This window comes from Triticum urartu, chromosome 5, assembly GCF_003073215.2.
Source record: "Triticum urartu cultivar G1812 chromosome 5, Tu2.1, whole genome shotgun sequence".
Taxonomy (NCBI): Eukaryota; Viridiplantae; Streptophyta; class Magnoliopsida; order Poales; family Poaceae; genus Triticum; species Triticum urartu.
This window is the reverse complement of record NC_053026.1, coordinates 622,303,975-622,373,578: the sequence shown is the minus strand read 5'-3', so window position 1 is coordinate 622,373,578 and position 69,604 is coordinate 622,303,975. Positions and strand designations below refer to the sequence as shown.

General features: G+C 46.0%; 4 protein-coding genes and 1 long non-coding RNA gene across 8 annotated transcripts in view; 2 read left to right on the top strand and 3 right to left on the bottom strand.

Annotated features, from left to right (window-relative positions):
- Positions 1-9,273: 9,273 nt before the first annotated feature.
- On the bottom strand, positions 9,274-12,623 carry LOC125511348. Of its 2 annotated transcripts, XR_007284949.1 has the most exons (5): positions 12,181-12,623; positions 11,985-12,097; positions 10,452-10,680; positions 10,084-10,181; positions 9,275-9,519 (listed from the first exon to the last, which is right to left on the bottom strand). It is a non-coding gene; the product is annotated as an uncharacterized LOC125511348 (long non-coding RNA). The 2 variants fall into 2 exon arrangements; XR_007284948.1 differs by having other exon boundaries at positions 9,274-9,519; positions 11,985-12,623.
- Positions 12,624-14,283: 1,660 nt separating this feature from the next.
- Positions 14,284-16,562, bottom strand: LOC125511346. Of its 2 annotated transcripts, none has more exons than XM_048676693.1 (2): positions 16,315-16,562; positions 14,284-15,066 (listed from the first exon to the last, which is right to left on the bottom strand). In XM_048676693.1, exon 2 carries the CDS (start codon positions 15,018-15,020, stop codon positions 14,451-14,453), a length of 570 nt encoding a protein of 189 aa, XP_048532650.1. In that variant the 5' UTR covers positions 15,021-15,066; positions 16,315-16,562; the 3' UTR covers positions 14,284-14,450. The 2 variants fall into 2 exon arrangements, with proteins under 2 accessions (XP_048532650.1, XP_048532651.1); XM_048676694.1 differs by having other exon boundaries at positions 16,430-16,562.
- A 16,900-nt stretch (positions 16,563-33,462) lies between these two features.
- Positions 33,463-34,993, top strand: LOC125511345 (butanoate--CoA ligase AAE1-like). Its single transcript, XM_048676692.1, has one exon. The coding sequence runs from the start codon at positions 33,542-33,544 to the stop codon at positions 34,976-34,978; it is 1,437 nt and encodes a 478-aa protein (XP_048532649.1). The 5' UTR covers positions 33,463-33,541; the 3' UTR covers positions 34,979-34,993.
- A 19-nt stretch (positions 34,994-35,012) lies between these two features.
- On the bottom strand, positions 35,013-41,309 carry LOC125511344 (boron transporter 4-like). Of its 2 annotated transcripts, none has more exons than XM_048676691.1 (13): positions 41,092-41,309; positions 40,035-40,141; positions 39,736-39,818; positions 38,595-38,787; positions 38,366-38,509; positions 38,100-38,274; positions 37,817-37,983; positions 37,509-37,682; positions 36,823-36,918; positions 36,622-36,738; positions 36,163-36,485; positions 35,774-36,044; positions 35,013-35,651 (listed from the first exon to the last, which is right to left on the bottom strand). In XM_048676691.1, the coding sequence occupies exons 4-13, from the start codon at positions 38,742-38,744 to the stop codon at positions 35,490-35,492; spliced, it is 1,779 nt and encodes a 592-aa protein (XP_048532648.1). In that variant the 5' UTR covers positions 38,745-38,787; positions 39,736-39,818; positions 40,035-40,141; positions 41,092-41,309; the 3' UTR covers positions 35,013-35,489. The 2 variants fall into 2 exon arrangements, with proteins under 2 accessions (XP_048532648.1, XP_048532647.1); XM_048676690.1 differs by having other exon boundaries at positions 35,014-35,651; positions 38,366-38,504; positions 41,092-41,307.
- Positions 41,310-64,418: 23,109 nt separating this feature from the next.
- LOC125507563 (butanoate--CoA ligase AAE1-like) overlaps positions 64,419-69,604 on the top strand; it is a 7,321-nt gene continuing 2,135 nt past the window's right edge. Inside the window, exons 1-3 of the mRNA XM_048672105.1 lie at positions 64,419-65,513; positions 68,458-68,513; positions 69,075-69,441. Of these exons, the coding sequence (XP_048528062.1) occupies positions 64,449-65,513; positions 68,458-68,513; positions 69,075-69,441 (1,488 nt within the window). The 5' untranslated portion in view covers positions 64,419-64,448. The remainder of the gene's footprint in view (positions 65,514-68,457; positions 68,514-69,074; positions 69,442-69,604) is intronic.

The window sequence follows — 69,604 nt, the reverse complement described above, 5'->3', positions numbered from 1 at the left end:
CATTACCGAGTGGGCCCAGTGATACCTCTCCGTCATACGGAGTGACAAATCCCAGTCTTGATCCATGTCAACCCAACAGACACTTTCGGAGATACCCGTAGTCTACCTTTATAGTCACCCAGTTACGTTGTGACGTTTGGCATACCCAAAGCACTCCTACGGTATCCAGGAGTTACACGATCTCATGGTCTAAGGAAAAGATACTTTGACATTGGAAAACTCTAGCAAACGAACTATACGATCTTGTGCTATGTTTAGGATTGGGTCTTGTCCATCACATCATTCTCCTAATGATGTGATCTCGTTATCAATGACATCCAATGTCCATAGTCAGGAAACCATGACTATCTGTTGATCAACGAGCTAGTCAACTAGAGGCTTACTAGGGACATGTTGGTGTCTGTTATTCACACATGTATTACGATTTCCGGATAACACAATTATAGCATGAATAAAGACAATTATCATGAACAAGGAAATATAATAATAATGCTTTTATTATTGCCTCTAGGGCATATTTCCAACACTACTAACATAGCATCTTTTGGCACAAGGGTCGGTCAGTGCGCATCTTTTTTCTCACATAGAATCTTCTTGCATATGCAGGCTGTAGAGTGCGAGAAGCTCCTATGGATGCGTTTTCTTACCCTCTCCCATTAATTGCAACGTTTTGCTCAAAACAATGATTTGCTGTAGTCAATTAAGGTTTATCCGTGAGCCAATCACCATCTCCTTCTCTTGGGCAAAGATAATGCTACCCCGACCTCTGGTTGTGTCTTGCCCTCATCATCATCAGACCATAGTTCCTTCTCTTGTGTTCTGAACTAGATCCAAAACGTGATGGTGGAGGTGTGATAAGAGCAGCTTGAACAGCCTTTGTATATTTGCACTTAATTACTATTTTAGCAATATAGCTAAAAAAGCCCGTGCATTGCAACGGGAGAAAAAACATAACACACACTCTTAACCCAACAATAATCACTCAAGACCACAATAGGTCCATCTCCTTTATTTTAGCGAGGCACTAATACAGCTCAAAGCAGAGAATAAACTATGTATAATCCAATCTAATAAGCAGCCAGTCATACATTTCAAAGAAGATTGTCAAACACGCATAAACAAATCATCCATTTCGAAGAAAATAACACATCAAGACTCCTAAAAAGATAGAAAGATTGCTAACTGCAGGGCATGAAGTACATCGAGTGGACGGCGAAGAAGAGCACCTGAGATGGATACCCACGAGGTAGGTTGTCCAATTCCAAAGGAACAACAGCCATGCACCCGGCAATGACCCTAGCACCAAACCCTAACCACCACCTTGAACCAGCTGGTGTGAGATGTGTGATTAAGGGCCTCTGGTTCAATGAAATGAATGTTGGCATCATTGTCACTGCTGAAGACATTAAGCAATAATCAATATAAAAGCCTATGAGGCATATACGATGTGAGGTCAGGAAAAAGATAGCAATGTGGGAGGGAGACAATTACCGAACCATCTTCCATTCAAGGTAAAGGAAGGGCTTCTTAAAGTCGTAGTTGCTCTTGGCGGGAACTTCGTAGTACTAAGGTTTCTTCTTCCTGTGGAATGTGACCACTTTGTTAAAGAACAATCATAACAGAGGCGGTCAACGACATGGATAAATAACTCTGGAAGGGCATAACAACAAAATATCTGAACGCCAAGCACAGTGCAAGAAACACAATTACTGCACATACTTACTTGAAACCGATTGAATAACCCAAACATTTGAGAGTTATGTGAACAAATAAGTCTTCTTTATATATGCATTCAAAATTGGAAATATGATGAAATTCTACCGGTGTCTTATTTCTATGTTCAGCGAAGATTCTAGAAAAATGGCATTATAAATAAAAATATGTTGACATTAAATATACCAAAATTGGATAATGCATCACTACCATCCAATGGGCAGCATTGCAAATAAAAATAAATACAAAAGTATGCCACCATAACGCAAATAGCTAGACCAACGACATATATATTTGGAACTGGCATTAACAACAACTAGAACAGCCAACTATTAATTCTACATCATTCTTGAGGCCAATTCCAATCTGGTAACAAAAGGAAACCATGGCATCACACTCACACACACACGGACTGTAAACAAAGTAAAACTAAATATGGCACTGCAGATTCTGAAATTACTAAGGTCATCCAAAAGATTCATTGCTTAACATTACAAAATAACAAAGAAATTTGCAATTGTGATCGAGCAAACCTACTGCTGCTACTCCTTGCTGCCATAGTGCTATTCATTGATGTTCAATGCAAGTATCACGCTATCAAGCACAACAGAGTAAGCGCAAAGTAAAATAGAGATAAGAGGAATAAAGAAGAGGCTACCAGTGTGCAATGGAAGCTGGAGTATGGAGAGGATGAGGTCTTTGCCATGCCTCACCATGTGCAGCCTCCCCTTCACCCCCATCCCGTCCCAATCCGCACCTCCTCCCTGCGCCGCCGCCACCAATCCACGCTAGGAGCCTAGGGTTTGCACAGGACGGCCAGGGGTGCCAAGATCAGCATGCGGACACCGACCCTGAGCCCCAAGCAACGGCAACAGCCGGAGCAACCACCCCATGCCATTGTCGATCCTCTCTACAGGGTGGTGTTCATGATCCCCACATCCACCTCCGCCGCCGCTGGCCATGTTACCTGGGTGAAGAGGACGGATCCAAGAAGCCGTCAATGAGAAGAGGGAGCACGAGAGGAGCACCAGGGGAGCCATAGTCGCATCCGCATAAACCCACCGCAGTCGCTCCTGGCTTCGCTGCCCTTCATGGCCGTGAGTGGCTAGCACAAGGGAGGGCCGCTTTCGATTCCATGAGGAGGAGTAGGGAGGCACGATGGGGATGGGAAGCGGGAGAACAAGGATGAGTGGGTGAGAGGGGATGAGCCAGAGGTGGCGGCCGGAGGGGAGGAGGCAGAGATGGCGGCGGCGGGGGAGTGGGGGCAGGAGGAAGGGGATGGGGAGGCGCGGCTGGGAAGAGTAGAGGGGGCACGAGTGCGGGAGGAGGCAGGCAGCTAGGTCTCCGCTGGAGCCGCTTCCTTTTATACGCCAACTGATGAAATGATGAAAATGCCCTCGACTGGAATTACAAGCGATGGCACGAACGAGAGGTAACTATTCATTGCTACAGCGCCTTCTTTGATCCGACGACCCAGATCGTCCACGCGCAAGATCTGACGGTCGCAATCGCATCAAGCAAACGTAACGGACGACCGGATGTTGCTAAACTCTGAGGAGGCCGGGTTCTCCCGTGATTCTTGTTTCTGGATTAGCATATGAGACCTCCTCTTCAGTGTGTCAGGCGGCAGCAAATTGGAGCTGGTCCTTGTGCTCGCGCTGGTTAGGCCTGGCTCAGTAAGACTTTGCTTAGTCACTCGATCTATCTAGCGCTTCTCTCACTCCCTGCTGGGTAGCCAGTGAAAAGTCCACAACTACTCATTTAATAAAAATAAGAATTTAATCTCTTTTATATATTTAAAAAATTCTTAAATTTAAAAAATGTTCATGAAATAAAAATGATAATAAATATGGTCGTGAATTCAAAAAAGTGTTGACGAATTTGAAAAAATCCCGAATTAGGAATCAATGTTGAAGAATTTCAAAATTTTACAAAACAGTGGATGGATTTTAAAAAAGATTCAAGAATTCAAATATCCATAAATTTGAAAACAATTGTACATAGATTAAAAAAAGATAGTGAAATGAAAAAATGTTATGTTTTAAAAACAGTGAAATGAAATAAATAAAAGCAAAAACTAAAAAAAATGAATAGATATTTTCATAGTAAGTATAGAAATAAATAAAAAGAGAGAAAAAAGGGGGGGTCTAAGTGAAGCGTACCTACTACGTTGCTTGTTTCTCTAGGGGTGCTACCTACTACGTTGCTTGTGGGCGGTAAAAAAAGAGTATAGCAGTTCTAGCGAGTGACGGGACGAGCCGTGCTTTGTGCTCTGGCTAAGTACTAGCTATGCCGCGCGGTGACACGGCATGCCCTGTTTATTCATTGCCTTGAAATTGGTTCGATGTTGCTAATGAAATTTGTCATGTTGTGTGAGGTGTTGCTGAGTTGACATTCCTTTTTTTTCAATCGGTTGTGATTCAATATAGAAGATATGTGTGTGAAATTGTACAGTCATAATAAGGCAAGTAATGATGCTGTTAGTAAATTGCCTTGATATTTTCAATTGTAAATACCTCTTCCCACATAGAATTTGTGTGATATACTCCTCTATTACAGTTTGCACTAAAAAGAAACAAAGAAGTTGAACAAATGTTCAACAGAAACTACTGTCAAATCTAAAGTTAATTCACTGAGAAGAGTATGAGGAGATATTCTATACATGCTACTTATTTCATTGAGAGGAGCATGATGAGATGTTACATGCTAATTGATTTCTCTTTTCGCCTGTTTGGAGTAGTGTGACTGATTTTATCCCTAAAACTCCCAACTCTTCATAACAGAACAAAACTATAAGTTTTAGATCACATTATTAAATATCTTGAAGAATTCAATGATAAGAAGAATGCTATTTCATTTTACAACACAAGAAAGGAACAAGTAGCTAGATGCATCAACACTATAAATGGACAAACTAAATTAAAGACTACTTTGTGATCCCAAACCATGAAATAAAGTAATTCAAGGTTCTTACAGAAGATAGTGGAAGCACGACAGGGGAAGGGACTTTGATCGTTGTAAACTAGCCAATGATAACACAGAAAAAAGAAGATCATAAGATATTTGCACAAAATAATTAGAAGAAATCACTTGCGTTACATGAGTTCTGATGTGAATCCATATCAAATTTTCACTCAACTTTCCGTCATACAAAAATGGCCGCCTTCACTCAGTTTGGCCTAGCCGCGCACAGCCGCGATCACACGAGAGTTGTGCCGATGCGTTTACGTGTCCGTCGTCAACACTAACTGTTTTGGCCAATTCTGACCTGTTTCGTGGACTATTACTCACCGTTTTGGGGTCCCGAAACGATTTCCATGGTTTTTGAAGAACCCCAAGGTGCGCTTACGTGTCGGTCGGCAACAATCACAGTTTTGGCCGATTCTGGCCCGATTCTTGGACTATTACTCACTGTTTTGGGGTCCCGGAGTGATTTCCACGATTAACGAACCCCGGGGTGCGTTTACGTGTAGGTCATCAACACTAGCGGTTTTTTTCGATTCTGGTCCGTTTCGTGCACTATTACTCACCATATTGGGGTCCCTGAGCGATTTCCACGATTGACGATCCCCGGGGTGCGTTTACGTGTCCGTAGTCAACACCCACAGTTTTGGCCAATTCTGAGCCGTTTCATGGACTGTTACTCACCGTTTTGGTGTCCCGAAACGATTTCCAAAAATTTTGAACCCTAAGGTGTGCTTAGGTGTCGGTCATCAACACTCGCAGTTTTGGCCGATTCTAGCCCGTTTCGTAGACTATTACTCACTTTTTGGGGGGCGGGAGGGATTTCCATGATTAACGAACCCAGGGGTGCGTTTACTTGTTGGTCATCAACACTCGCAATTTTTGTCGATTCTGGTCCGTTTCGTGCACTATTACTTACCGTTCTGGGGTCCCAGAGCGATTTCCACGATTGACGATCCCTGGGATGCGTTTACGTGTCCGTTGTCAACACTCACAGTTTTGGCCAATTCTGACCCGTTTCGTGGACTTACTCACCGTTTTGGGGTACCGAAACGATTTCCATGGTTGTTGAACCCCAAGGTGCGCTTACGTGTCGGTCAGCAACAATCACAGTTTTGGCCGATTCTGGCCCGTTTTGTGGACTTACTCACTGTTTTGGGGTCTCGGAGCGATTTCCACGGCTGGCGATCCCCAGGGTGCGTTTACGTGTCGGTCATCAACACTCACAAGTTTGGCCGATTCTGGTCCGTTTCGTGGACCATTACTCACCGTTTTGGGGTCCCAAAGCGATTTCCACGGTTGACGATCACCGGGGTGCGTTTACGTGTCGGTCATCAACACTCACAATTTTGGCCGATTCTGGTCCGTTTCGTGGGCTATTACTCACCGTTTTGGGGTCCCAAAGCGATTTCCATGGTTGTTGAACCCCAAGGTGCGCTTACGTGTCGGTCAGCAACAATCACAGTTTGGGCCGATTCTGGCCCGATTCTTGGACTATTACTCACTGTTTTGGGGTCCCGGAGTGATTTCCACGATTAACAAACCCCGGGGTGCGTTTACGTGTAGGTCATCAACACTCACAGTTTTGGCCAATTCTGGTCCGTTTCATGCACTATTACTCACCGTTTTGGGGTCCCAGAGCGATTTCCACGATTGACGATCCCCGGGGTGCGTTTACGTGTCCGTCGTCAACACCCACAGTTTTGGCCTATTCTGAGCCGTTTCGTGGACTGTTACTCACCGTTTTGGTGTCCCGAAACGATTTCCATAGTTTTTGAACCCTAAGGTGTGCTTAGGTGTCGGTCATCAACACTCGCAGTTTTGGCCGATTCTGGCCCGTTTCGTGGACTATTACTCACTTTTTTGGGGGTCGGGAGGGATTTCCACGATTAACGAACCCCGGGGTGCGTTTACCTGTCGGTCATCAACACTCGCAATTTTTGTCGATTCTGGTCCGTTTCGTGCACTATTACTTACCGTTCTGGGGTCCCAGAGCGATTTCCACGATTGACGATCCCTGGGATGCGTTTACGTGTCCGTCGTCAACACTCACAGTTTTGGCCAATTCTGACCCGTTTCGTGGACTATTACTCACCGTTTTGGGGTCCCGAAACGATTTCCATGGTTGTTGAACCCCAAGGTGCGCTTACGTGTCGGTCAGCAACAATCACAGTTTTGGCCGATTCTGGCCCGTTTCGTGGACTATTAATCACTGTTTTGGGGTTTCGGAGCGATTTCCACGGCTGACGATCCCCGGGGTGCGTTTACGTGTCGGTCACCAACACTCACATTTTGGCCGATTCTGGTCCGTTTCGTGGACTATTACTCACCTTTTGGGGGTCCAGAGCGATTTCCACGGTTGACGATCACCGGGGTGCATTTACGTGTCGGTCATCAACACTCACAATTTTGGCCGATTCTGGTCCGTTTTGTGGACTATTACTCACCGTTTTGGGGTCCCAAAGCGATTTCCATAGTTGTTGAACCCCAAGGTGCGCTTACGTGTCGGTCAGCAACAATCACAGTTTTGGCCGATTCTGGCCCGATTCTTGGACTCACTGTTTTGGGGTCCCGGAGTGATTTCCACGATTAACGAACCCCGGGGTGCATTTACGTGTAGGTCATCAACACTAGCGGTTTTTTCGATTCTGGTCCGTTTCGTGCACTATTACTCACCGTTTTGGGGTCCCAGAGCGATTTCCACGATTGACGATCCCCGGGGTGTGTTTACGTGTCCGTCGTCAACACCCACAGTTTTGGCCAATTCTGAGCCGTTCGTGGACTGTTACTCACCGTTTTGGTGTCCCGAAACGATTTCCATAGTTTTTGAACCCTAAGGTGTGCTTAGGTGTCGGTCATCAACACTCGCAGTTTTGGCCGATTCTGGCCCGTTTCGTGGACTATTACTCCTTTTTGGGGGGCCGAGAGGGATTTCCACGATTAACGAACCCCGGGGTGCGTTTACCTGTCGGTCATCAACACTCGCAATTTTTGTAGATTCTGGTCCGTTTAATGGATTATTACTCACTTTTTGGGGGTCCCGGAGGGATTTCCACGATTAACGAACCCCGGGGTGCGTTTACCTGTCGGTCATCAACACTTGTAGTTTTTGTCGATTCTGGTCCGTTTCGTGCACTATTACTTACCGTTCTGGGGTCCCAGAGCGATTTCCACGATTGACGATCCCTGGGATGCGTTTACGTGACCGTCGTCAACACTCACAGTTTTGGCCAATTCTGAGCTGTTTGTGGACTATTACTCACTGTTTTTGGGTCCCGAAACGATTTCCATGGTTGTTGAACCCCAAGGTGCGCTTACGTGTCGGCCAGCAACAATCATAGTTTTAGCCGATTCTGGCCCGATTCTTGGACTATTACTCACTGTTTTGGGGTCCCGGAGTAATTTCCACGATTAACGAACCCCGGGATGCGTTTATGTGTAGGTCATCACACTAGCGGTTTTTTTATTCTGGTCTGTTTCGTGCACTATTACTCACCGTTTTGGGGTCCCAGAGCGATTTCCACGATTGGCGATCCCCGGGGTGCGTTTATGTGTCCGTCGTCAACACCCACAGTTTTGGCCAATTCTGAGCCCTTTCGTGGACCGTTACTCACCGTTTTGGTGTCCCGAAACGATTTCCATAGTTTTTGAACCCTAAGGTGTGCTTAGGTGTCGGTCATCAACACTCGCAGTTTTGGCCGATTCTGGCCCGTTTCATGGACTATTACTCACTTTTTTGGGGGCCGGGAGGGATTTCCACGATTAACGAACCCCGGGGTGCGTTTACCTGTAGGTCATCAACACTCGCAATTTTTGTCGATTCTGGTCCGTTTCGTGCACTATTACTTACCGTTCTGGGGTCCCAGAGCGATTTCCACGATTGACGATCCCTGGGATGCGTTTACGTGTCCGTCGTCAACATTCACAGTTTTGGCCAATTCTGACCCGTTTCGTGGACTATTACTCATCGTTTTGGGGTCCTGAAACGATTTTCATGGTTGTTGAACCCTAAGGTGCGCTTACGTGTCGGTCAGCAACAATCACAGTTTTGGCCGATTCTGGCCGTTTCGTGGACTATTACTCACCGTTTTGGGGTCCCAGAGCGATTTCCACGGTTGACGATCACCGGGGTGCGTTTAGGTGTCGGTCATCAACACTCGCGATTTTTGCATATACCATGATTAAATTGCATATGATACACAAGTCTTTCGATACATAAGATACACGAGCCTTTGGATGTACCACGATTAAATTCCATATGCTACAAGTACAAACAGATTGTAAAGCATTTCAATTAACTGTTTCATATACCAGGATGCAGTTTAAGATTGTCAATACGCCACTAGTGAAATGCATAAGTAACTTGGAGAAGTTTTTGCGGATGGAATAAAGAGCGAAACAGAAAACAAGGGCATTAGGGACTTGGCTAACTTACGGCCGGCCGTATTATAGTCTTACGGTACGGCCTTGCCGTTTTAGGTAAGAATACCATTATTGTATTCTCTTTTTTTGGCAAGATGCTATTTAAGGCTGTATGTTGGCGCTTGCAGCAAGAAATTTTCCCGCCCTCGCGGCTTGCGAGCCCAGGCCCAGATACGAGCACGAATTATAGGAACAAAAGGCAAATCTGTCTCAGAAAAATGCTTTTAGGTACTGCATGTATATGTTCATAAAAAAGACAATGCATTTAGCAAAAGCAAATTTGCATCCGCAGTTTTTTTTTTAAAAAGCACAACATGTACATCTAGTCCCTAGGAAAAACATAGGTTTGCACATTCTTCTCTATACATGGCACATATCTTGTTTCTCTGTTCGACTGTACATAGTCTGCATCTTGGCATCCTGCATGTTAAAAAAAAACATTTGTCATAAGTTTGTTGCCTACATGTCAAGATATAGAAGCACATGTTGCATGCAAGGGACCATCTTAATGAGCTACTTCCAGATTTACAACAAAAAGGCTAATTTGCCATTTTAAAATAACATTATTGCCTAATAAGTGGCATTTAAATTGCCTAACAAATGACCCTTACAAACAAGATCATCCCTAATGGTTGAAAATCTAGTATATAACCATGTCAAATGTGACGCAATTGAGCCTATCAGGAAAAAGTACATGTTGCCATGCAACTGATTTAATAAAGCAATAAAAAGACATCATAACAAACTTTCCACCATGTAGAAATTGCAGCCAGTGAGTATTTCAGTTATATAATTTCAGTTTGAATTGAGCAATCACACTAAATTAAGAGTATAGACTGCAGTGTCAAAAAATAGCAATACTAATCTTAATGAGTAATAGTGAGGAACTGGCCTGGTTAGAATGCCTTGTTGCTGCCAACAAATCAACACCTCCCCTACTGCCCCCTCCCATGCATAAACATGTAGGTCCAGCTGAGGACTCACCTAAAATCTGCAGTCTTAGGGGCTGTAAAAGGCAGAAGCACCATTCCAAGGTGTGCGATAGGGGGGCTGCAAAGGACGGAATTTGGTCAAGGTGAAGCCTGCAAGTGAAATAAAAGCAAGTTATGCCAAAATCAGAGTACAAATTGGACAACCGAGTGTTTCCATGTATGCTTAGAAATCAGAAGCTCAAATGAAGCAAATATGGTAATGTTATAGTGGAATGTATTTTTTTCAGGCAATTAGGCAATATTATCTTCGTAATGTAAGCAGTTTATAAATTCTGAATATGCAAGTATAGTTCATGAATGAGCTAGCTAGCTATTGCATCTTGCAATGAGGTAGTTAGATGGAGATGGAATAGGGCTTACGGGTGTATGAAGTGCTCGAAGAGAGAAGTGCAAAGGATAGAGATGCTCAGGGAGGGAGGCTGTGATGGGAAGCTAAGCGCCGCACAACATCATGCCGAGCTGTTGTAGCCTGTGGAACGTGCAGCTATCGGAGCTGGTGCTCGATATACCAAAGACGAGACCCCACGGTGCGGCCCCTAGCGATAGCAACATCCCCATCCATGACTAGCGCCCAGCTCACCACGCACACCTGCGCCACAAAACCGAAGAGCCAAGCATGAAGGATGAGGCGGAGTGTTGGGTCCATTGAAACACAAATCAAAGTTACGAATGCTACTTTTTCATATTATAGGCAATAATAGTGCTAAGTGTTAGACAATAGTAGGTTCTAGATTAGGAAAAATAGTATTCTTGATTAAGCAATAATAATGAATATAAAAAATGCTAAAGCTAACTATAAGATGCTTGATAATATATTTCTAAGTTACTAGGTAATGTAACTTAAAATGCTAAATCTAACTATTTCCTGATGCAACACTATACAGATTCGTTGCTTAATGGTGGAACTGTATTTTGGAGCTTATAATTGCTTAATGAAGGATTGAAATACTCTACTTGATGTCAGGTGGTTATTAGAATATTGTCTAAAAAATTGCTAGGTCCATATTAGGCAAAACTGTATTATTCACCTGATTATGTGAAGTACTATCCATGATGGAGAAATTGGTTTTTCTTATGCAGAATAGTATTTTTTTTCCATAACATAGAACTATGTTATGGAATAAGGAATATACCAATATCATTGCCTAATGCATAAATGTCTCTTAACCTGACATAAAAGTAATTTTGCCTAATGAAAAATTATACTAATGCCTAATGTGTATCAATATCATTTCATAATGCTAACTAGTTCTTAGTTCTAGTTTTATTGTGAAAACATGAAACAATATGGAATAGCATGCCATAATTTAATCTGGGATAATGCAGCATGCTCCATATTTGCATAACCATGCAGTTTTTTTGGCTAATGCAGTACATGAGGCACACCCAGATTTGTAACGAAAGGCTAAACTGCCTATTTAGGAGCACAATGTTGCCTAACAAAAATGACACTAAATTGCCTAACAAACACATGAAGCAATAAACACAGTTTATTTGCATAAAAGACGCCTTGGCTGTGCTACCTAGCTAGAAAACTAATACAAACAGTTCGCAATCACCGGCTCAGACACAACACATGCAAAAAGCACAAAAAGCTATATAAATGCTTCCACAGTATTACAATTGAAGTAACACCATTACTTCCGTAAAATCTCTGATTCCCAGCTAAAGTAACAAGCTAATCTGAAAGCAATAGTCCAGCGTCGGAAGAACTGTAAGCCTCCAGAGGACCAAAACCACACCTCTGGATTATTTTTGTACAAAAAATGCATCTGCCTACCGAAACAATGACGGAGCAAAAGAATTAACAGGTCCAATCCACTCCCAATTATGCGCAAAAATAGTTGAGTTGTCGCGGGGGAGACAAAGGAAGAACGACGGCGCAATGCTCACCTTAGTGGGGAAGATGGATGCAGAGCACCAGAGGAGGTGGCGTCCTCAGAACTGCGACCGTTGATGCCTGATCCACGGAGGGCGCGCGAGCTGGAGTCATAACCAACGATGCACTACAAAAATAATTATATATTATAAATTAGGCAAAACAAGTGAATAAGCTAGGCAAAATAGTGTTAAGAATTAAGCAACAAACCATGGATATGCCAAAATAAATGAAACGGGCAGCTATCGGCATGGGGTTCAGAGCTGTGGGATACAGATAGGAATAAATGCATCATTGGCAATGGGATGTGCAAACAAAAATTGCAATATAGTTTGAAATTTTCTGATATCAACATCAAAGTAGGCATATGCAGTTTTGCAAAAATAAATAAATAAATATAATCTCCTAGTGTTTTCCATGAGGTCATCAACATTGGTTTCACGCTGCACACATTTAAAAACTGGGAACAAAGGAATTAACCTTAGGAATTGGAAGCATAAATAAATATTAGCTTTGGAAAACAAATACCTTAACAGGGGAATCCCACAAGCAAAAACAAGCAGCGAGGGTGATTGGAAAAGAAGACAAGCAAATTCACTTTACAAAGAAACTGTCAATATGAGAAAAATATGATGATGTGAATCTGGTTTACCAATGAAGTTGTCCCAAAAAGTGCCAAAAGGTTTGGTACGCTATCTGAAATGATAGCCTTAATTCACTAGGAAACCGGCCAAATTTGATACCTTTAGTCAGGCAAGTTTAATGTCACTAGTTAAGAAATTTAATATCACTAATTAAGTAATTTAATATCTTTAGTCAGTCAAGTTATTAGTAATTTGGTAGCAATTATGTGTGTCCAACACCAAAAAGAAAAAGCCAATAACCTCTGTTAGACTATAGCAGAATCGGTTGTACTCATTTCAGGATGATTTGAATCATTTGCACGATAGCTAGGTTTAGTATTAATAGCGTAGAAAAACACTCAGTCCCAATACTTGTAACAATCTAACATCATATGCATTCAAGATGTGAAGCTGCACTTTGAGGAGAATCTCAACCATACTTGTGTACTCCAATGGACCAAGCGAGATGGGAGAAGTAGATATCATTTGCATGCTTCCATCACTAGCCACCCAGAGTTGATACAGCAAAGCATCAGCAACTGAGAACACAGCGAAGCTAAGTAGATACTGGAGAAATCACTTGCCTGTGTGCCAGCTTCACCAACAAATCTCTAGACACCTTCGCCAACAAAATCACTGCTGCAATAAGAACCGAGTCAGAGGACACATTGAGAAATCACTGCTGCAAAAAAATGAGTCAGAGGAGAGGAAACGTTGGTGTTGCACACCAGATGGGGGAGAGCAGTGGACGGGGGTGGGGACGCCTACAGCAGCAGCAGCATCGCACGGAGAAGGCGAGGTTTGCTGCCGCCTCTCGCTGGGCGCGGACTGCGGCGTCAGATTGCGTTCTGGGCCAGAGGGAGGCGATGTACGTCTGCGCATAGGGCTGTGGCTGGAGGGTGCGCTGCTGCGGCGTGGCTCCCGGACCACACGATGGTGGAGCTCGTCGTGCCTAGGGTTGTTGCGCGGCGACCAGCGCAACTAGATCTGCCGCAGTCCTCAACTAGATCTGCGTGTCAGAAGAAGGGGAAGGTGGGCGGAGAAGGGGCTGGTGACGGCAAGGTGGAGCAGCCTAGTTTAGTTGAGGACTGTGGCGCGGCTCCCGGACCGCACGGTGGTGGAGCTCGTCGTGGCTAGGATTGTTGCGCGACGACCGACGCAACTAGATCTGCGTGTCAAGAGAGGGGGGGAGGTAGGCAAAGAAGGGGCTGGTGATGGCAACGTGGAGCAGCCTAGTTTAGTTGAGGACTGTGGCGCCACAAGAGGAAATGGAGATATGGAGGATGGAATGATGGCGCACGGTGGGGGCTAATCACATTTCAATTCAATTCAGCTTCAAGTACAAGGTAACGTTTTGTTTATGGTATTTGCAAAGCTTTAATCATGGACACTCACAGATCCCCCCGTTCTTAAATATGTCTTTTAAGAGATTTATAGAAAACTACATACGGAGCAAAATGAATGAATCCATCCACGTTCAAAAGTATGTCTATATTCATCCGTATGTAGTCTTTTAGTGAAACCTCTTAAAAGACTTCTATTTGGGATTTCTTTTCTTAACATACTATATTCTTCTGGCATATATTTCTTTTAGCGAATACCTCCATGTGACTGTACAATAAAACACAGAATGGATGTTTCTCAAAAAAAAACTGAAAGTAATTGCAAGTTGTACCCTACTAGCACAGAATGAGAAAACACTACCCAAGATACATATCATTTAAAATCCATTAATAACACACCCAAACATAAAGGAGGGTCCAAGAAATACATCGCAACATTTGATTCTAAACTGTTTGCCACGCCCCTAAGAAATACTCATCACAACAGCCTCGAGCTGGCTGATAAGTCTACTCATCAGTACTCATCAAGATCACAGAAACGAACCGGGGTCTCCAACACAGCGGTGACCAGCTGGACCAGCGACAGGACACGCTCCTCAAGCCAGGCAATGTTACCATTACCTTTGAGTACATGATCAGCAGTATCCTTTAGCATTATGCTCAGCTTTTTGACTTGGGCTAAGACCAGATCGTCCTCGGCAAGCAATACGCCCAAGGCTAACATAAAGCGCTTCCTCAGATCTAAGAGCATAATTGCTGAGTTCTTCATGAGTAGGAGGGCTTCCAGGGCGCCCTGTTCCAGCTTGGCTTCCTGAACCTTGAGCTGGGGTAACGCATCATGCTCGAGCATTTTGATTTCCAGCGACAGGCGTGCCACGACCGAGAGGTTTTCCAGCTCCGGGCATGCCCAGAACACAAACCCCTTGATCAGCGGGCAGAGGAGTTCATACGACTCGCAAGCTATGCGCACCGACTCCAGAGAGACAAGCTTCACATGCATTATGTCTTCGGGGTGGCCCAGCTCATCGGAGCGGGCCTGCAGGTCTTGGATTTGGGCATGGGAGTGGATTTCGTAGAGCATCATTTCCTTTTGGCGGCGAAGAAGGCTGCAGCAGAAGGGTTGCTGCTACCTGGTACAGACAGCAGAAACAGAGGAGAATTTAATGCCAGGAAGAGACCATACAGCACCAATCCAAGCTTCTACTTAATTAGTTAGGACAGCATGTATATATTTGCATTGTGCGACAGAATAGTTATTAATATGAAGTGAAAGCAGCAATTCAACCATGTACTATACTGATAGGCAACTAAACAAAATGAATGAATACACTCAATCACCCAAAACAGAAAAATAATTAACAGAGGGAATATATATAATTTGGTTCAAAGTACCATAGAGATGCCATCATTCATTGTATTATTGTGAGCAAGAAAATTGCATCTCCAGAATTAATGCCTCACCATCAAAGGAAACAAAAACTAAACAGCTGGGAAATAAAAAATTGCATCCCATGTGCAAGGGCATAGTGAGGACAGAAAACCAAACCAGCATTTACAGAACTCCTCAAGAAGAAGACTAGAGATTGGTTGGTTGGCAAAAGATACATCATCATTGGCAAATATTAGTATCACATAAAATAAATAAACTTCCAAACAACAGAGCTGGAAAGCAGCGCATATGACTACAGGTTAAGTGCTGCCTGTGCATAAATATTTTAGGATCCCAAAAAATATTGTTACCTATCCAAACAGAGCTAGAACATGAATATGCAACAAATCTACTACGCTCAAACACAGTTGATAAAACAAAAAAATTAACATTCTGGCATAAACTGAAATCGAACAACATAGCATGAATTCCATCCAAATTAATATTCGTTTTCTAGCTTGATTTTGTTGTTTTTCGTCCTAATTTGAAACTTCCCCACCAAAAATAGCCCCAATTTTTTTTTGTGATTTGTTGGCATGATGAAGTTTTGTTGATTTTGATCCATGGATTTGCTTGGTTTCGAGTGGATCTAGCATTTCCCCAAGTTTCCCCATCTTTCATCCACAAAATCCCTCGGATTTCGCCCCCGAAATCATCAATTTCCGCCCAAAATCGCGACAGGCACAGTTGAAGAATTCATACACCATTTGAGAAACCAAAATCTGACCACAGCCAACCAAGCAAACCCTAACTAAAACGTCAGATTGATTCCTTATTACGGATAATCGAACCCTAGCTAGGTGGTGTTACCAAACAAACAAACCCTAACTAATTAAATCCTACTATCCTAGTCGAGGTAGGGTTCCTCATACGAATGAATACTCAAAGCCAGGCAGGAAAGGATACAAGACGGCGCTGGATCCGAGACCTATGAACCCTAAGCGCCTACCAACCACAATCGGAACGAGCAACTCCGGAGGGAGACCACGCTGGCTGGATCCGAGACCTACGAACCAGCGCCGCGCCTACCAACCAATCGGAACTCCAAGCTGATCGGGATGTACAAGTGCGGGCGGGCGGGCGTAAGATCTGGAGAGGACGAGGCGTCGGGTGATGCTGATTGGGTCGATAGACAGGTTGCGGGTAACGGCGGCGAGGCGATGGAGTGCGGGGGAGAGACGGAGGCGGGCGAGGGCAAGAGGGGTTCGGGGGTAAAAAGCACAGAGCCGTGCCTGGCCCGTTTAACCCAGGCCGTGCCGTGCCGGGCCGGGCCGGCCCATTTGGCCAGGCTTGGTCCAGGCACAAGAAATCAGAGATGGCGCTCGTGCTCACACTAGCTCGGCAGCAACCCACTAACGCTTCGCTCAGTCACTTCGAAGGTCTAGCGCTTCCCTCAATCATCTGGATCACTAGCTATTTAAAAGCCAGTAATTACCAGTTTAATATTTTTTAACAGATTTAGAAAATCATTATATTTCAAAAATGTTCATGAAAGAAGGAAATTCATAACATTTTGAAAATTTTGTAAATCCAAAAAAATGTCGGCAGTTTCAGAATATATTCTAAACCCGAAAAAAAATCACGAATTGGGAAAAAATATTCATGAATTTGAAAATGTTAACGCATTTGAAAGAAAGTCACAAATTTTAAAATAAAAATTTAAAAATCGTTCATGTATTAGAAAAAACGATCACAAATTTTTAAAAAAATATGAATTTTAAAATTAAATGCAGATAAAAAATGAAGACATATACATAAATTTAAGAAATTGATACAAAAAAGTAAATGAAAAAACAAAAAAGACTAACCGATAAAAACCAATAGATATTTTAGAACATTTAAATAATGTAATTGTATTAGAATAAGTAAAATAATAATAGTTTCGGACACATACGAGATGAAACAAGATTCTTTAGAACATTTTTAAATAAATAAAATATGAGGGAAAAAAGGAGCTACCGCTCCTGATGACACTAGCTCAGGCTAGGCCCAGTAAGGCTTCGCTCACCCGGTTGAAAGGTCTACTGTTTCCCTCGCTCAGTGGCGAGTAGAAAGCCTACAACAAGCGGTCTAATAAATCGTTGTTTTTTGTTTCTTTTATTTAGATAATTATTTTACTTAAAATATATTCTCGAAATAAAAAATTCCGAAAGTTTATAATATTTTCGATTTCCAAAGACATGTTGGCAATTTACAAAAATGTGCATGATTTGTTTTGAAAAAACAAAATAGCTAAAAATATTCATGAATATGAAAAATGTTCATGCATTTGAAAGAACTTGATGATTGTTTTAAAACATAATGAATTTCAAAATTTGTTAATGTATTTGGTATAATATTCACGAATTTAAACAATGTTCTTGCATTTAGTAAATGAACATGTATTTAAAATAGAGAGGGAATTAAGATATGTTCACTTTTAAAAAATTGAAATGAAAAAAGTAAAAGGAAAACCCAAAAATTCTGAATGGATATTTTAGAATATTTTTATTACATGATGAAATATTTTTCCCCATGTTTCATAGCGTTGAACACACATGTAACCTTTGGAAAACACTTTGCCCTCTGTTCTCAGGGTTCAAGCCAACAAGAATTGTACTCCCGGGATTGCTTCTTACTAGTTCTACCTCGTAACCAAAGACCTTGATGTACTCGTCTTTCATCCTCGTTAGTAGTTTCTCTAACACTAAATTTTTGGCAGCCTTACACTTTGATGTTGATAGATTAACAAAGGAATCTTTCAGAACAATAGATTTAACGCTACTTGTTGGGGAACGTTGCAGAAAACAAAAAATTTCCTACTCGTTTCACCAAGATCATCTAGGAGTTCATCTAGCAACGAGTCATTGGATGCATCTACATACCTTTGTAGATCGCGCACGGAAGCGTTCAAAAGAACGGTGATGATGTAGTCGTACTCGACGTGATCCAAATCACCGATGACCAAGCGCCGAACGGACGGCACCTCCGCGTTCAACACACGTATGGGACGGGAGACGTCTCCTCCTTCTTGATCCAGCAAGGGGGAGGAGAGGTTGATGAAGATCCAGCAGCACGACGGCGTGGTGGTGGATGCAGGGCGTCACAGTAGCAGGGCTTCGCCTATGCTACAAGAGGGAGAGACGTAACGGGGGGGAGGGAGGCGCCAGGGGCTGGGGTATGAAGTCCCTCCTCTCCCCCACTATATAAACAAGATGCAAAACATGATAAACATCACGTGCAATCATATAATAAACGTGACATTATATGGCCAATATCACATAGCTCCTTTGATCTCCATCTTGGGGCTCCATGATCATCTTGTCACCGGCTTGACACCATGATCTCCATCATCATGATCTCCATCATCATGATCTCCATGAAGTTGCTCGCCAACTATTACTTCTACTACTATGGCTAACGCGTTTAGCAATAAAGTAAAGTAATTTACATGGCGTTTCTCAATGACACGCAGGTCATATAAAAGAATAAGGACAACTCCTATGGCTCCTGCCGGTTGTCATACTCATCGACATGCAAGTCGTGATTCCTATTACAATAGCATGAACATCTCATACATCACATATAGATCATTCATCATTCATCACAACTTTGGCCATATCATATCACGAACCACTTGCTGCAAAAACAAGTTAGACGTCCTCTAATTGTTGTTTGCAAGTTTTACGTGGCTGAATTAGGGTTCTAGCAAGAACGTCTTCTTACCTACGTTAAAGCCACAACGTGATTTGTCAACTTCTATTTACCCTTCATAAGGACCCTGTTCATCGAATCCGCTCCAACTAAAGTGGGAGAGACAGACACCCGCCAGCCACCTTATGCAACTAGTGCATGTTAGTCGGTGGAACCGGTCTCACGTAAGCGTACGTGTAAGGTTGGTCCGGGCCGCTTCATCCCACAATACCGCTGAAGCAAGAAAAGACTAGTAGCGGCAAGAAAGTTGACAAATCTACGCCCACAACAAATTGTGTTCTACTCGCGCAAGAAGAACTACGCATAGACCTAGCTCTGATACCACTGTTGGGGAACGTTGCAGAAAACAAAAAATTTCCTCTACTCGTTTCACCAAGATCTATCTAGGAGTTCATCTAGCAACGAGTCATCAGATGCATCTACATACCTTGTAGATCGCGTGCGGAAGCGTTCAAAGAACGGTGATGATGTAGTGTAGTCGAACACGACGTGATCCAAATCACCGATGACCAAGCGCCGAACGGACGGCACCTCCGTGTTCAACACACGTACGGGACGGGAGACGTCTCCTCCTTCTTGATCCAGCAAGGGGGAAGGAGAGGTTGATGAAGATCCAGCAGCACGACGGCGTGGTGGTGGATGCAGGGCGTCACAGTAGCAGGGCTTCGCCTATACTACGAGAGGAGAGACGTAACGGGGAGAGAGGGAGGCGCCAGGGGCTGGGGTATGAAGTCCCTCCTCTCCCCCACTATATATAGGGGTGCCAAGGGGGGGCGCCGGCCCTAGTAGATGGATCTACTAGGGGCGGCGGCCTAGGGTGGGGGGCTTGCCCCCCAAGCAAGGGGGCGCCCCCTCTAGGGTTTCCCCTCAACCCTAGCCGCATGGGCCCTAGGGGTGGCGCCCCAGCCCACTATTGGGCTGGGTTCCCTCCACTTCAGCCCATGGGGCCCTCCGGGATAGGTGGCCCCACCCGGTGGACCCCCGGACCCTTCCGGTGGTCCCGGTACAATACCGGTGACCCCGAAACTTGTCCCGATGGCCGAAACAGCACTTCCTATATATAATTCTTTACCTCCGGACCATTCCGGAACTCCTCGTGACGTCCGGGATCTCATCCGGGACTCCGAACAACATTCGGGTTACTGCATATACATATCTTCACAACCCTAGCGTCACCGAACCTTAAGTGTGTAGACCCTACGGGTTCGGGAGACAAGCAGACATGACCGAGACGACTCTCCGGTCAATAACCAACAGCGGGATCTGGATACCCATGTTGGCTCCCACATGCTCCACGATGATCTCATCGGATGAACCACGATGTCGAGGATTCAATCAACCCCGTTATGCAATTCCCTTTGTCAATCGATATGTTACTTGCCCGAGATTCGATCGTCGGTATCCCAATACCTCGTTCAATCTCGTTACCGGCAAGTCACTTTACTCGTACCGTAATGCATGATCCCGTGACCAGACACTTGGTCACTTTGAGCTCATTATGATGATGCATTACCGAGTGGGCCCAGTGATACCTCTCCGTCATACGGAGTGACAAATCCCAGTCTTGATCCATGTCAACCCAACAGACACTTTTGGAGATACCCGTAGTCTACCTTTATAGTCACCCAGTTACGTTGTGACGTTTGGCATACCCAAAGCACTGCTACGGTATCCGGGAGTTACATGATCTCATGGTCTAAGGAAAAGATACTTGACATTGGAAAACTCTAGCAAACGAACTATACGATCTTGTGCTATGTTTAGGATTGGGTCTTGTCCATCACATCATTCTCCTAATGATGTGATCTCGTTATCAATGACATCCAATGTCCATAGTCAGGAAACCATGACTATCTGTTGATCAACGAGCTAGTCAACTAGAGGCTTACTAGGGACATGTTGGTGTCTGTTATTCACACATGTATTACGATTTCCGGATAACACAATTATAGCATGAATAAAGACAATTATCATGAACAAGGAAATATAATAATAATGCTTTTATTATTGCCTCTAGGGCATATTTCCAACAGTCTCCCACTTGCACTAGAGTCAATAATCTAGTTACATTGTGATGAATCGAACACCCATGGAATTCTGGTGTTGATCATGTTTTGCTCTAGGGAGAGGTTTAGTCAACGGATCTGCTACATTCAGGTCCGTATGTACTTTACAAATCTCTATGTCTCCATCTTGAACATTTTCACGAATGGAGTTGAAGCGACGCTTGATGTGCCTTGTCTTCTTGTGAAACCTGGGCTCCTTGGCAAGTGCAATAGCTCCAGTGTTGTCACAGAAGAGCTTGATCGGCCCCGACGCACTGGGTATGACTCCTAGGTCGGTGATGAACTCCTTCACCCATATTTCTTCATGTGCTGCCTCCGAGGCTGCCATGTACTCCGCTTCACATGTAGATCCCGCCACGACGCTCTGCTTGCAACTGCACCAGCTTACTGCCCCACCATTCAAAATATACACGTATCCGGTTTGTGACTTAGAGTCATCCAGATCTGTGTCGAAGCTAGCGTCGACGTAACCCTTTACGACGAGCTCTTCGTCACCTCCATAAACGAGAAACATTTCCTTAGTCCTTTTCAGGTACTTCAGGATATTCTTGACCGCTGTCCAGTGTTCCTTGCCGGGATTACTTTGGTACCTTCCTACCAAACTTACGGCAAGGTTTACATCAGGTCTGGTGCACAGCATGGCATACATAATAGAACCTATGGCTGATGCATAGGGGATGACGCTCATCTCTTCTATATCTTCTGCCGTGGTCGGACATTGAGCTGAGCTCAATTTCATACCTTGTAACACAGGCAAGAACCCCTTCTTAGACTGATCCATATTGAACTTCTTCAATATCTTATCAAGGTATGTGCTTTGTGAAAGACCTATGAGGCGTCTCGATCTATCCCTATAGATTTTGATGCCTAATATATAAGCAGCTTCTCCAAGGTCCTTCATTGAAAAACTCTTATTCAAGTAGGCCTTGATGCTGTCCAAGAGTTCTATATCATTTCCCATCAAAAGTATGTCATCTACATATAATATGAGAAATGCTACAGAGCTCCCACTCACTTTCTTGTAAACGCAGGCTTCTCCATAAGTCTGCGTATACCCAAACGCTTTGATCATCTCATCAAAGCGAATGTTCCAACTCCGAGATGCTTGCACCAGCCCATAAATCGAGCGTTGGAGCTTGCACACCTTGTCAGCGTTCTTAGGATCGACAAAACCTTCCGGCTGCATCATATACAATTCTTCCTTAAGGAAACCATTAAGGAATGCCGTTTTGACGTCCATTTGCCATATCTCATAATCGTAGAATGCGGCAATTGCTAACATGATTCGGACGGACTTTAGCTTCGCTACCGGTGAGAAAGTCTCATCGTAGTCAACCCCTTGAACTTGTCGATAACCCTTAGCGACAAGTCGAGCTTTATAGATGGTCACATTACCATCCGCGTCTGTCTTCTTCTTAAAGATCCATTTATTTTCTATGGCTCGCCATTCAACGGGCAAGTCAGTCAAAGTCCATACTTCATTTTCATACATGGATCCTATCTCGGATTTCATGGCTTCCAGCCATTTGTCGGAATCCGGGCCCGCCATCGCTTCTTCATAGTTCGAAGGTTCACCGTTGTCTAACAACATGATTTCCAAGACAGGGTTGCCGTACCACTCTGGTGCGGAACGTGTCCTTGTGGACCTTCGAATTTCAGTAGGAGCTTGATCAGAAGTATCTTGATCATTATCATTAACTTCCTCTCTAGTCGGTGTAGGCACCTCAGGAACATTTTCTTGAGTCGCGCCATTTTCCGGTTCAAGAGGCAATACTTCATCAAGCTCTACTTTCCTCCCGCTTACTTCTTTCGAGAGAAACTCCTTCTCTAGAAAGGATCCATTTCTGGCAACAAAGATCTTGCCTTCGGATCTGAGGTAGAAGGTATACCCAACAGTTTCTTTAGGGTATCCTATGAAGACGCATTTTTCCGACTTGGGTTCGAGCTTTTCAGGTTGAAGTTTCTTGACATAAGCATCGCATCCCCAAACTTTTAGAAACGACAGCTTAGGTTTCTTCCCAAACCATAATTCATACGGTGTCGTCTCAACGGATTTCGACGGAGCCCTATTTAAAGTGAATGGGGCAGTCTCTAAAGCATAGCCCCAAAAAGATAGCGGTAAATCAGTAAGAGACATCATAGATCGCACCATATCTAATAGAGTGCGATTACGACGTTCGGACACACCGTTACGCTGAGGTGTTCCAGGCGGCGTGAGTTGTGAAACTATTCCACATTTTCTTAAGTGTGTGCCAAACTCGTGACTCAAGTATTCTCCTCCACGATCTGATCGTAGAAACTTGATTTTCCTGTCACGTTGATTTTCAACCTCACTCTGAAATTCCTTGAACTTTTCAAAGGTTTCAGACTTGTGTTTCATTAAGTATATATACCCATATCTACTCAAATCATCAGTGAGGGTGAGAACATAACGATAGCCACCGCGAGCCTCAACACTCATTGGACCGCACACATCAGTATGTATGATTTCCAATAAGTTGGTTGCTCGCTCCATTGTTCCTGAGAACGGAGTCTTGGTCATTTTACCCATGAGGCATGGTTCGCACGTGTCAAATGATTCATAATCAAGAGACTCTAAAAGTCCATCAGCATGGAGCTTCTTCATGCGTTTGACACCTATGTGACCAAGGCGGCAGTGCCACAAGTATGTGGGACTATCATTATCAACTTTACATCTTTTGGTACTCACATTATGAACATGTGTAGCATCACGTTCGAGATTCATAAAGAATAAACCATTCACCATAGGAGCATGACCATAAAACATATCTCTCATATAAATGGAACAACCATTATTCTCAGATTTAAATGAGTAGCCATCTTGAATTAAACGAGATCCCGATACAATGTTCATGCTCAAAGCTGGCACTAAATAACAATTATTAAGGTTTAAAACTAATCCCGAAGGTAGATATAGAGGTAGCGTGCCGACGGCGATCACGTTGACCTTGGAACCATTCCCGACGCGCATCGTCACCTCGTCCTTTGCCAGTTTCCGCTTATTCCGCAGCCCCTGCTTTGAGTTACAAATGTGAGCAACTGCACCGGTATCAAATACCCAGGAGCCACTACGGGCACTAGTAAGGTACACATCAATTACATGTATATCACATATACCTTTTGTTTTGCCGGCCTTCTTGTCCGCGAAGTGTTTAGGGCAGTTCTGCTTCCAGTGACCGCTTCCCTTGCAATAAAAGCACTCAGTCTCGGGCTTGGGTCCATTCTTTGGCTTCTTCCCGGCAGCTTGCTTGCCGGGCGCGGCAACCTCCTTGTCGTCCTTCTTGAAGTTCTTTTTACCCTTGCCTTTCTTGAACTTAGTGGTTTTATTGACCATCAACACTTGATGTTCCTTCTTGACTTCTACCTCCGCTGATTTCAGCATTGAGAACAACTCAGGAATGGTCTTTTGCATCCCCTGCATGTTGAAGTTCATCACAAAGCTCTTGTAGCTTGGTGGAAGCGACTGGAGGATTCTGTCAATGACCGCATCATCCGGGAGATTAACTCCCAGCTGAGACAAGCGGTTATGCAACCCAGACATAGTGAGTATATGCTCACTGACAGAACTGTTTTCCTCCATCTTACAGCTGAAGAACTTATCGGAGACTTCATATCTCTCGATCCGGGCATGAGCTTGAAAAACCATTTTCAGCTCTTCGAACATCTCATATGCTCCATGTCTCTCAAAACGCTTTTGGAGCCCCGGCTCTAAGCTGTAAAGCATGCCGCACTGAACGAGGGAGTAGTCGTCAACACGTGTCTGCCAAGCGTTCATAACGTCTTGGTTCTGTGGGACGGGAGGATCACCTAGCGGTGCTTGTAGGACATAATCTTTCTTGGCAGCTATGAGGATGATCCTCAGGTTCCGGACCCAGTCCGTATAGTTGCTGCCATCGTCTTTCAGCTTGGTTTTCTCTAGGAACGCGTTGAAGTTGAGGACTACGTTGGCCATTTGATCTACAAGACATATTGTAAAATATTTTAGACTAAGTTCATGATAATTAAGTTCATCCAATCAAATTATTAGTGAACTCCCACTTAGATTAGACATCCCTCTAGTCATCTAAGTATTACATGATCCGAGTTAACTAGGCCGTGTCCGATCATCACGTGAGACGGACTAGTCAACATCGGTGAACATCTTCATGTTGATCGTATCTTCTATACGACTCATGCTCGACCTTTCGGTCTCCTGTGTTCCGAGGCCATGTCTGTACATGCTAGGCTCGTCAAGTCAACCTAAGTGTTTGCATGTGTAAATCTGTCTTACACCCGTTGTATGTGAACGTCTGAATAAAACACCCGATCAACACGTGGTGTTTCGAAACAGCAAACTGTCGCAACGGTGCACAGTTAGGGGGAACACTTCTTAAAATTATTATGAGGGATCATCTTATTTACTACCGTCGTTCTAAGTAAACAAGATGCAAAACATGATAAACATCACATGCAATCATATAATAAACGTGACATGATATGGCCAATATCACATAGCTCCTTTGATCTCCATCTTGGGGCTCCATGATCATCTTGTCACCGGCTTGACACCATGATCTCCATCATCATGATCTCCATCATCGTGTCTCCATGAAGTTGCTCGCCAACTATTACTTCTACTACTATGGCTAACGCGTTTAGCAATAAAGTAAAGTAATTTACATGGCGTTTCTCAATGACACGCAGGTCATATAAAAGAATAAGGACAACTCCTATGGCTCCTGCCGGTTGTCATACTCATCGACATGCAAGTCGTGATTCCTATTACAATAGCATGAACATCTCATACATCACAGATAGATCATTCATCATTCATCACAACTTTGGCCATATCATATCACGAACCACTTGCTGCAAAAACAAGTTAGACGTCCTCTAATTGTTGTTGCAAGTTTTACGTGGCTGAATTAGGTTCTAGCAAGAACGTCTTCTTACCTACGTTAAAGCCACAACGTGATTGTCAACTATTTACCCTTCATAAGGACCCTGTTCATCGAATCCGCATCCGACTAAAGTGGGAGAGACAGACACCCGCCAGCCACCTTATGCAACTAGTGCATGTTAGTCGGTGGAACCGGTCTCACGTAAGCGTACGTGTAAGGTTGGTCCGGGCCGCTTCATCCCACAATACCGTTGAAGCAAGATAAGACTAGTAGCGGCAAGAAAGTTGACAACACTACGCCCACAACAAATTGTGTTCTACTCGCGCAAGAAGAACTACGCATAGACCTAGCTCATATGCCACTGTTGGGGAACGTTGCAGAAAACAAAAATTTTCCTACTCGTTTCACCAAGATCCATCTAGGAGTTCATCTAGCAACGAGTCATCGGATGCATCTACATACCTTTGTAGATCGCGTGCGGAAGCGTTCAAAGAACGGTGATGATGTAGTCGAACACGACGTGATCCAAATCACCGATGACCAAGCGCCGAACGGACGGCACCTCCGCGTTCAACACACGTACGGGACGGGAGACGTCTCCTCCTTCTTGATCCAGCAAGGGGGAAGGAGAGGTTGATGAAGATCCAGCAGCACGACGGCGTGGTGGTGGATGCAGGGCGTCACAGTAGCAGGGCTTCGCCTATACTACGAGGGAGAGACGTAACGGGGAGAGAGGGAGGCGCCAGGGGCAGGTATGAAGTCCCTCCTCTCCCCCACTATATATAGGGGTGCCATGGGGGGGGGCGCCGGCCCTAGTAGATGGATCTACTAGGGGCGGCGGCCTAGGGTGGGGGGCTTGCCCCCCAAGCAAGGGGGCGCCCCCCTAGGGTTTCCCCCAACCCTAGCCGCATGGGCCCTTGGGGGCGCCCCAGCCCACTATGGGCTGGGTTCCCTCCCACTTCAGCCCATGGGGCCCTCCGGGATAGGTGGCCCCACCCGGTGGACCCCCGGGACCCTTCCGGTGGTCCCGGTACAATACCGGTGACCCCGAAACTTGTCCCGATGGCCGAAACAGCACTTCCTATATATAATTCTTTACCTCCGGACCATTCCGGAACTCCTCGTGACGTCCGGGATCTCATCCGGGACTCCGAACAACATTCGGGTTACTGCATATACATATCTTCACAACCCTAGCGTCACCGAACCTTAAGTGTGTAGACCCTACGGGTTCGGGAGACAAGCAGACATGACCGAGACGACTCTCCGGTCAATAACCAACAGCGGGATCTGGATACCCATGTTGGCTCCCACATGCTCCACGATGATCTCATCGGATGAACCACGATGTCGAGGATTCAATCAACCCCGTATGCAATTCCCTTTGTCAAGATCATCTTACTTGCCCTAAGATATCATACTTCTCTTTGTTGGGAACAAACTTTGTCTTGGGGTATTGATCTTCTTCCCACTCAACTCCATTGGCATTGAACTTTCGTTCAAAACCAACACCTTGATTCTTCCGGTGCATTCCTTGCTTGCGCACAATTTCCTCGAATTGCTTACTCCCGGCAAGGCTTTTGTACACTCCTTTCTCTATAATTCCCTTCAATAAGCTATTTTCTTGCTCAAGTGTAACTTGGCTAAGAGAATCATTAGTGGAATCAAGAGAACTACTAGAAGCAACAATATTGGATTTAGCATGATCATTGTTACTACTAGAGGAAGAATCTTTCTTGTTACTAGACTTGACTTGAGGCATGTAAGTGGATAAGAGTAAACGCTTGGCAATGTAAGAAGAACTTTTCTTGCGGAGATCATCATTGATTGCCTTTAAGAACTCATGCTCTTGCTCAAGATTGAGCTTTTCAAAGCGTATTTCTCATGAGCTCTTAAAAGTTCTCGATGATCTTCGAAGATAGTGTCATGAGCTAACTTAAGAGTTTTTAGTTCTTTAGTTAGAGCCTCAATCTTCTCCTTATCATTGTCATTCGTTTTATCTTGATTAGCATGATTAATTGGTCTTTCATCATAGTATTCATCACTAGAGTTGTCAACAAGCAAAATCATCACCTAACAAGTCATCTTCATCACTATTGAAATCAACATACTCGGGTGTTACCTTAGGACCTTTGGCCATGAAGCATCTTCCAATTCCTTCATTTGGTGAGTCAAATATGTCAGGAGTTGGTTGACACAAGTGCTAGACCGGCAACACCTTCATCTTGAGTATATTCGGAGTCGAGTGATAACTTCTCTCGGAGTGGCTGTCGGAGTCGGAGCCGGATACCCATTCACCAACATGAGCTTGATGTCTTCGTTTGTGTAGCTCCTTGATGATTTTCCTTCCTTTCCGAATCCTTGCTTCTCCGTGAGTATCTTCGTTCATAACGATCATCCTACTCCTTCTCTCTCTTGGTGGTGATTCTGCTTCTTCTTTTTGGAGAATCTTCTCTTCTCTTGTAGGGAGCCGTACACTCATTGGAATAGTGTCCGGGTCTTCCACAATTGTAGCAGTTTCGCTCTCGACTAGAAGATCTTTTGTCATTGTAGGACCTTGACTTGAAGCTTCTATCTTTGCTTCTACTCTTGTAGAACTTGTTGAAGTTCTTCACCATTAAGCTCAATTCTTCATTGAAGTTTTGTTTCTCACTTGATGATGTAGGGGCTTCACATGAGGCTTTGTAGGCACCACTTGATTTGTTGTGAAGTTCCTCTTTATCCTTAAGTGACATCTCATGAGCAACAATTCTTCCAATCACCTCCGTTGGCTTGAGATCTTTGTAATTGGGCATCATTTGGATCAATGTGCACACGGTATCATATTTTCCATCCAAGGCTCTTAGAATCTTCTTGATGATGAATCTATCGGTCATCTCTTCACTTCCTAAGCCGGCAATCTCATTTGTGATGAGAGCAAGCCTAGAGTACATTTCAGCGACACCTTCACCATCCTTCATTTTGAACTTGTCAATTGACTTTGAAGCACATCCAACTTGGATTCCTTGACGGAGTCGGTACCTTCGTGCATATCAATCAAAGTGTCCCAAATTTCCTTTGCATTCTCAAGACGGCTGATTTTGTTGAATTCTTCGGGGCACAATCCGTTGAAGAGAATATCACAAGCTTGAGCATTGTATTGCAACATCTTCAACTCATCCGCGGTAGCTTCACGGTTCGGTTCTCTCCCATCAAAGAAGTCACCTTGCAAACCAACACACACAATAGCCCAAACGGCGGGGTTATGTCCAAGAATATGCATTTTCATTTTATGCTTCCAACTAGCAAAATTAGTACCATCAAAGTAAGGACCTCTACGGTGATAATTTCCCTCGCTAGACGCCATACTCTCCTAGGTTGTGAAACCAAGGCTATGACCACCAAAAGCTATGGAGATCAAAGCAAATGGAGACCAAAGCTCTGATACCACTTGTAGGATCGAAAGTATGTCTAGAGGGGGGGTTAGACTACTTGACCAAATAAAAACTTAACCTTTTCCCAATTTTAGTTCTTGGCAGATTTTAGCTATTTTAGAACAAGTCAAGCAATCATACACATAATTCAAGCAAGCATGCAAAGAGTATATAGGCAGCGGAAAGTAAAGCATGCAACTTGCAAGAATGTAAAGGGAAGGGTTTGGAGAATTCAAACGCAATTGGAGACACGGATGTTTTTCCCGTGGTTCGGATAGGTGGTGCTATCCTACATCCACGTTGATGGAGACTTCAACCCACGAAGGGTAACGGTTGCGCGAGTCCACGGAGGGCTCCACCCACGAAGGGTCCACGAAGAAGCAACCTTGTCTATCCCACCATGGCCATCGCCCACGAAGGACTTGCCTCACTAGCGGTAGATCTTCACGAAGTAGGCGATCTCCTTGCCCTTACAAACTCCTTGGTTCAACTCCACAATCTTGTCGGAGGCTCCCAAGTGACACCTAGCCAATCTAGGAGACACCACTCTCCAAGAAGTAACAAATGGTGTGTTGATGATGAACTCCTTGCTCTTGTGCTTCAAATGATAGTCTCCCCAACACTCAACTCTCTCTCATAGGATTTGGATTTGGTGGAAAGAAGATTTGAGTGGAAAGCAACTTGGGAAGGCTAGAGATCAAGATTCATATGGTAGGAATGGAATATCTTGGTCTCAACACATGAGTAGGTGGTTCTCTCTCAGAACAATGAGTTGGAATGTATGTGTTCTGATGGCTCTCTCCACGAATGAAGAGGAGGTGGAGGGGTATATATAGCCTCCACACAAAATCCAACCGTTACACACAATTTACCAATCTCGGTGGGACCGAATCAACAAACTCGGTCGGACCGAAAAGTAAACCTAGTGACCGTTAGAGATTTTCGGTGGGACTGACATGCAACTCGGTAGGACCGATATGGTTAGGGTTTGGGCATAACGTAATCTCGGTGAGACCGATTACACAAACTCGGTGAGACCGATTTTGGTAATAAGCTAACCAGAGAGTTGGTCAGGCAAACTCGGTGGGACCGATTTGCTCTTTCGGTGAGACCAAAAGTTACAAAAAGGAAACAGAGAGTTTACATTGCAATCTCGGTGGGACCGATCCGCTCTTTCGGTGAGACCGAAAATACGAAAGGGAAACAGAGAGTTTGCAATCCCATCTCGGTGAGACCGAGATCCCTATCGGTAGAACCGAATTGCTAGGGTTTGGCAGTGGCTTATGACAAGTGAAACTCGGTGGCGCCGGATAGAAGAATCGGTAGGACCGAGTTTGGCTTAGGGTTTAGGTCATATGTGGATATGGGAAAGTAGTTGAGGGTTTTGGAGCATATCACTAAGCACATAAAGCAAGAGGCTCATTAAGCAACACCTCATCCCTCCTTGATAGTATTGGCTTTTCCTAAAGACTCAATGTGATCTTGGATCACTAAAATATAAAAAAGAGTCTTGAGCTTTTGAGCTTGAGCCAACCTTTTGTCCTTAGCATTTTGAGGGTTCCACTTTCACATCCATGCCATGCCAATCATTGAGCTTTCCTGAAATAGTCATCTTGGAATAGCATTAGCTCAATGAGCTATATGTTGTTATGAATTACCAAAACCACCTAGGGATAGTTGCACTTCCAGCCCGGTAAAACTCCGCGGCATTCAGGGCACTGCGGGGAAGATGCAGCTCACGCTCCGCTCCGCCCCTCGCCACTTCCTGCCCGCGGACGTGGAAGTAATGGAACTGCCCGCGTTGGTGTTAATCTTGTGTTTAGGATTTATTATGTTTATTTCTGGTTTGAGTTTGTTGAGTCTGAGTCTAGTATAGCGATGCATGCCATCATGGTGAAGTGGACTGATGGATTAGCAGAGGTGAGACCTGATCGTCAGTCAAGTGAACCAGGAGTTGTGAGTACATGCAAGTACTAGTTAGATTTAGTCAAGAACTAGCTTAGTGGTCGTTCTGTTAGTGTGAAGCTGCATGCACCCGTGTAGTGTGAAGTCCCAGTAGCCAAGTCGTGATCAGATGGACGTGGAGCTAGAGAAGCGGATCGCGGTGCCGTTGTGGACTAGCTCCTTCGTGGCAGTGACTCAACGTGTGTGCGTGTGGGTAGTGGTGAGTAGAAATCGGAGCAAGCCGGTGTGTGGCTTGGTCGGTACGTTTGCTCCCCTTTAAAAGGAGTTGTAATCAGTTTGTTTGATTAAGCAAAAAAAGAACAAGAGAAAAGCGGCAGAAGTGCGTTGCCACCAAAAGCTCTGTGTGTTCTTGTGTGCTGTGTGTGTGCCTGCCTGAGTTCATCTCCTATCCTGGGTAGAGATTACATTTGGTATTCAGAGCCATGGTGACTGAAGGTTCACGCACTCCGTCGCCGGGTCGCCGCCATGTCTCGGCCTCGTCGGTGGTGCGCCGAGGCCGGAGCCCGACGCGGCGTGGCTGCCGCGAGGTGGTGGTGCAGCAGGAGGTCGTCCACCAGGCCAGCAGCACCGTCGTCTACCCGCCGCTGACGGCGACGAACTACTTCGAGTGGTCGCTGATCATGAAGGTGAACATGGAGGCCCAACGCGTGTGGGACGCCATCGAGGGAGGCGGGACATTCAGCCAGGACAGGGCGGCGCTTGCGGCAATTCTGCGAGCCGTGCCGGAGGAGATGCACTCCACGCTTGCCGTGAAGGCGACGGCAAAGGAGGCATGGGATGCCATCAAGATCATGCGGGTCGGCGATGCCCGCGTCCATGAGGCCAAGGCGCAGACTCTTCTCAAGGAGTTTGATGTCGTCCGCATGAGGAGCGGGGAGACCCTCGATGAGCTCGCCATGCGCATGAACGGGATCGCCAACAAGCTGCGCACGCTCGGTGAGAACCTCGACGAGGTGAAGGTCGTGAAGAAGCTTCTCCGCATCGTGCCGTCCAAGTATACCCAGGTAGCCATTGCCATTGAACAGCTTCTTGATCTTAAAACCATGTCCATGGAAGAGCTTGTGGGAAGGCTCAAAACGGCGGAGAACCGGAGCGACTTAGACGAGGGCGCCAGCAACTACGACCAGGGTGGTGGGAGTCGCCTGCTCCTCACGAAGGAGGAGTGGCTTGCTCGCCACCGCAGCGGCACCGGCAAGAAGAAGGGCAACTTCGACATACGCAAGGTGCGTTGCTACAACTGTCAAGAGTACGGGCATTACTCCAAGGACTGCACCGAGCCAAGGAAGCAGCGGGCGCTTCTTGCTGCCGCGACAGCCGACGACGAGCCGGGGCTGCTGTGATGCTACGGCATGGGAGTTCCCGATAAAAGACAACAAGATTAAGGGGGTGATTGTTGGTGTTAATCTTGTTGTTTAGGAGTTTATTATGTTTTATTTCTGTTTGAGTTTGTTGAGTCTGAGTCTAGTATAGCGATGCATGCCATCATGGTGAAGTGGACTGATGGATTAACAGAGGTGAGACCTGATCGTCAGTCAAGTGAACCAGGAGTTGTGAGTACATGCAAGTACTAGTTAGATTTAGTCAAGAACTAGCTTAGTGGTCGTTCTGTTAGTGTGAAGCTGCATGCACCCGTGTAGTGTGGAGTCCCAGTAGCCAAGTCGTGATCAGATGGACGTGGAGCTAGAGAAGCGGATCGCGGTGCCGTTGTGGACTAGCTCCTTCGTGGCAGTGACTCAACGTGTGTGCGTGTGGGTAGTGGTGAGTAGAAATCGGAGCAAGCCGGTGTGTGGCTTGGTCGGTACGTTTGCTCCCCTTTAAAAGGAGTTGTAATCAGTTTGTTTGATTAAGCAAAAAAAAAGAACAAGAGAAAAGCCGCAGAAGTGCGTTGCCACCAAAAGCTCTGTGTGTTCTTGTGTGCTTTGTGTGTGCCTGCCTGAGTTCATCTCCTATCCTGGATAGAGATTACACCGTCACGCTCCCATCCGCCGTTGTCGCTCTCTGCCTTTTGCTTGCTCTCTGCACGTCCGGCCCGGGATCTATCTGAGAGTGAAAAATAGTCAGAGTGATAGTAAGAACTTCTCTGTTTTTTCACTATCCGGAGTGTGCAGGTGGCTGTGCTCAGCCCGAACGTGCCGACGATGTACGAGCTGCACTTCGCCGTGCCCATGGCCGGCGCCGTCCTCTGCACGTTCAACACGCGCCACGACGCGCCCATGGTGTCCGCCCTGCTCAAGCACTCCGGCGCCAAGGTGTTCCTCGTCGAGTCCAGCCTCCTCGACGTCGGGAGAGCCGCCCTCAAGCGCCTCGCCGACTCAGAGCCCGGCGCCGCCAGCATTCCGGTCCTCGTAACCATCTCGGACGACGCCGGCCAAGACTCCGGCCGGGCGGCGGACTACGACTACGAGGGTCTCATAAAGAGCGCTCCGTCTGAGTTTGACATCCGGTGGCCCGCGGACGAGCTGGACCCGATCACGCTCAACTACACGTCCGGCACGACGTCGCGGCCCAAGGGCGTGGTGTACAACCACCGCGGCGCCTACCTCAACACCATCGGCACCGTCCTCGCCTACGACATCACCCCGATGCCGACCTACCTGTGGACGGTGCCCATGTTCCACTGCAACGGCTGGCACCTGCCGTGGGGCGTGGCCATGCAGGGCGGCACCAACGTCTGCCTCCGCCACTTCACCGCCGCCCTCATCTTCTACAGCATCGCGCGCCACGGGGTGACGCACATGGGCGGCGCGCCCACGGTGCTCAACATGATCGTCAACGCGCCGGCCGCGGACCGGAGGCCGCTGCCGGGCACGGTGCGCGTCATGACGGGCGGCGCGCCGCCGCCGCCCCGGGTCCTGGCCGAGATGGAGGAGCTCGGCTTCGCGGTGTACCACATCTACGGCCTCACGGAGACGTACGGCCCGGCCACCGTGTGCACGTGGATGCCGGAGTGGGACGCGCTGCCGGCGGAGGAGCGCGCGCGGCTCAAGGCGCGGCAGGGGTTCCAGCACGTCGCGATGGAGGAGGTCGACGTCAAGGACCCGACGACCATGGAGAGCGTGCCGCGCGACGGCGAGGCGGTGGGCGAGGTGATGTTCCGCGGCAACACCGTCATGAGTGGATACTACAAGGACATCACCGCCACCAAGGAGTCCATGGGCGGCGGGTGGCTGCACACCGGCGACCTCGCCGTGCGGCACCCGGACGGGTACATCCAGCTCAAGGACCGGGCCAAGGACATCATCATATCAGGCGGCGAGAACATCAGCTCCATCGAGGTGGAGTCGGTGATCTTCAGCCACCCGGCGGTGCTGGAGGCGGCGGTCGTGGCGAGGCCCGACGACCACTGGGGGGAGACGCCATGCGCGTTCGTCAAGCTGAAGGACGGTGCTATTGCCACGGAGGCAGAGATCATCGGTTTCTGCCGGGAGAGGCTGCCGCACTACATGGCGCCGAAGACGGTGGTGTTCGAGGACTTGCCCAAGACCTCGACGGGGAAGACGCAGAAGTTTGTCCTCCGGGAGAAGGCCCGGGCCATGGGCAGCCTGACCAAGACCGGAAACAGCAGCAAATTGTGACATTTGTAGTGTTGAAAATGATGTGACATGTCGATTAAAATCGAAGCCATTCGGTTGTTAATTAGCACCTCATTTCAAACTGAAACTTTTTACACTCAAACAGAGCAAGCTAAGCACACACAGGCAACAACAGGCACCAAAATTACAGCCAGAACACACGGCATCCATAGAATCTCAAGCAATATGTGCAAACTCGTACGCTCAAACAGAGCAAGCTAACTCACTAAGCACACACAGGCAACAACAGGTCACAGAGCAACAGTTTTGCGGCAATACCTAACGAGCTAATCTTTCAACTCCTCACCATAGCTATCCAGTAATTTCTTCAATCTGCTGCTCTCACTGCTAAATTGCCTGACTTATGGGAAAAGCCATGCTACAGTACCATATGCATATCAGCGAACAATAATAGTGCATTCGGCAAAGAGCTGCTGCCTGAGGATTTCCCTCCCCATTTCTGATAGAATCATCGGCGAAATCCTCCGTCGGTCCTCGGGCCATCGTTCTATCTTCAGACGCTTGGCTGAACGGCGTTTGAATGGGCCTGAAGGTGCCTTTCTTCACGATGGCACACGACCCTGTGCTTCAGCTCTCCGCGGTTTGTTGTGAGCTCATCCAATATTTCAGCGTCGATCCTGCTGTCGCAGCTTCCTGAAAACGAGCCATCTTCCTCCTGTATGAGGAACCAAAAGTTTCAGATTAACAAATAAAGGAAGATGGACACCTTGGGGCATTTCAGAGAATGAAACAAAACTTAAAAGCTATCGGAGAAATGCAAGCTGAACTTATATATACCAGTAGTGTGTGTTCATGTTGGACCCCTTCAAGTTCTTCGTACTCCGCCGCGTCCAGTTCCCGCAAGTCATTGGGCTCAAAGAACTTGGGGAGTAGGTACTGCCTAATGAGAATCATGAGGAAGAAAGGCAGCGGGAAGAGAATTCCGGCTATTGGTATCCATGTCGTGCCGAAGCATAGCAAGAAATACACAATCTGGAAGATCGTGAAGACATATATCGTTCTCCGAGACACCGACTCCACGAATGATGCATGGGGACCTTCCAAGACCCTGCAATGGTTACAATACCGCGGGTTAGTGTGATATGTTGCATACCGAGAGGAAGCACTCATAAAGTTCATTTGTTCAGATGCATGAGATGAGCAGATAGATTCAGATTAGACATTACTTGTAGCGTCGGCTTGCTCCAATGCACAAAAATTGTATCCTTTCCCAAAACTGGTTCCCGGGTAGACTATCAATGGCCATGTAGGCAAAGTAACCCCAGAGGACCGAAGTCGGTATCATCTTGATAACCGGCATAGCTGCAACACAGCCACCAACCAGTAGGGATTGCAGCAGGTTGCTTAGTCTCTGCTCGTTAACACGAACGGGCAAATGTGCTTCGATATGTTTTCTAGGATCAAATTCTCGAGCCAATTTTCCATCCTCGTCGCCCTCACGCAGCACAGCATCCTTCAAGCTCTTCAAGTCGTTGTCAACAGAATCAGCCTGCATGACAGATATTTTTAGCCGAGAAGTCACTCTGGCAACTGTTGCAATATTGTTCGCTACAAAAAGACTTATTTGTTGTGTATGACATGAAGGGGAAATAAGATAGTAAGATGACTAAGATTGAGAAACTCACATCCTGTTTATTATCCATTTCAATGAACACTTCATGCATCTTGCCATAGATTTCCAAACTGCTTGCATGGTTCGACATGCCCTCTTTGGCAGTTTGAAGCATCTTTTTGCGCATTAACTAAATTGACAGAAAAAAGAGAAGTGGGATGAGCAAAACTGGCTACTGTAGCAAATGATGCAAATCAGTCTGAGTCTCACTCACCTGCCCCTTGAGGACAGCAAGGCTTCTTGTATGCATGGGGGACTGAGGGAGTACTCCATTTGCTGGAGGAATGCCAATCAAACCGCATAGTAGGACCTGCACCATTCACATATATACTATGAGAAAAGGAAACATGACCTGGTGAATCAGAATTTGGAATTAAAACGTAGTCCGGTCTGAAGATCATTTCAGAGGTGTCACATAGGTCCTCAAACTATGAAAATTGTCATTCAATTCCTCGAACCACAATGTGTGTCATCCAGGTCCCCGAACTATTTCAGAGGTGTCACATATGCATACACTTATTGCACTTCGAGGACCTTCGAGGACCTGTATGACACTTTTTTCATAGTCCGAGCAACTCTGAAATAGTTTGAGGACCTAGGATGCACTTCACTCTTGACCCCTGTTCAAGAATTCATCCGATTAACCAGTTAACTTGCCGATTAATCCCTACTCATAGGGTCATCGAGTAGCCGATAAATTGATAAATCGTCCGATTAATTGATTAAATGGCCGATTAACTTGCCGATTAGCCTATTAATCCCCTACTTGCCAGCCAACCGAGCAGTTACTAGTTAACGATTTCCTCAACAATGCTCTTGACTATTAGAGGTTCTTAACAAAACCGTGAAAAGGCTCACAAAAGAAGAGTTTGCAAATAGAATGAGTTAGACACCACATACCATGAATCCAAGTACCAAAATGTCGTAATGGTAGGCAGAAGGTTTTTTCAAATTGAACTCCTGTTGCTGAGCCAACTGTGAAGCTACACTATGATCAAAGAAGTAAAGTCCAGCAACCATCAAAGCAGGCACGATGGCTGCAAATATATATACTGGAGGGACAGAAAATAAATCCTGAAAGTAAACACCAAAAAGAAACATTCATGAGACCCATGGCACTCAATATTTATAAGCTTTACTAAGTTTGAACTATGGAGACCATGAAAAACATCTATACATGTAGAACCACAAGCAATTTGACTTGATACCTTTGCTACAGTCCAATGCCCCAGTGAACTTGACTCCCAGGGAAGTGGACTGAAGAGCCTCCTAGGCACTCCTGAAGGGACACCGCTCGGTAGTGCGTGCGAAAATGCTGTCCACACGATCACCATAAGCGGGACACCATAATCGGCGATGAAGCTCCTAATCCATCCTGCAAGCGGCAACTTAAAGGCAAGATGATCAGTGAACATGGCAGAGAGTTTGATAGGTTTGAGCTTAACTAATAGATAGACACAACAAGATAAATGGCGTAAACGTGTGACCAACCTATGCCATACAGCCATGACCTTGCCCGCCTAGTCTTGAGTGCACTGTATAGCAGGCCAATTGAGAAGATGACACCAAGTAGGCCATTGACATATATCCACTGGAACTGGTAAGTAGCCGAACTGCGGTCAGAGATCTCAGCATCTTTCGGCATACTGAACTCACTCACGATTCCCTGCAATACATAGATAGTCCCCGTATTAAGTATTCTCCGCACGGTGAAAATAATAATAACTAGGATTAATTTACTAGACATGATGGCATACCTTGATAGCTTCTTGCAGAAAGAGAACGGTGATCAACATCCCGAAAAGTTCTCCTGCAACCCTCGTGAATCTGCTTATAACATTGGAAGCATTGAACATTGCCAAGAGAAACAGCATGATGGCAGTCCAAATGCAGACCCTGCACTTCAAGAGAGAGCATGCATGTTTACAATATCAAAGCTGTCACATGATGGAGGTGGAATCTGTTTTAGTACCTACTACTACGTACCATCCAGCCCAAGCCAAATATAGCCGTTCTCCCAGCCCTGGCTGCTTCTTGGCAAAGTTGTAGAGATACGTGTACATGATAATAGTAGGCTCTGCGACTCCAACGATCATCATGGGTTGCCCACCAAGAATCGCATGTATTATCCCACATATCGCCGTAGATGCCAAAGTTTCAACTGTGCTGAGAATACCATCTGAAACAGATCACATCTTTAGTGCTACAGATTGCGTGAAAATTTTAAACTTCCCCATGTGTAGTAGAGTGTGGAAATTAAGAGGGCAAGAATTTACTTGTTAAGCAATTTTACAATGGTTCTTCTTACCTCTAGAGGGGTCAGAGTTGTAATGAGTCCTGGCCTTTGATTATTGATGCTTTTTATTGCAAAAAGATTATACTGGATCCTCCAATTAATGCATTGTGGCATAAAAAGGGAACTACTAATGCACATTATTGTCTTTCCTAAGCAAATCAGACACTTTATTCACCAAATCAAGGTGATTAAATTACTATATTTATTTGCGAAAACGGAATTAAATTAGTGAACTCCATGTATATGGAGATGAAACATTCTAAGAAAATTTTACATCTTGTGGTACAAAGATCTAACATATCTGAAAAGATTCTAACGTATTAGAAAAACAAACTAAATATGGATGGATGGCTCAAAGAAATTGTGTGTGCCTTAAAAAATCCAAACAAAACAAATCAAATTTAATTTTGTATGCGGAACAAAACCGTTGTCAATGGATTCTCAATTTTTTGTTTTGAATAAACTGATATCTGACTAAAAACAAATGCATAATTTAAATTGTATGCAAAAGTTCCATTCATATGTCAAATTTGTAGTTTATCAAACTTGCAAACATGTTGATGCATATACAAGTTAAAGTATGTATACTATTTTCTGAATTTTATTTATTTATTTATTTTCATGTGATAGTCGATATGGCAAGAGTTATAGCAATATAGTATTTTCATATTATTAATCCCTGTCTTTCTCCTTTTCTAAAAAATCCCTGTCCTTCCAAAATCCAAAATTTATTGCCTATTTAGTGATCTTACCTCTTAGAAGGTAAGAGAATCATATGGCCTTGGATCAAGAATATAGACAGCTAAAATTGTTTGGGACTATTTATCTTACTTGTTTCGTTGCTGAGCTGCTCTCCGAATGCGATGACAGGGAGTGCGGAGGCGAAGAATATATACATGGTAGGGGCCAATATCCTGGCAAACGAACATTAGAAGTGAAGAAACATAAGCAAATCTCTTTGTAAACATGTAAAAAATTGATCTTGTTGGGCTTGTTTATATTATATACTCCCCTTGATTTGTTTTTATAAGACGTTTTGGACAGCTAGCTTTGAACTGTTTTAGGCACTGTCTAAATTGTCTAAAACGCCTGTAAACGGAGGAAGTACAAAATACAAGCAGAAAACTGACCCGAAGCCAGCTCGAAGGCCTGCAAGCCAGTCGTCCTTGTACCAAGGCGCTCTCCCTTTGACATCCGCGACCACTCCCTTGACGGGGCTCCGCAGTAGATCCATGAGCTGATGAGAGAAACAACCTCAACTCTTATATAAAAATAGGCATCAGATCAGAGGAGGGGAACAAATAGAACCTGGCGGTAGGTGCACCCATTTCTTAAAAAAAATAATAGAGTAACCACAAAAATAGTCGAGAAATCATGAATTTGACAACAAACTTGCTCAAGCGTTACACTCGCGTAAAAATGTTTTGCGAAGAAATGACTTTCGTGGTATTGTTGGCGAAAAAAACAAAACCAACACTATATTATAGTTATACTATTGGTTGTATATTGTCCTGGAAAATTTGTTTTTTTCTGCTCAGATTTTTTTATGGGAGTTTTTCGTTGTCGAAACTTTTGTACAAGTACGCCAGTAGGAAGTTCGTTTGAAAAAAGTTTCAAAGTTTTAACCTTTTCCTGAATTACTAATTTTTTCCCAGAAACTTTTCTTTAATCAGGTTCATTGAGAACCAGGGTATTTTCCTGGGATGGGATGGCTTAAACTCGAAGAGAAAATTCTGTTTGCTTTTGCTTAGACCAGAAAGAAGTTGATAGTAGCCGTAGTGCTAGCTACCAATAGAAACGACGCACGGGGTAAACTAATGTGCTCTACACACACGACTTGACGAGGAAGAACCGAAGAAGAGCTCATCACCTCAACTTGTTGTTACGAAAGACGTCAGGTCTAGTTACTGGAGTATATACAAGAATTTTGCTACAGAAACTCGAGAGGAAATCAGCCCAGTCGTGGACGTGGAGAGTGAATCACACAAGGCGAGCACGAAGCTGCAAAATTGTGAAATGAAAGAGAAACCGCCGGAAAAGCCAGCTCGTCACATGACCGGCTACTGCATCCATCCGTCCATCCAGACGGCGCGGAGGAAGGACTGCCGATCTTGGCTGCCCACAGACCTAGTACAGTACTAGATAGAAACCAAACCGAGCGGCGGACGGACGGGAGATTCTACGTACCGGTAATCCGAACGCGCGGCGGTGGCGGGGCTAGCTAGGATGAAGGGAGGAAGCGGCGCGGCGGTAGAAACAGCTGGTGTAGTGTGGTTGTGGTGCACAAAGGCGGCGGCGGCGGCGTGGTATCTCGGCCCCGGGCCAAGCGGTGGGCGGCTACTTATACGCGGGCGGGGCGAGACTTCCCTTGTGCGTGTCACTCACTGACGAGTGGGGAGGAAGGAAGGAAGTGGGAGGCGCCGACCCTCGGATCACGGCGGCTGCGGCGGTTCGCCCATGCAGATGTCTGCCCCGTGCCGTGCCGCGATCGGAATGCACGGCACTTGCATGTACTACGGCGGGCTCGGAGCCAGAGATAGTTGGTGGTATTGTACGTACGAGGTTGAACTTGGATCCCTGCCACTCCACTCCACCAAGTCCATCGGTCGGTCTTTCTCCCGAAAAAATAAAGTCCATCGGTCGGTACCACGTGACATACATACATGGTAAGCAATCCAAACAATTTAAAACAAAATTTATCGGTTGGTCATGCTGTTTTCAATTTCTCAGTTATACGTATGTACTATCTACTACAACGAGTTTAGAGCATCTCTAGCAGCCCCCGTATAATTCCGAGCCGTATAAGGCATTTACAGTTCGACGAAGATATGTTTTGCGGATCGAAATCATACGCGGTAGAGTAGACCCCGTATATGAAAATGTATAATTTTTAAAAAAAACTTTCTCGGAAGAAATTGCAACCACACTAGTTCATCACATACTACATGATCATACACTAATTCATCACATACTACATGATCATACGTACTACATTCTACTACTACTACTAGAGGGGGGTGGGGGATCTCGCGGCGGCGAGGCCGAGGTCGATGTATCAAAATGGACGAGCTCGCGGCCAAGGATGGCGCGGTGGAGGAGCTCATTCCTCCTTGTCGGAGCTGTCGACATCGATCAACTTCTGCCTCTGCTCCTCGCGAATGCGCCGCAACTCGTCGTCCTTGTCCTTCGCGGCAAGGTTGTTCGCGACCGCCTGCTTGAGGATGAGGTCTTCGAGCTCCTCGTCGTGGCGCTGACGCTCCGCCTCCTCGCGCAAACTCCGTTTGGCAATGGCGGCCACGACCACGTCGACATCGGCCACGAAATCTTCGGGCCCGACGACGTCTCGGCGCTCGATCTCCTCGGGCTCCTGCTTGACGGCGACGAGCTCGATCTTCTCTGGCTCCTCCGACCACTCCCTCTTCACGGGGAGAAGCGTCGCGCCGGAAGGGCCCCTCCTCTGTCTCGCGACGGAGGAGCATTGATGGCGGCTCGAGGCCCATGTTCGTCCACTTCCGTGCCGTGCGGACACAACGCTCGCGCTCGGGGTCGCCGCTGCCGCCGGAGTTCCACATACAGCCCCACATGACGTTTGGAGGCGGAAGAGGGCTCACCGGCGGCGAGAAAATGCGGGGGAGAGAGCCCGTATCTGTCCCACAAAACCCTAGATATACGGCAGCATTCATGGACTTCCGTGGTAGAATCTACCGTTCAGGTGTATTGCATTTTCATGAGCGTGATTTGTCAAAAAGTTTATTACTCTTTTCTGCCGATCATCCTCAACCTCAAGCACAAAACCACCTGTCGGAAAAAAAGAATCTCAGTCAACACTTAGCATGTGCTGTAGCCTTTAAGTATCCAAAGTTCTCGAACTTAGATGATGCCCTTAAATGGTCACATGACTCATTGAAACCAACTTTCTCCTTCCTACATTTTATCTCTACAGCAGTTATCCTGTATAATGATTTCTTTTTAGTCGCTACTCTCCTAACCGACGAGTCGGAGAGGATACGAATGTAAGATCTATGACCAGGCAGCTGCATCGAGTTTCTCTTCTTCCACTATCGGATCGGGTGTTTTCTCCGTTCGGTCGGCTTGGCCAGCCCGGAAGTAATACGAAGAGCTTCGGGGAGGGGGGGGGGGGCGGTTTGCGGGCTGCAATAAAAAAATTACGGGTCTGACAAGTATACATGCTTTGTTCTGAACAGAAAATTGAGCCGAGCCCATATACTCGCCGGAAATTTGTGGGTTCGCGAGATATACGGGGTCTGCTAGAGTTGCTCTTAGCCTGGCGCCGGTAAAGGAGGGGCGATAAAGGCGGCGCGCCTTCGGCTCGCTCTAGTGTTTGTAGTCGTCGCTAGGTAGTCAATTGATCTGGATGTAATTTTTATTATTTCTAGTGTTTTTTTACTACCATGACAGTTCATGAATAGATTAGAAGTTTTCTCGCAGAAAAAAGAACTAGTGGGTGCAATTAGTAAATTTCGTACGAGTACACCGCACAGCAGGAGAGGTGTTCACCTATAGAAATCAGTTTTCTGCGTTTACACACCCTAATTAATAAATTTCGAGATGTTAACTTAAACAAGACAAAAAACGCTGCATGATCTAAGCAATGACGACATTTTAAGGATTCGCTAGCCGGGTCTGTTCACGTGAACAAAATGTGACCCATCACCATCAACGGTCGCCCGTGCTTTACACAAAATGTCATGGGGCCGTATGCGTGCTAGTACAAATTGGAGCACAGGTCTCTCTCAAAATAAAATAAAAATATAGAGTGCCAATAACCACAAGACAGATAAGTTTCGGTCGACCTAGGCTAGGACTAGGAGCAACGCTACACGCGCCACGCATGCATACATTTTTCTTTTCTGCCCGCGATTCACTACATTTACATGCATGCAGTTTTCTACAGCACCAAGAATACACAGGAACCTTCTCGCAAAAAAAGAGAGAGAAAAAAAATACCCAGGAACCCTAAAAAAACGGTCCAGAAACGTATACAATTCTCACGAGAAACATATACGTATAATTTTCTGTTCTGTTCCCATCCACCAAAAAGACAGCCATCACGTTTTGTACGTACTCGGGCGGCCACCGCAGAAAAGTCACAAATCTCCATGGAAACCAGCGCTCAGGTATGCATGCGTCGTCGTACCGTATCTAGCGGACGGAAGCAGGAGGAGCGCCCCGACGGCGGATGAAACAAACGGATAGATACATAGGGACCGTGTGGAAAATAGCTAGAGCAACTCTAGCAGATCCCGCATCCGGCGCGAACTCGTATAATTCCGGCGATTATACGGGCTCGATACATTTTTCTGACCAGACTAGAGCCCGCATCGATGTCCGGCCCGTAAATTTTTTGCCGCAGCCCGCAAACGCAACCCCCGAGCCACTATAACTGCGGGTTTGCGGGGCAGATGCGGGTCGAAACCCTATCCTCCCGCCGCCGCGTTCCCCTTCAATTCCCCCGACACCGCTCGATTTCTCGCCACCGGCGAGCCTTGAACCACCATGGCCGACTCGGGGGATGAGGCGGAGCGCCGCCGCCACACCAGATCTGACGCCGTGCGCAAGCGGGGGGCGCGTCGGTGGCTCAACCAGGGTGCCCGGCCGCCGCCGGCATTTGACCGGCGCGAGCTCGACGAGTTCGAGCTCGAGCGCGCCCGTCACCGCCGCGCCTCCTCCGGCAACTGGTCCGCGGGGAGCTCATCCGGCCACGGGTCCGCGTGGTGCTCATCCGCGGGCGCATCGAGCTTGCGGCTCGTTCCGGTGAAGAGGGAGCCGGAGGAGGCCGTGCCCGATGCGCCGCCGCGCCGAGGCGTCATCGGACCTGAGGACTACCTCCCACCGGGGCAAGAGGAGCTCCTCGAGCGCGTCGTCCTCGAGCGGTCGGCGAGAGATCAGGAAGAGATGGAAGAGCGCATCCGGCGCGAGCTCAAGTACGAGCGGCTCTTCCTCGAGACGGGCCTCACGGCGTCGCAGGCGCACGCATCGAAGGAGGCCGACCTGCGCGTGATGAAGGAGGAGCAGGCGAAGCTCTTCGTCGACCTCGACTCCGACTCCTCCGACTCCGACTGATCGCCGCCGGTGGGCAGATACCGCAGGAGCTCCGGTGAGCTCAATTTTGTTGCAGTGGTGCGGTAGCGTAGGCCCTGTCTACCATATCTAACCTTTATGTATGTATGTGGCTTGTATGAACTTATATGCGAAGAAGAACCGTCTATGCGAGCGAGCTCCGGCGAGCTGTTGCTTAAATTTCTCGCGCGAAACAATTTTTTTTAAAATTTAGGGGTTTGTTTGCTGTTTCTAGTCTGCCGCCGCAAATTTCAGCTTGCATAACCGCTCCTGTGCGACCTGCAAACACATTTTACAGGTTGACAAAATGTGAGGTCTGCTAGAGTTGCTCTTAGATTTAGGTCTGAACCTGAGCCTCTTTAGAGCTCAGAGCTTCTCGGCTGTCCGATTGGAATCATCTCACGACATAGACCGTCGGATCTCGATCCAAATCGCTGTGAGTCATTGAATATTTACCCCATCAATTTCAGTCGTCGGATAAATTCCGAATGCATAAAAATGTAAGAACATCTACAACCGGACCCATCATATCCATCTCAAACGCCCGGACAGGCCGTTCGGTCACTATCACGAAAACGCGACCCAACTAGACCCCTCATATCCTTCTCAAACGCCCGGAGCACCCCCTCATATCCATCTCAAATATAAGGACGATATGAGGGCTCGCGGACGCGCCCGGGCATGCCCGGTGAATCCGCCACGTATGACGCGACCCCATCCCATATCACTTTTTCTTTTTCTTTATTCATTCTTTTCTTTCTCGCTCTTCTTGCCCACCAATCACGTGCAAGTGACCGGACATATGAAAAAAAAAGTGTGGCTGTGCGAACGAAAAAGTAAGGGTTCAAAACAGACACGCTCGGTCACTGACCGGGCGCGTCCGAGAGCGTTTGAGGGGTTGAATTAGAGGTACGTGGCTAAAGATGCTCTAATATCCTTGCAACAAACGGGGCATTTTTGTCATTTCATATATGGGTTATAAAATAGCAACAGCATCGTGTTGAGTGAAAACCTAGTTAGTTATTCCATGGAGAAGATCTGGCCGTTGGAGACGTTGGAAGGCTCGGTGTGATGTGATCGATCGTTTGTTGGTGACTCTAGTTTAACCGCTGGTTTCCATTAATTAATTGAGCAATTTTTTTCTTCTTAATTAATTAATAAGGCAAAACTTTTGCCTCCGTTTAAAAAAAAATGTAACCGCTGGGGCATGCAGTGTGTATTGTTTTTCGACAAAGGCTGAGGCATGTATGGCATGTGCAGAGGCCAACTACTGATGTGCAGCCTGGTGGCCGGCAACCTGCGAGGGCATGCAGGCTGGCTGGTGTCCATTAGTTGAGGAGTAGTCAATTTGAGGACCTTTGGGAGGCATCGTGCCCATGCATACGGACGAGCACGGGAGCGGTCAGTGTGGACGGCAGCGACTAGCTCGAATCGGCCGGTCCCTGCCTGTTGCTGCTAGGATAGCTAGGAATCCAAGTATGGAGTACCACAGAGTCGTGGAGAGTGCCTTGTGCGTAGTCAGTAGTCACGTCGCCCCTCCTCGATGTCTCGACGATATGTACTCCACTCAGAGCAAGCATCTCCATGGCGGTCCGCTCACTATTGTCGTCGACCATTTTTCACACAAATAGTACTCCCTCCATAAAGAAATATATGAGCATTTACATCAAACATTATCGCAAGGCAACGATTGGAGAATGCACGTCTCGATTTTGGGGCCGGACACCCGGGCTTTTCTTCTGCGGCCGAAAGGAGCGCACGGTCCTCCGCTGCAGTAGGCACGGTTCCGTGGAAGCCCTTGGCCCTTCGTCTCCGCCACAGAGGTCGTTTTCTGTCCCTTAATTTCCTCGAGTCCGAGGGAGGAGACGAAGAAAATGGGCTTCTCTCGGGACGGGAGGAATCGCATCGCAGGCACCGAGCGAGCGGGATGTTTTTGGAGAGTTCTCGGGGGAGGTCGTGCTCGGGCCGGGCGGTCTCTTCTCCGGGGTGACCGCGCCACGCCATTGCCCGTCCGTGCCTACTACCTACCTAGTACCTACACCTACCTAGGAATGGGATGGATGCAGATCGCAGAGTCATGGACTTGTGTGACAGCGCGGTCGTCTGGCGCCGGAAGCAGCCAGGCTACCCTTTGCTCGGTCTCCAAAATTTCCAAAAGACGCCGTGAAAGTGAAACAAAATCGGATCGTTGTAGAGTACAACCTCTACTTTTACTACTAGCCAATATTTCTTCTCGCCGCATCCTCCATAAAATAAAATGAAAATATTTCTTCTCGCCGCTGAATGGACCTATACATCGAGTGAGTCACTGTCAATGTGTGAAGCCTGCACGCACGGCATCCTGTATGCACAGTTTGTCACATCGTCCATCTTTCCACGACCGAACAGCTTCCAAGTTTCGACATCGTCCTTGCACGGCCGAATGGGTGAAAAATGCACCTCTGTAGTCCGGTCCTGGTCAAGCCGATCGTGCACGGGAACGGGCCTAGATATCCACTAGTGTAGTGTGGATACGTAGTACTACTGTTAAGTCTTCCGATCACACACGTTAGCGAGAAAAAAATGTGTGTAATGACATCATCATAAAGTTCAAAATAAAAACCGTGTGCATCAGCCCGAATCGTACGTGATCAAGGACTCATCGCACACGCTTGGCTAAGACCAGCCGCTGCGATACCGCGGGCACGTGTGATGTGAGAACATCACACATAGTAGTTAGATTGAGCGAATTGTGTGGGCTCGTGTACATAATTGTTAGAAAATCAATCATGTGTGATGTTGTTCGCAGGGTTACTAGGAAATGAACACGTGGGACCGTTATCACACGCGGGTGAATAAGAGTATCTCTAGCACATCTCGTATAATGCCAACCCGTAAAATACGTTTACAATTCGTTGAAAAACGGATTTGCGGGCCGACATGGACTGCGACTGAGCAGACATGCGAAAGTCCGCGTTGGTCCGCAAACCAAGAACCCCCGATAAGCGAATTTGACAGCGATTCCGGCAATTGAGTTCAAATTCAAACAATAAAACACAGTTTTCGCGCAAATAAAAGCATAGTTTTGTACGACAAACGCAAAAAGACTTCATGCAAAGGCGATGACCACGTCCATCATCATCTTGGTCGCTTTTCATCCGTCGTCATGATCTTCAATCCGCACCACCTACATCGATGCCATCGCCGGCACTTGTTCCAACTCCGGCACCGAAAGCATCGCCAGGTGCACTGAATGCATCAGCGGCATTGGATCTAAATCCCTATGAGAAAACATCGCCGGCACCGAAACATGCACCGCCCGCCTTGTGCAATATCATGCCATTCTTTGGTGATGTCGTCCATGTCACCGCGGTTCAATGTCATGATCCTATTCTCTTCGGCAAGAAGCTTGGACATGGCTTTGTTCTCAGCGACACGTGCTCTTCTCTCCTCAATGGCCGCCTTGCGCAACCCCTCGTCCTTGAGCAATTACCACTTCTCTTGCTTCTCTTGTGCCTTCTTCTCGGCGAACTCTTCCTGAAGGAAATATACCCTAGAGGCAATAATAAAGTTATTATTTATTTTCTTATATCATGATAAAAGTTTATTATTCATGCTAGAATTGTATTAACCGGAAACATAATACATGTGTGAATACATAGACAAACAGAGTGTCACTAGTATGCCTCTACTTGACTAGCTCGTTAATCAAAGATGGTTATGTTTCCTAACCATTGACAAAGAGTTGTTATTTGATTAACGGGATCACATCATTAGTTGAATGATCTGATTGACATGACCCATTCCTTTAGCTTAGCACCCGATCGTTTAGTATGTTGCTATTGCTTTCTTCATGACTTATACATGTTCCTATGACTATGAGATTATGTAACTCCCGTGTGCCGGAGGAACACTTTGTGTGCTACCAAACGTCACAACGTAACTGGGTGATTATAAAGGTACTCTACAGGTGTCTCCAAAGGTACATGTTGGGTTGACGTATTTCGAGATTAGGATTTGTCACTCCGATCGTCGGAGAGGTATCTTTGGGCCCTCTCGGTAATGCACATCACTTAAGCCTTGCAAGCAATGCAACTAAAGAGTTAGTTACGAGATGATGTATTACGGAACGAGTAAAGAGACTTGCCGGTAACGAGATTGAACTAGGTATTGGATACCGACGATCGAATCTCGGGCAAGTAACATACCGATGACAAAGGGAACAACGTATGTTGTTATGCGGTCTGACCGATAAAGATCTTCGTAGAATATGTAGGAGCCAATATGGGCATCCAGGTCCCGCTATTGGTTATTGACCGGGGACATGTCTCGGTCATGTCTACATTGTTCTCGAACCCGTAGGGTCCGCACGCTTAAGGTTTCGATGATAGTTATATTATGAGTTTATACGTTTTGATGTACCGAAGGTTGTTCGGAGTCCCGGATGTGATCACGGACATGACGAGGAGTCTCGAAATGGTCGAGACATAAAGATTGATATATTGGACGGCTCTATTCGGACGCCGGAAGTGTTCCGGATGATTTCGGAGAAAACCGGAGAGCCGGAGGGTTACCGGAATCCCCCCGGGAGAAGTAATGGGCCATATGGGCCTTAGTGGAGAGAGAGAGGGGCAGCCAAAGGTGGGCCGCGCCTCTTCCCCCCTGGTCCGAATTGGACTAGGAGAGGGGGGGCGGCGCCCCCCTTTCCTTCTCCTTCCCCACTTCTTTCCCCCTCCTAGTAGGAGTCCTACTCCTGCTAGGAGGAGGACTCCTCCTTGGCGCGCCATAGGGGCCGGCCGGCCTCCTCCTCTCTTGAACCTTTATATACGGAGGCAGGGGCACCCCAGAGACACACAAGTTGATCCTCATGATCATATTCTTAGCCGTGTGCGGCGCCCCCTGCCACCATAGTCCTCGATAATATTGTAGCGGTGCTTAGGCGAAGCCCTGCGATAGTAGTACATCAAGATCGTCACCACGCCGTCGTGCTGACGGAACTCTTCCCCGACACTTTGCTGGATCGGAGTCCGGGGATCGTCATCGAGCTGAACGTGTGCTAGAACTCGGAGGTGCCGTAGTTTCGGTGCTTGATCGGTTGGGCCGTGAAGACATACGACTACATCAACCGCGTTGTGCTAACGCTTCCGCTGTCGATCTACAAGGGTACGTAGATCACACTCTCCCCTCTTGTTGCTATGCATCACCATGATCTTGCGTGTGCGTAGGAAATTTTTTGAAATTACTACGTTCCCCAACAGTGGCATCAGAGCCTAGGTTTTATGTGTTGATGTTATATGCACGAGTAGAACACAAGTGAGTTGTGGGCGATATAAGTCATAGTGCTTACCAGCATGTCATACTTTGGTTCGGCGGTATTGTTGGACGAAGCGGCCCGGACCGACATTACGCGTACGCTTACGCGAGACCGGTTCTCCCGACGTGCCTTGCACATAGGTGGCTTGCGGGTGACAGTTTCTCCAACTTTAGTTGAACCGAGTGTGACTACGCCCGGTCGTTGTGAAGGTTAAAACAACACCAACTTGACAAACTATCGTTGTGGTTTTGATGCGTAGGTAAGATTGGTTCTTGCTTAAGCCCACAGCAGCCATGTAAAACTTGCAACAACAAAGTAGAGGACGTCTAACTTGTTTTGCAGGGCATGTTGTGATGTGATATGGTCAAGACATGATGCTGAATTTTATTGTATGAGATGATCATGTTTTGTAACCGAGTTATCGGCAACTGCGCAGGAGCCATAGGTTGTCGTTTTATTGTATGCAATGCAATCGCGATGTAATGCTTTACTTTATCACTAAACGGTAGCGATAGTCGTGGAAGCACAAGCTTGGCGAGACGACAACGATGCTACAATGGTGATCAAGGTGTCGCGTCAGTGACGATGGTGATCAACGGTGCTTCGGAGATGGAGATCACAGGCACAAGATGATGATGGCCATATCATATCACTTATATTGATTGCATGTGATGTTTATCTTTTATGCATCTTATCTTGCTTTGATTGACGGTAGCATTATAAGATGATCTCTCACTAAAATTATCAAGAAGTGTTCTCCCTGAGTATGCACCGTTGCGAAAGTTCTTCGTGCTGAGACACCACGTGATGATCGGGTGTGATAGGCTCTATGTTCAAATACAACGGGTGCAAAACAGTTGCACACGCGGAATACTCAGGTTATACTTGACGAGCCAAGCATATACAGATATGGCCTCGGAACACGGAGACCGAAAGGTCGAGCGTGAATCATATAGTAGATATGATCAACATAGTGATGTTCACCAAAGAAACTACTCCATCTCACGTGATGATCGGACATGGTTTAGTTGATTTGGATCACGTGATCACTTAGACGATTAGAGGGATGTCTATCTAAGTGGGAGTTCTTAAGTAATTTGATTAATTGAACTTAAATTTATCATGAACTTAGTACCTGATAGTATCTTGCTTATGTATGTTTGATTGTAGATAGATGGCCCGTGCTGTTGTTCCGTTGAATTTTAATGCGTTCCTTGAGAAAGCAAAGTTGAAAGATGATGGTAGCAATTACACGGACTGGGTCCGTAACTTGAGGATTATCCTCATTGCTGCATAGAAGAATTACGTCCTGGAAGCACCGCTGGGTGCCAGGCCTGCTGCTGGAGCAACACCGAATGTTATGAACGTCTGGCAGAGCAAAGCTGATGACTACTCGATAGTTCAGTGTGCCATGCTTTACGGCTTAGAATCGGGACTTCAACGACGTTTTGAACGTCATGGAGCATATGAGATGTTCCAGGAGTTGAAGTTAATATTTCAAGAAAATGACCGGATTGAGAGATATGAAGTCTCCAATAAGTTCTATAGCTGCAAGATGGAGGAGAACAGTTCTGTCAGTGAGCATATACTCAAAATGTCTAGGTATAATAATCACTTGATTCAGATGGGAGTTAATCTTCCAGATGATTGCGTCATTGACAGAATTCTCCAATCACTGCCACCAAGCTACAAGAGCTTCGTGATAAACTATAATATGCAAGGGATGAATAAGACTATTCCCGAGCTCTTCGCAATGCTGAAAGCTGCGGAGGTAGAAATCAAAAAGGAGCATCAAGTGTTGATGGTCAACAAGACCACTAGTTTCAAGAAAAAGGGCAAAGGGAAGAAGAAGGGGAACTTCAAGAAGAACGGCAAGCAAGTTGCTGCTCAAGAGAAGAAACCCAAGTCTGGACCTAAGCCTGAAACTGAGTGCTTCTACTGCAAGCAGACTAGTCACTGGAAGCGGAACTGCCTCAAGTATTTTGCGGATAAGAAGGATGGCAAGGTGAACAAAGGTATATGTGATATACATGTTATTGATGTGTACCTTACTAATGCTCGCAGTAGCACCTGGGTATTTGATACTGGTTCTGTTGCTAATATTTGCAACTCAAAACAGGGACTACGGATTAAGCGAAGATTGGCTAAGGACGAGGTGACGATGCGCGTGGGAAACGGTTCCAAAGTCGATGTGATCGCGGTTGGCATGCTACCTCTACATCTACCTTCGGGATTAGTATTAGACCTAAATAATTGTTATTTGGTGCCAGCGTTGAGCATGAACATTATATCTGGATCTTGTTTAATGCGAGACGGTTATTCATTTAAATCAGAGAATAATGGTTGTTCTATTTATATGAGTAATATCTTTTATGGTCATACACCCTTGAAGAGTGGTCTATTCTTATAGAATCTCGATAGTAGTGATACACATATTCATAATATTGAAGCCAAAAGATGCAGAGTTGATAATGATGGTGCAACTTATTTGTGGCACTGCCGTTTAGGTCATATGGGTGTAAAGCGCATGAAGAAACTCCATACTGATGGACTTTTGGAACCACTTGATTATGAATCACTTGGTACTTGCGAACCGTGCCTCATGGGCAAGATGACTAAAACACCGTTCTCCGGTACTATGGAGAGAGCAACAGATTTGTTGGAAATCATACATACAGATGTATGTGGTCCGATGAATATTGAGGCTCGTGGCGGATATCATTATTTTCTCACCTTCACAGATGACTTAAGCAGATATGGGTATATCTACTTAATGAAACATAAGTCTGAAACATTTGAAAAGTTCAAAGAATTTCAGAGTGAAGTTGAAAATCATCGTAACAAGAAAATAAAGTTTCTACGATCTGATCGTGGAGGAGAATATTTGAGTTACGAGTTTGGTGTACATTTGAAGCAATGCGGAATAGTTTCGCAACTCACGCCACCCGGAACACCACAGCGTAATTAATGGTGTGTCCGAACGTTGTAATCGTACTTTACTAGATATGGTGCGATCTATGCTGTCTCTTACTGATTTACCGCTATCGTTTTGGGGTTATGCTTTAGAGACAACCGCATTCACATTAAATAGGGCACCATCGAAATCCGTTGAGACGACACCTTATGAACTATGGTTTGGCAAGAAACCAAAATTGTCGTTTCTGAAAGTTTGGGGCTGCGATGCTTATGTGAAAAAGCTTCAACCTGATAAGCTCGAACCCAAATCGGAGAAATGTGTCTTCATAGGATATCCAAAGGAAACTATTAGATACACCTTCTATCACAGATCCGAAGACAAGATTTTTGTTGCTAAATTCGGAAACTTTCTGGAGAAGGAGTTTCTCTCGAAAGATGTGAGTGGGAGGAAAGTAGAACTTGATGAGGTAACTGTACCTGCTCCCTTATTGGAAAGTAGTACATCACAGAAAATTGTTTCTGCGACACCTACACCAATTAGTGAGGAAGCTAATGATAATGATCATGAAACTTCAGGACAAGATACTACTGAACCTCATAGATCAACCAGAGTGAGAACCACGCCAGAGTGGTACGGTAATCCTGTTCTGGAAATCATGCTGCTAGATCATGACGAACCTACGAACTATGAAGAAGCGATGGTGAGCCCAGATTCCGCAAAATGGCTTGAAGCCATGAAATCTGAGATGGGATCCATGTATGAGAACAAAGTATGGACTTTGGTTGACTTGCCCGATGATCGGCAAGCAATTGAGAATAAATGGATTTTCAAGAAGAAGACTGACGCTGATGGTAATATTACTGTCTACAAAGCTCGACTTGTCGCAAAAGGTTTTAGACAAGTACAAGGGTTTGACTACGATGAGACCTTCTCACCCGTAGCGATGCTCAAGTCTGTCCGAATCATGTTAGCAATTGCCGCATTTTATGATTATGAAATTTGGTAGATGGATGTAAAAACTGCATTCCTGAATGGATTTCTGGAAGAAGAGTTGTATATGATGCAACCGAAAGGTTTTGTCGATCCAAAGGGAGCTAACAAAGTGTGCAAGCTCCAGCGATCCATTTATGGACTGGTGCAAGCCTCTCGGAGTTGGAATAAACGCTTTGATAGTATGATCAAAGCATTTGGTTTTATACAGACTTTTGGAGAAGCCTGTATTTACAAGAAAGTGAGTGGGAGCTCTGTAGCATTTCTGATATTATATGTAGATGACATATTACTGATTGGAAATGATATAGAATTTCTGGATAGCATAAAGGGATACTTGAATAATAGTTTTTCAATGAAAGACCTCGGTGAAGCTGCTTACATATTAGGCATAAAGATCGATAGAGATAGATCAAGACACTTAATTGGACTTTCACAAAGCACATACCTTGACAAGATTTTGAAGAAGTTCAAAATGGATCAAGCAAAGAAAGGGTTCTTGCCTGTGTTACAAGGTGTGTAGTTGAGTCAGACTCAATGCCCGACCACTGCAGAAGATAGAGAGAAAATGAAAGATGTTCCCTGTGCTTCAGCCATAGGCTCTATCATGTATGCAATGTTGTGTACCAGACCTAATGTGTGCCTTGCTATAAGTTTAGCAGGGAGGTACCAAAGTAATCCAGGAGTGGATCACTGGACAGCGGTCAAGAACATCCTGAAGTACCTGAAAAGGACTAAGGATATGTTCCTCGTATATGGAGGTGACAAAGAGCTCATTGTAAACGGTTACATTGATGCAAGCTTTGACACTGATTCGGACGATTCTAAATCACAAAGAGCTGTCAGTTGGTGCAGTTCAAAACAAAGCGTCGTGGCGGGATCTACATGTGAAGCAGAGTACATAGCTGCTTCGGAAGCAGCAAATGAAGGAGTCTGGATGAAGGAGTTCATATCCAATCTAGGTGTCATACCTAGTGCATCGGGTCCAATGAAAATCTTTTGTGACAATACTGGTGCAATTGCCTTGGCAAAGGAATCCAGATTTCACAAAAGAACCAAGCACATCAAGAGACGCTTCAATTCCATCTGGGATCTAGTCCAGGTGGGAGACATAGAGATTTGCAAGATACATACGGAGCTGAATGTAGCAGACCCGTTGACTAAGCCTCTTCCACGAGCAAAACATGATCAACACCAAAGCTCCATGGGTGTTAGAATCATTACTGTGTAATCTAGATTATTGACTCTAGTGCAAGTAGGAGACTGAAGGAAATATGCCCTAGAGGCAATAATAAAGTTATTATTTATTTCCTTATATCATGATAAAAGTTTATTATTCATGCTAGAATTGTATTAACCGGAAACATAATACATGTGTGAATACATAGACAAACAGAGTGTCACTAGTATGCCTCTACTTGACTAGCTCGTTAGTCAAAGATGGTTATGTTTCCTAACCATTGACAAAGAGTTGTTATTTGATTAACGGGATCACATCATTAGTTGAATGATCTGATTGACATGACCCATTCCATTAGCTTAGCACCCAATCGTTTAGTATGTTGCTATTGCTTTCTTCATGACTTATACATGTTCCTATGACTATGAGATTATGTAACTCCCGTGTGCCGGAGGAACACTTTTGTGTGCTACCAAACGTCACAACGTAACTGGGTGATTATAAAGGTACTCTACAGGTGTCTCCAAGGTACATGTTGGGTTGGCGTATTTCGAGATTAGGATTTGTCACTCCGATTGTCGGAGAGGTATCTCTGGGCCCTCTCGGTAATGCACATCACATTGCAAGCAATGTGCAACTAAAGAGTTAGTTACGAGATGATTATACGGAACGAGTAAAGAGACTTGCCGGTAACGAGATTGAACTAGGTATTGGATACCGACGATCGAATCTCGGGCAAGTAACATACCGATGACAAAGGAAACAACGTATGTTGTTATGCGGTCTGACCGATAAAGATCTTCGTAGAATATGTAGGAGCCAATATGAGCATCCAGGTTCCGCTATTGGTTATTGACCGGAGACGTGTCTCGGTCATGTCTACATTGTTCTCGAACCCGTAGGGTCCGCACGCTTAAGGTTTCGATGACAGTTATATTATGAGTTTATGTTTTATGTACCGAAGGTTGTTCGGAGTCCCGGATGTGATCACGGACATGACGAGGAGTCTCGAAATGGTCGAGACATAAAGATTGATATATTGGACGGCTATATTCGGACACCGGAAGTGTTCCGGGTGATTTCGGAGAAAACCGGAGAGCCGGAGGGTTACCGGAACCCCCCGGGAGAAGTAATGGGCCATATGGGCCTTAGTGGAGAGAGAGAGGGGCAGCCAAAGGTGGGCCGCGCCTCTTCCCCCCTGGTCCGAATTGGACTAGGAGAGGGGGGGCGGCGCCCCCTTTCCTTCTCCTTCCCCACTTCTTTCCCCCTCCTAGTAGGAGTCCTACTCCTGCTAGGAGGAGGACTCCTCCTTGGCGCGCCATAGGGGCCGGCCGGCCTCCTCCTCTCTTGAACCTTTATATACGGAGGCAGGGGCACCCCAGAGACACACAAGTTGATCCTCGTGATCATATTCTTAGCCGTGTGCGGCGCCCCCTGCCACCATAGTCCTTGATAATATTGTAGCGGTGCTTAGGCGAAGCCCTGCGACAGTAGTACATCAAGATCGTCACCACGCCGTCGTGCTGACGGAACTCTTCCCTGACACTTTGCTGGATCGGAGTCCGGGGATCGTCATCGAGCTGAACGTGTGCTAGAACTCGGAGGTGCCGTAGTTTCGGTGCTTGATCGGTTGGGCCGTGAAGACGTACGACTACATCAACCGCGTTATGCTAACGCTTCCGCTGTCGATCTACAAGGGTACGTAGATCACACTCTCCCCTCTCGTTGCTATGCATCACCATGATCTTGCGTGTGCGTAGGAATTTTTTTGAAATTACTACGTTCCCCAACACTTCCTTTGTCTCCAGTGTGTTCGCTAACATCAACTCATTTGATAGCACCATGGCATCTTTCTTGTCCCGCAAGCTCGATGCTTCGTGTTCCCTCTTGATCTTCTCCTTTGTCTTCTTGTCACCATCGGGTTTGTTCAAGTTTCTTGGGCTATCATCATCTTCATCTTCATCCGTGTTCGTAAGTGAACCTCTCTTCGGTGGAGATTCTCTATCAATCAACTTCCACTTGTCACACCCTTTGAGCAAGTCCCAACAATGCTCTAGTTTAATTTTTTTGCCTTCGGAAGCTTTCATGTCTTTGTATCTTTGTATCTTTGTTGGGCAATTTTCTCCTACACAATTAAAACAATGTCAAATGATGCAATTACTTCAAATGGTATAAATGATTTGCACAACATGGGACGTGAAAATGAACTCACACAGTCGGATTTCACGGTTCTACTTGGAGGTGCATTGCGAACTTGTTCCAAGCAAGCAGCCCCACGGCTACAAATCGGCTTGATCACATCCCAACGACCTTGGAGTGACCGAAAGGTGCGTGGAGTCCTATTGGGATGCTTCCCCATCTTGCGGAAGTATTGACCTTTGATTCTTTGCCAATACCTCTTGGCGGTTTGAGATGTACCGGTGCAAGCATCAAGAGACACCGCACTCCAAGGCTTGATCAAGATTTGGTCTTCCAACATCGTATAGTCCTTCGATCTCGCACTTTTTTTGCTTGCGCTTGCTCATACACCCCCTGATCTACCCCCCCACTTCATCTTCACCACCGTGATCATCCACGCCACCCTCCATTTCATTGTAATCGAAATCAGCAAACGGGGCTTGATCGATGTCGACGGTGTTGGTGTCCAACAAGTTGACGAACTCGGCAGTGGCATTGTTCGAACCACCGCTACAATGAGTGACATCAAGTCACGAGCTACCACAATGGAGAAAAGTGAAGCAAGTAGAAGGGATCGAAGATGCATACCTTTCGGCAATTTCATCGAACACCTCGCCTGCGGTGGAAGCAACGTCGTTGAACGCCATCTTCTGGGAACCTTTTGCCGGGGCGGAGGGAGTGGATGAAGGCGCCGACCTTTTCATAGGAACCTTCTTGCACTTCACGCCTGAAACCTTGCCCACCTTCTCCGGCGGCGGCCGGGCAGATCGCGCAGCGGCGGCGGCGCCCGACGCGCGTGCCTTCCCGGCTGGGCCAGCCAGATTTCCACCCTGCATGACCACGTTGCCCAGCCGCTTGCGGGCAGGCGCGGTGGTGCCTTGAGCGATGGCGGGAGCGACATGACCGGCAACGAGATCTACCGGAGGGGATTGTGCGTGCGCGACCTCCACTATGACGGGGGAAGGCTGGGAGGCTTCCATGGCGGCGAAGAATGGCCGGGGAAGATGAACCGGAGTGGGCGGTGGCGGGGCAATGGCGGTTGATGAGGGGGGGAGCAGGAACGGCCGCGCAGAAATTTCCCTCGTGCCAAATCTCGTTGCGGATAGGGGGGCATGCTCGGGTCGGCCTCCCACCCCGTGAATCTAAAGGTTGAGGGCAAACTTTTGCCGCGTCCCGCAAATTTTTTTACGGGTCGGACGCGTTTGCGGTGTCTGATCCGGCAACATTTTTCACGTGGACCCATATTTTGGCGATTATTTTGCGGATCGCGGCATTATACGAGGTCTGCTAGAGATGCTCTAAACATAGTCATGTGCACATGTTTCATCGCCTGGTCTTCTCACGCCTCTATGTGGCTTGTCATGGTCGGGTGGAGTGAGAGGGTCATTGATGACTCGGTTCGGGAATGCCCTGAGTTTTTCTTGTGCAGCACTTACACAGCCAAAGAAGCGCATGGTGCTCCGCTGCAGTCTATAGGAGCCTACTGTGTTGTGGTAGGCACGGTTTTGTGGAAGCCCCCGACACTTCGGGCCTATTTGGTTTGAAGCCTGGAGCAGAATTGCCTGGCCATAGACTTCCCTGGGATCTGCCTGGTCTTTGTTTGGTTGGTCTCCTGGACAATCTGAGTCTAGCCTGGCCTGCATGGCGGCAAAGAATGGCCGGGGATCTGAATCTAGCCTGGCCTTAAGCGCTACTTCCATGACCTGGCTGCTATAAAAAAAACTTACATGTCCAAGGGCTCATGTGCGTGCCTGCGGGACGTGGCTTAAGATGGTAATGGGGACGAAGCTCGTCGATGTTTGCATGCTCATCCCCGTCCCCGCGAGAAAACGCACGCCCGGCCTCGTCCCCGAACCCGTGCACGTTGTCTGTTTTTGCCCATCCCCTAAATTTGTCTAGTTTTCTATACTTGTGGGGAACCCGTCCCCACACGCGGCCAACAAAAAGTACAACATTTCTCAATAAAATTGGAATATATTTCAGCAATAGCAGCAGCAAAAGGGATCACATTTCAGGAAGAAAACATAAGGTGAATAGCAGCATTTAAGTAGCAAACATGAGTATATTTCAGCAATAACAATAGCAAAAAGGAGCATATTTGAGCAACAAAACATGAGCATATTTCAACACAAAACAATAGCATATTTCAGCAACAAACGTGAGTATATTTCACCAACAAATAGGAGCATATTTCAGCCATACATGGTTCAACGAGATGGCAATTCATGGTTCAACAAGTTTTGATAATCAATACATGGCTCACAAGCACAAATGACCTGAAATGGTCCAATTACACAAATACCAAAAAATAAATCATAATTCACAAACCACTTCAAACTAGGCATCATCGTGGACTGAAAAAATTTGGGGGGGGGGGGGGGGGGATAAGCTAGGTTTTGGCTGGCTCGTGTGTATTCCGGGGCCCATATGTCGGTAGCTTCATGGGTATGGCGGATTTCGGGTTCGGGTACTGCTAGAATGGGTTTGAACCAATGAAACAAGCCGCATTTTACAATTTACCTAGAAGGAGCTCCGTGGGGTTTTAAACACGCCCATTCCTGACCCCTAATAGGATAAAAATCCAAGGGTCACGGGGTTCGTGGCCCCATTGCCATCTTGAGACACGACCCATTTCGGTTTGTTGAAATAAAAAAACCAAGATTCGGTTTTTGAATATTTAAACATATAAAAAATCATAAATGCACTAAAAAAGTTCATGGATTTGACAGGTGGACTAACGAGCGTTGACCAGTTGACCGGTTGGTCGTTGACAACACAACGTTGATCATTGGCTTGAAAAAAAAGTTCATATCTTTAGGAAATATCGAATAATTTGAAAAAAATCAACAAATTTCATGCAATTTGGTACAAGTTCATGAATTTTGAGAAAGGTTCACGAATTAAAAAAAGTTCTAGAATTTGAAAAGTTTGTAATTTATTTTTTTACGTAAAATGAAAAAAAGTTCATGAATTTCAAACAAGATTAAGAAGAATTCAAAACAGTTCATGAAATTTGGAAAGGGTTCATGAATTTGAGAAAAGTTCACAAATTTAATTTTCTTTCAAGATTATAAAGTTCACGAATTTGACACAAAGAAAAAAAAGGGGAAAATGAAAATGAAATATAGGAAATGAAAACAAAAAATTAAAAGAAAAGAAAAAGCAGGAAAAAACCACAAATCCCGTGCTGGTGAAATCCTAAAGAAAAATGAACCAGAGAAACCAATAAGACCTTCACGGGAAAGTTCCTAGAAAAACCGATGAAAAAAAGACTTACATGGGCTGGCCTATATTTGAACACAGTACAGACGCAAGCGCTCATACATATGTGAGCACACACACCCATATGAATGCGCACATACACCCTATTCCTATAAGCACTTTCAAGAGACTGACCCGATAGATCATTTTAAGATTTACAAAGTCGTCGTAGTCGCCTCGTCGTCGACGGGAACATCTCCTCCCACAAAAAACGCATCGCTGAAAATTCTAAAATAAATCGAAAAGCAACGCGAGCACCCGGACTTAAAACCCTCATGGGCTGGGATATTATTGTCTCTCTAACATCCAATCATAGGTTGGTTCGCTGGGCTGGCCTATTTTGATATACATGCCATGGAGTGGTGTGGCGCCAAGTAACAAGCTTGCGTGTGTACTATGGTAAAAAGAAGTAACAAGAATGCCAATCAGTGGCGTATAAGGCGCCAAATAGGATTTGAGGCCGCAGCGTTCGTTACATGTGACACAAATCACCTCTTCTATTCAGCGTCATACGCGCTGGATAAGATGCAAACGTGCACAGCCACCTTCCTTCAGCACGTGCTTTGGGCCGGCCCATGTGCTGGGCCGTCTCGGCCTGTTTTTCTCCTTTTTGTTTTTGAACTGAAAAAATGTTCAAAAATCCAAATTTCTACAAAATATATGGGATTCGAAAAGAAAAATCATTTTTTTCAAAAGTAGGAAAAATATTCATGATTCAATAGCGAACATTTATAAAAAATATGAATCGTTTTGAATTCGGTTAACATTTTTTAAAGTTGATGAACACATTTTGAATTCAAGATTTTTTTTGAATTTGGATGAATATTTTTGGAATCAACTATTTATTTAAAATTCATGATTTTTTGAGTTTTGATGTTTGTTTTGTACTCAGTGAGGAAATTTTGAATTTGATGAACAAAAATGTTCATGGTTTTAAAATATGTCCAAAAAAGAAAAATAAAATAAAAAAGAAAAAGAAAAAGGAAAAAAGAAAGAAAAAGACAAGAAAAAAAACATAGGCAAAATCCCGGTCTGGGAAAGTCTCGGACCTTCCCAAAACCAGACTAGGGAGTTACCTGAAAATGTTTACTTGGGTTGGCCCAATATATCTGTGCGTAGTGAGCGTTGCGATTAGATGGGGTATGCGATTGCTCGCTACCCAGCAACCTGCATGGGGATAGGGACTGCTGGGAAACACATGCAAAACGCCTACGACACGTGAGAGCCTTCACCAAAACACACAAACCTTGAGGGCATAGATCGGACAATAAGGAAGTTACATGAGATTTAACTAATTCTCATCTACTCCTTTCGTTCTTAAATATTTGTCTTTGTAGAGATTTCAACAAGTGACTATATACGGAGCAAAATGAGTGAATCTACACTCTAAAATATTTTTATATACATCTGTATGTGATAGTCCATTGAAAATCTTTAAAAAGACAAATATTTAGAAACGAAGGGAGTAGATGTTTTAAATAGGTATCACATTACGTATCTACTATTAAAGGGGATTTGATTCTGTTGCCTCCCCTTCCACCTCGGATTTTCCTCCCCACGCACCCCTCCCTACTTGGTTTTCTGTTGATTTTTTCGTAGTCACAATCGATGCTGCACAATATTAAAACCAACATAAATAGAGTAATTTGGAATAATCTAAACCAGTTTGGTACATTTCCCAAAATCACGTCTTGCATTAATTCAATCGAGTCAAATCAAATTAAATCTTAAATCGAAACTTTTCTTGCATTACCATACCCATACTTACTGTTGGGGATATGACCCCGGGATATGACCCGCCCGTCCAGGGCTGAGTCACCAATGGCAGCTTACAGGGGGCCGGGCCAGGTGGGCCGTATTCTACTGAAGATCGTCACGAGGAGGATGAGCCGCCTTCCATTGGGCCGGCTCATCACGTGTTAGCTTAGGCCTGTTTGTAAACCGTTGTGTATATGTTTTCTTTACTTAGGGAACAAGTTGAGGACTCATTCCCGGATTGGACTCTCATGTACGACCCGGGCCTCTACTGTATGTATAAAGGGGAGCCCCGGGTTAGAAGGGACAACTAACATCTCTCGAGCTTTAGGGTTGGCCTAGCGCACCTAAGTCTCGAGATCATAATCAATACACCCAAAATAGGACGTAGGCTTTTACCTCTCCGAGAGGGGCCGAATCTGTATAAACCCTTCGTGTCCACTTAACCCCTTCGATCTACCACTTGACGTGATGGCCTCGCGACGAAGTCCTATGAGGACATCTGCTGCGGAAATACCACGACACTTACCAAATAAAATCTTATCAAAATTTAGAGTATGATGGGTGTAAGGCATATTATATGTCAGATATAATTAGTGTTACCGTTGCAACATACCAACAATTAGCTAGTGGAGTAATTTACAACAGATCAATCTTGGACTGCCTATACAAGGAAGCTACCCTAGCATGATTAGGGGATCAGTTACATACGTCAACATGCATAGGGTAACCCAAATCCATCCAAGCTTATCCAATGTTTATCAATTTATTGATTGGGCACGCTATTAATTACTTAACCACATCCAGCAGTTGGGGCAGTATTAGGTAGTCGCCGGCAGATGAGTGTTGCGGTCACTTTGAAACTGAAAGCACCGTGTCCGTACAAAGGGTTTATCAGACTCTTGGTGCAACCCAACCACATATGCAAGCAGCGACGCACACGCTGATATAAATAGCTAGCATCTCATCGAGAGAACTCTCAAGGAAGAAGAAACAGCGCAGAGAAACACGCCATATTTGGTAATACCACATGGCGGACCTTGCCTCATGTAATAGAGGTATCGAGGTACGTACTACATCTCAAAGTACTAACCAAATGATTCCTTTAACCAGATGACGACCCTATGATTTGTGCTTAAACGATCTGGGCTTGCTGAATCTATTCTAGCTTAATATGCATACTTATTTCTTATATGTATAGTATAGGTGTTAAGCCAAGAGCGGCGTCACACGCCATGAGAGCCGCACCCCGTCCGCTTCTGCTCAGGAGGCCACTTCCTCGCCGCAGCAGCGGATCGACGCATCATCATCGTGCGCTTACCTTCTCCTCGGCACGCCGCCGGTGCGCGTCTCAGGGGTTGTCGTCCTTCTCCGGCCTGGAGGAGGAGGAGTTTGAGGTGCTGGACGCGGAGTCCGGCACGGTGCGGTGCGCTGCCAACTATGCGCCGCTGACGCCGCTCAGCTTCATCGAGCGCGCCGCGGCCGTGTAAGGCGACCGCCCCGCGGTGGTGTACGGGGAGTCCTGGTCTTGCACGTGGAGCGAGGTCCGGGAGAGGTGCTTGCGCGTGGCCGCCGCGCTCGCCGCCCGGTTCGGGGTTGCCCGCGGTGATGTGGTGAGTACCAAACTGGCCGGGAACCAACAGTCTTCAGCAAATAGGAGCTGTAACTATTTCTAACACATCTACTAATACCCGTCTGATCAGACTTTGGGATTTGTGCAAGTGCATCTGAATGAAACGACCTTCATCTAACGTTTATCAACTGTTAACCCCAAAATTATGGGGTATTTCTAGGTCGACTGAGCCATAACCACTCACATGAGATTCATCAAAATCGTTAACCATACTATGCATGTGCAGGTTGCTGTTCTTAGCCCGAACGTGCCGGCGATGTACGAGCTACACTTTGCCGTGCCCATGGCAGGCGCGATCCTCTGCACCTTGAACACACGGCATGACGCGGCCATGGTGTCCGCGTTGCTGAAGCACTCTGCCGCCAAGGTGTTGTTTGTCGAGTCAGGCCTCCTTGAGGTTGGGAGAGCTGCTCTGAATAACCTCGCCGGCGACCAGACTAGCGCCACGGCCCTTCCGGTCCTCATAACCATCGCACACGATGGAGGCTGCATCAACTCCGCCTACAACGACTACGAGAGTCTCATCACAGAAGCACCATTAGGGTTCGACATCCGTTGGCCCCTGAATGAGTTGGACCCCATCGCGTTGAATTACACGTCTGGCACAACTGCGAGGCCCAAGGGCGTGATCTACAGCAACTGGGGCGCGTACCTCAACACTATTGCAACGGCTCTCACGTACAACATCACTGTTACGCCGACTTACCTGTGGACCGTGCCGATGTTTCACGCCAATGGGTGGAACCTATCATGGGGCATCGCCATGCAGGGCGGTACCAACGTTTGCTTGCGCCACTTCACGGCAAAGGTCGTCTTTGATAAGATCTCACAACACAAGGTGACGCACATGGGCGGGGCACCCACAGTTCTCAACATGATCGTCAACGCACCAAGTGGTGACCGAAAGCCACTGCCAGTGATGGTACATATCATGACCGGCGGCGCCGCACGGCCGCCTAACATCTTGTCCGGGATGGAGGAGCTTGGATTCATAGTACACCAAATGTATGGTCTTACTGAGACTACCGGCCCGGCCACCATCAACACATGGATGCCGGAGTGGGACACGTTGCCGACCGAGGAGCGCTCACGGCTCACGTTGCCGACCGACTGGGGTGAGACACCTTGTGCGTTCGTCAAGTTAAAGACTAACGTCGATGCAACAGAAATAGAGATTATAAACTACTGTCGGGATAAGTTGCCACATTACATGGCACCAAAGGCGGTGGTCTTCGCTGACTTGCCCAAGACTTCGACAGGGAAGACTCAAAAGTTTATTCTCCGTCAGAAGGCTCGGGCTATGGGCAGCCTTGTGAAGACATAAAATAGCGCACGTGAGATCATTTGTCTTGGTCAAAATATGGTATTGTATCGTATGGGGTGACTATAGCTTAGAAACAGAAATATATGACAATGAGACAACTATTTGGTTGTTATATTTGTTTACCAATATTTAGTTGTTAACCTTCATTTTCACTGAATTTTGCAATGATGGTCGATTGTGTGCATCACGAGGCAGAGACCAGGTGCACGTTGTGTCATTATACAGAATTATATCCCAAATATTCATAATGACTGCCTATTTCTTAGTGACTAAGACATTTTTTGAGCAAAACATGGAAGAGGGGGGGGGGGGGGGGGGGGGAGGGGGAGGAGGAGAAAGGCGATCCAGATATTATTTTTATTTTGTGAAATGGTATGCTCCTTTAGATAGTTGCACATTTTATAACTTAAAGTTTGTCCATCTCAATCATTGTCTTTTTTTATTTTAAAAGCAGACCATCCCATTTCCATTAATTTGACATAATGGTAATACACATTTCAAAATAGAATAACTAAAAGAAGGGGAAAGGTAAAGAACAAGTTTACGCACTACCAAACAATCCATTGTGTGCGCCTATGATCGCTACACTCACCATCCGACGAAAAAACTATTGTCTTTGTAACACGCAATTCAACTGATTGAGAAATAAATCACTACACATGTTCCTATGACTTCCTAGAAACAGTGTGATCAAACTATCTATCTTCAACAACGAACACACACAAAGCTATTTTGATTAGAGTAGACTATGCATTGCATGATGGAGTCGACTCTAACACCTACACAATCACTTTGATGTCGACATGGGTACCATAGGCCGCGCCATCTCCCACCCGACGATGCCCAAGGTAGCGGTCGTGGCGAGGCCAAATGACCACTAGGACAAGATGCCATGCACTTTCGTCAAGTTGAAGATTGTCATCGGTAGCGGTCCGACAAACTAAAGCCGAACTAAACCGATTTTGGCGGTTAGTATTGTATGTGGCTATTGATTCGGTTTTTGAATTCATAACCTCTCTGGGCCTATGCAATAGCATGCATGATGGACTGTAAGATAGAACAACTAATTCATCATCCAACGATACATCATACGACCTGTTTCAATGGTGTGTTGGTACAGTTGTTGGTAAAGTAGCAACTTGTATAAATTTACAGCTAATAATCTAGTCATCTTAGTAGGGCCAGGGGAAATAGTATCTCGGCATCTTTGTTGCTGCTGTAAGTTGCAGATCATACAACCCATCATCTCTCACCTCAATTTTCTTTTGCAAGGAATCTCTCACCTTATTATTACCTTTCATGTAGGATTTTATATGACATGCCATTGATGTCTTACGGTGACATGCATTCTACTGGAGATAGGCCTATTGGCTTTGGCCTGTGGACAGTGGCGCCTAAAAAAGGAGGTAGCAGACTAGTAGCTCTCGACGGGTGAATTAGTGGATGTGAGCGTGTGTAATGTGAGATGATGGAAGATGCGACCGCACCGACAAAAGCTGCAACCAGGAAGATGGCAGAAGCTGCGGCCGCACCGAAAAAGGTGCAACCGAGGAAGATGGTGGAAGCTTCGGCCGGAGATAGTGCGTCTACGGGGAAAGCTACAATCAGCAACATAAAAAGCTCCAATATCCAGAAAAAAAAGCTATAAACAGCAATATCTTCAACTGGGGAGACAGACAGATTTTCTGCTATCATGAGGCGAATTTTCGTGTTTTGACCATTTTCTAAAAGTTATTCAAGATCTGACTCCAGTTCGTAAAAATTTCGGGATCTTTATTATCGCCAGGGACTATGGCGATAGGGTTGCATAACCTATCGCCAATATCTCTGATGGTAGGACTTACCGGCACCGTCACGTCCGTTTAATACAAACAAGACCCTACCGTCGTAGTCCTTGGCGGTAGGCAATGCAACCCTACTGCCTAGGTATTTGACGGTATGGTCCTCTAGCCAGATTCCACACGCCTGTCAATCTGAATAATCTATAGTAGCCTAGTAACCTAGTAGTCAAGTCACTGGTCATGCCACAAGAGAGAGCATATAAAAATCTACTCGCCTAAAACTTGCCGCTGCTGTGTGCTCATGCTCCCATGCATGCACAGAGCACTCAATGCATGCAGCACATCCATACATCAATCTCATGCATGAACAGATTGTTCAAGGCAGGCAGCTCATTCATTCACCCATCCCATACATGTGCCATCTATTTTATTTTTTTAGTATTTTATAAAGCAGCACACTTTATGGAGCAGCGCAACGCAACTTTAGCTGCCACGGGCTTTGACATTTTATTGGGCCCTACCGCCAATCACTTCGGCAATAGGATATAATGGGCTACCGCCAAAGACTCTGGCAGTAGGGTATTTTCCACGTTAGATGTCCGTTACGGCGTAGTCAAAGCCTATTGTCAGAGATTCTGGCGGTAGACAGTTAAAACCTTATCGTCAGAGACAATGACGGTAGGAAAAAAAGTCAGATCCTGAAATTTTTATGAACTGGGACCAGATCTCGAATAACTCTCAAAAAAGGATCAAAACATAAAATTTAGCCCTATCGTGAGTGTGTTGTGAGTTATGACGGCGACGACGTGCTAGCAGAGGTCAGGGCGGCGGTGCTGCGAGCCCGCCTCGGAGACAGCTTGCGAGAGCACCCTAAGGAAGAGAAACATGGTGAGGAAATGGGAGGATCTTGCGGCTGCGCGTCGTCCAATCCAACGATGCGGGTGCATGCGACCGATCAGGGGATGGCGCCAATGGACCGGCGCCTTTTTATGTAGTACGGCTGTGCTCCCGTGATCCGGCCACATCATCATGTCCCTCTGGCTCTCACTCACAGGAAGCCATGCCAGCGGTCACCCATGTGCTCCGTCGATTACTCCGCCACCACCGCAGATCGGATAATACTCTTACCACTTTCATTTTTATATTTTTAAAACGAATAGGAATCCAAATACAGATGTTCTCGGATACAGATGCGGCTCGGATATTATTCGAATATGTATACGTATCGGATATTTTCTTGATTCGGAACGGATATGAATTATATCAACATGTTGCTTAAGTAAATTAGTCGATAGCTATGTAACCTGAAATAATCAACTTGTGACATACAATAAGTCAATGATAAATAGATTTATGAATAGATACTATTGTAATGCATAATAATTTATAAGTTTAATCATATAAAGAGTAAAATTTGATCACTTATTTGGCTTTTATGCTGGATAATTGGAATATTGGGCCTAGATTTTAAAAAATACCTCCCATAATCTTATTCGGATACGGATATATCCACTTCCATATCCATATTTGTGTCAAAATCTCCTACCATATTTTATTTTGTATTTGTTTAATAAATTCGGATACGGACAATTTCCATTTCCATTTTAGTTCGGATGCGGATGTTTCGGATACGAATAGACATTTTCTTGAATACGAATATCAGATATTTCAGATTATCCGCTACCACTTTCCACCCCTAACCGCACCATCAGCGGCATCGGACGCCACTATTATTCTACTCCCAGGCCCAGCTCGAGTTATTATAATCCAACCCCAGATTTTGCCCGAGCGCGCGCGTCTACTTTATCATCCCCGCGTCTACTTTATCATCCCCACCATGCAGCCCGTTCGCATCTCCTCCCACTGGCGTCGTGTCTCTGTCCTTCTTCTCCAGCCTGGTAGGGAGGGATCAGGAGGAGGAGGTGGAGGTGCTGGACATGGAGCGCGGCACTGTGCGGTGCGCGGCCAACTACGCGCCGCTGACGCCGCTCAGCTTCATCCAGCGCGCCGCGGCCGTCTACGGCGACCGCCCCGCCGTGGTGTACGCGGGGAGGCGGCCAACCACGTGGAGGGAGGCCCGGGACCGGTGCGTCCGCGTGGCCGCCGCGCTCGCCACCCGGTTCGGCGTCGCGCGCGGCGATGTGGTGAGTGCCTCTGCTCTTGCTTGCCGCTGCTTCCATCTCTTTGCTTGCTTTGTCAGTCGATGCCAGAGAGAAAGGTTGTTAGACTACATAAGAACTTCAGGGCTCATTTGGTTTGGAGGAAATCAAAACGTAGGAATTAAGAGTAGTATAAGAATTTGATAGG

Bases quoted from the DNA above. Each gene is read 5' to 3' on its own strand.
- LOC125511346 (XM_048676693.1), bottom strand. From the start codon at position 15,020: ATGATGCTCTACGAAATCCACTCCCATGCCCAAATCCAAGACCTGCAG.
- LOC125511345 (XM_048676692.1), top strand. From the start codon at position 33,542: ATGTACGAGCTGCACTTCGCCGTGCCCATGGCCGGCGCCGTCCTCTGC.
- LOC125511344 (XM_048676690.1), bottom strand. From the start codon at position 40,138: ATGGATCTACTGCGGAGCCCCGTCAAGGGAGTGGTCGCGGATGTCAAA. The intron at 38,788-39,735 runs GTAAGATAAATA...GATCTGTTTCAG, and splicing joins GCAGCTCAGCAACGAAACAA to ATGGTATTCTCAGCACAGTT. The intron at 38,275-38,365 runs GTATGCCATCAT...TATGTATTGCAG, and splicing joins TTCTGCAAGAAGCTATCAAG to GGAATCGTGAGTGAGTTCAG.